General features: G+C 44.3%; 1 protein-coding gene across 1 annotated transcript; it reads left to right on the top strand.

Moving 5' to 3' along the window:
* Positions 1 to 16433: 16433 nt before the first annotated feature.
* SEM1 (SEM1 26S proteasome subunit) lies at positions 16434 to 22041 on the top strand. The gene is made up of 3 exons (XM_069729360.1): positions 16434 to 16607; positions 21159 to 21252; positions 21926 to 22041. Exons 1-3 carry the CDS (start codon positions 16529 to 16531, stop codon positions 21966 to 21968), a joined length of 216 nt encoding a protein of 71 aa, XP_069585461.1. The 5' UTR covers positions 16434 to 16528; the 3' UTR covers positions 21969 to 22041.
* The last annotated feature ends 50048 nt before the right edge of the window (positions 22042 to 72089 follow it).

Below are 72089 nucleotides of genomic sequence, written 5' to 3'. Positions count from 1 at the left end.
ACATACACACATATGTATACACAGAGCACATACATACACACATATGTATACACAGAACACATACATACACACACAGGTATACACAGAGCACATACATACACACATGTATACATAGAGCACATACATACACACATGTATACACAGAACACATACATACACACATGTATACACAGAACACATACATACACACACATGTATACACAGAGCACATACATACACACATGTATACATAGAGCACATACATACACACATATGTATACACAGAGCACATACATACACACATATGTATACACAGAACACATACATACACACACAGGTATACACAGAGCACATACATACAAACATGTATACATAGAGCACATACATACACACATATGTATACACAGAGCACATACATACACACACATGTATACACAGAACACATACATACACACATGTATACATAGAGCACATACATACACACATATGTATACACAGAGCACATACATACACACATATGTATACACAGAACACATACATACACACATGTATACATAGAGCACATACATACACACATGTATACACAGAACACATACATAAACACACATGTATACACAGAACACATACATACACACACATGTATACACAGAGCACATACATACACACATGTATACATAGAGCACATACATACACACATATGTATACACAGAGCACATACATACACACACAGGTATACACAGAGCACATACATACACACATGTATACATAGAGCACATACATACACACATGTATACACAGAACACATACATACACACATGTATACACAGAACACATACATACACACACATGTATACACAGAGCACATACATACACACATGTATACATAGAGCACATACATACACACATATGTATACACAGAGCACATACATACACACATATGTATACACAGAACACATACATACACACACAGGTATACACAGAGCACATACATACAAACATGTATACATAGAGCACATACATACACACATGTATACACAGAACACATACATACACACACATGTATACACAGAACACATACATACACACACATGTATACACAGAGCACATACATACACACATGTATACATAGAGCACATACATACACACATATGTATACACAGAGCACATACATACACAAACGATAGAGGACTTACCAGCCTGTCCGCTGTTGTTCATTTCTTCTAGGCTGGCACAGGGTACAGTATCTTTTGTCTCATGATTGTCACATGACTGTGATGTCTCCAAGAGTCCTGCTGCACTTTTAACTTTGGAAACTGCACTGATAATGCAGGACTGGTATTGTCAGAACAGCTCCTTCTTGTCATCACTGCGGACCCTTCTAAAGATGGGAGTCCTGGGGAATTGCCCAGTTTGCTTTGCACTAACGTTGGCCCTAGACTCTACATGAAATCTGGTGGGTCAGAGATGGTCCATCCAACTGTCTAGAAATTCTAATTCTTTTGCGGCTTTTAGGGTTGGCCCGACTTCATTTAAGAAGTTCTACCGAACTTTCTATAAGTGCTAAAGGGATATGTAAGGTCAAATCGTTTTACCTGAACAGTTCTTAACATCAGATTTTAATAATGGTTCCTTCATCAATGACTATTTTAAGGTTAATGAAAGTGTAGACCGTATTGCTGAACGCACCACCTCCGTTCCTTTCTTCATGCGTTGCCTCGTACAGGTGGGCACCTCGTTATTACATACAATATTCCTTACAAGGACATGCCTTTGTTTTCTGCCATTCACATTGCTTTGACTGAAATGTTCTTTGAATGTAAAGGCATTTAGCACTTAGCTGCACGATTATGGACAGTTAAGTATAGGTGTAGGAATCTACTAAAGTGCTACAGCCAGTGCAGAGGGTTGGAAAGCTGCAATAATGAGCACTCAAGGCTCCTTATAGATGCCAACGCTGAGTTTACCAAGGGATGTAATAATCGAGGTCTATGTGAACCTCAGCTGCATTGTAGGCATTAAGCTTGTTGCATTAAATGAATGACAGGGCCAGTGTGGGCAAAGAGGGTCTCAAGGTGAGTCTAAACTACAGTAGGGTATACTTGGCAGATAATTCTTCAGACAAGATCATAGATAATGCTAAGATGAGTATGAGGTCATGTTACCATCTCTACTAGAGTTGGAGCCAAGATAAGTATAAGATGTTGGTCTATTCAACCATTTTTTTTATATATTTTTAGGCCATAATGGACATCACTTCCATCAGGGTCATTGACGGAGTCGAGGTGAGTAGTATACAACTACATTTCATATATCTGGAAGCCATGACAGTTATCGTTACACTTGTGGTCATACATGGGTCCAGGATGAGTGCTAGATTTCATATGTTTGGAGGCATTGACAGTCATCTCTTCACTCGTGGACATGGGTTGAGTAAAGATAGGCAGTATGCAACAAAATGTCATATATTTGGAGGCCAAGACACTCATCCCTTCGCTTGTGGTCATACATGGGGCCAAGGTGAATGCTAGATTACACAGATTTGGAGGCCATGACAGTCATCTTTTTGCTCATGGTCATACATGGGGCCAAGATGAGTGCTAGATTTAATAGATTTTGAGGCTCTTCAATTATGGCCATCGATGGAGCCAAGATGAGTAGTATGCAACTAGATTTCATATATATGGAGGCCATGATAGACATCTCTTCACTCGTAGTCATAGATGGTACCAAGATGACTAGTATGCAACTAGGCTTCATATATTTGGAGGCCCTGACAGTCATCTCTTTGCTCATGGTCATACATGAGGCCAAGATGAGTTCTAGATTTCACATATTTAAAGGTCATGATAACCATCTCTTCTATCAAAGTCATGTATTGAGAAGGCCAAGATAAGAATCATGTGCAATTATTTTACATATCCAGTGGTTCCACCATGGTCATAGAATTGGTCAAGATCAGAGATAAGCAATTTGCAAGACCTGTATTCCATGGCCGCCAAATGCAAGCCCTGAAAACCTCATCCTACCTTATGGCATCTCTGGCTCCTTTTTTGATTAGCCGGCCTAGCGTAATGCAATGTGTGCATCGCACCAGAAATAACGACGTTGTGCCAGGTCTAGAAATCAGAAGAAGCAGAGAGGCCACCATAGGAGGCGTTTCTCAGGGCTCTTTAGTCGAGCAACGCGGCAAAGGGACCAAGGACTCGCAAATCGATTTGCTCGTCTCTAGTCAAGAAGAGTTGAATATTTGGTTCCATACAACCATTTTTCATTTATTTAGAACGATATTAACCATCTCTTTTAAAGCGCGAAGTGTAGTTCTAATAGTTGTTTGTTATCTCCTTAGTCATGGTCATATATGAGGACAACATGAATTGCATACAACCATGATACATATACATGGATGCCATGTCAAAGGGGCCACTTTCTCTTCTTAGCACAACTTTCTTCACAAATTGGTTGCACTTCTGTCCACAAAACGGCTGTTGGTGGTAGAGACTGTGACAGACCTGTTCATCAGCCTCCTCCACTTATAAACCATTACTCAGCTTTTCTATCAGAAGAAACTGTTGGACTTATCTGGTTTCATGCATCTTAGCCAAGGTTATTTATTGTTCGGCAATGCTGTGCTAGCCCAGGCTCTTATGGGGATCCTTACCTAACATTCCTTGCCTAAGCAGAAAGGTTTCAGTAGTTCCTAAGTAATAGATAAGTATCTTCTAACAGTTTGGATTTCCATAAATGACCCATCATTCTCGATCATGATTATGGTTTCCCTATTGAATGTTGACCATCCCAAAAAAATGGACTTCATGCCCCAGATCGCTTATACCATCAGTCGTAGCTTACCAAGACAGTATCTGTGTTGTCCTTCGATCTGCTGTTCCAGACAGTAGCAATCCACAGGAAACCCACTCCTAGGTAGCCCTCGTAGAATTAGCACCGCTTGTTTCTTCAGTGGAGTAGTCTTGATTATCTGCTGCTCTGTGAATTCAGAAAGTGTCTATTAATCGATGCCATATGACAGGAACCCTACTGCACTAACATAATATGGCAGGGTCTCCACTTTTACATTTGGTATTTGACATCAGATGCCATAATTTTTCGATTTGACGACAAGTCTTGGGCGACCAAAAGTTGCTGTGGGCCCCTGGCCTTCCTTAATCATAATGTGGAGATCATTCTATTAATCATGCAGGACCCACACTTGATCATTCAACTCGAACGATGACGGAAGACATTTTTTATAAAAGCCCTACAATAAATCTTCTGGATATCCATGAGAACCACATCCATGGCCCCTTACACCTTGAGAAAAGTAACATCTCCTGGGAGGGAGGCCGGCCATGTGCAGTCTGTTCTGCTGCAGATAATATCCCTGCATGCTCCTCAGAAGTATCCCGTGATAATTACCCCCGCTGGAACTTCACTTCCTCTCCCGAATGTTTTCTACCTCTGCCGTTCATCAACTCCCCAGCTGGATGTTGAACTGAAATGTTAAATACCCATATGGACTTTCATCAGTGATGAGGCCTGAGATTCAAAGGAAAATAAATGGAGAGACAGTGACCTACTAATTGGATCAGGCCTGGATCTGGGCCTCTGACTATCAGGTGTACGGGTTTCCGTTCCTATGTTTAAGCCTCAAGTTCTTTTTTTTCTGCCATTGATAAATACAACATTAATGTAGGAAAGCAGATCTGCTAAAGATTAAGGAACATATGCAACTTGTCATACTTTATTAGATATACGCCATTTCCAACTACAAATTTTTCCACTGCAGAGAAAGCCTAATTGTACATCTAATTGACTGGCCAACTCAAGAAAATAAAGTCAAACTGGTCTTTGCAGGCTGTGAATGTGGAAGACGCACCCAATAAAAATTTTTTTTGGCTTCTCACCCTTGCCTTTTTTGCAATGAGCCTGTGGGTGCAGATGTTATTGCAAGGACCATAGACGTTCTTCCACATGTTGGTGGTCTGAGGGGTTCCAGCTCTTTTTCGGTATTAGTTATATGAACACATCTACTATGAATTATGGGCATGTGTGGTGGAGTACATGCAGTAGAGAACGAGGAAGAGGGGGCTGTAATGGGTGGCAAACTGAAGAACCTTAAGAATGAGAGTCTGCATCCTCTAGGGCTAGTCCCTTATTGACCAGCGTGTGGTGGCATTATTTGGGATTTGTAGTATCATGTGAGTATTATATTGCTGTAATGTTAGAGCTCATTAAGGGGAATTCACAGACAGCTGTCAGTTCTCTTTACGGGAGTAATATTTGGATACAGTATATTATTTGGGCACTACATGGATGAAGCACAGGGGTCGTCTCTGCCCTATCGCTGGTCTGGGTCTCTCTCGGTCACCTCTTCTGTTCTCGGGAGAAGCAAGTTAAAACCTCTTCTTTGGGCTCTTCTAGTCACTCTTTAAACAATCCTCCCTGATCACTGATCTGTCTCTGAGTTACCTCATTCTGTAAATTACACCAGTACAATGTGGCACTATGTCGCAGCATTATGTAGACTGAAATTATAAGAAAATTGGAAAACCTCCCTGCTTACCTTTGAATGTTGCCCAATGCCCAATAGTCCCACAACAGTTAACCAAAATGGAAAAAAAGAATTGGGCTCTTTATCCAGAAAATGATAACCAGATCTCACATCTCCTCCCTTGGAGGAGACAGGGGCAGGGGCAGGTTTGCACTAGCCCACAGGGTAACAGAGGTATTCCCCCAGTGGGCGGCTGTGAAGATCTGGACCCCAACCCCACTGTATGGGCAGTACTTGGCATAATCGACTCCCCCAATAGACCTATCCATTAAAGTAAATGGCTGCCCACTCTCCTCAGTCCCACAAGCTCGCTGCCTCGGGGTAATCCTTGACACTGGTCTCTCCTTCAAACCACATATCCAAGCCCTTTTCAATTCCTGCCGCCTTCAACTCAAAAATATTTCCTGGATCTGTACATTCCTAAACCAAGAATCCGCAAAAACCCTAGTCCATGCCCTCATCATCTCCCGCCTTGACTTCTACAACCTCCTGCTCTGTGGCCTCCCCTCTAACACTCTCGCACCCCTCTAATCTATTCTAAACTCTGCTGCCCGACTAATCCACCTGTCCCCCCGCTATTCCCCGGCCTCTCCCCTCTGTCAATCCCTGCACTGGCTCACCAGTACCCAACGACTCTGGTTCAAAACCCTAACCATAGCATACAAAGCCATCCACAACCTGTGTCCTCCATACATCTGTGACCTCGTCTCCTGGTACTTACCTACACGCAACCTCCGATCCTCACAAGATCTTCTTCTCTACTCCCCTCTTATCTCCTCTTCCCACAATCGCATACAAGATTTCTCCTGCGCATCCCCCATACTCTGGAACTCTCTACCCCAACACATCAGACTCTCGCCTACCATGGGAACCTTCGAAAAGAACCTGAAGACTTACCTCTTCTGACAAGCCTACAACCTGCTGCATGACCAGCTCTATCCTGACCTACTGTATCCTCACCCAACCCTTGTAGATTGTGAGCCTTCGTGGGCAGGGTCCTCTCTCCTCCTGTACCAGTCGTGACTTGTATTGATTAAGATTATTGTACTTGTTTTATTATGTATACCCCTCCTCACATGTAAAGCGCCATGGAATAAATGGCGCTATAATAATAAATACTAATGATAATTCACTTTATTCACTCTGTACAGAAAAAAAAGCAGCATCTCATCATTCATTACCCAAACTACCCAGTTTATTAATATATAGAGATATAGCTAAATTTGTGAAGGAGGGTAGTGTAATATTTGTATGCAGGTGAAAAGTGGGTCCCCCCAAAATCAATGTTACTGATGGGCCCTTGGACCCTAGTCTGACACGGGACAGAGATACTCTCCCAAAGTTCTATCTTAATAATGGATTGGGTTCACATCAAACTCTGCAAAGAAAATGGGACAACCTGATCTCGAAAGGCCGGATAACAGCTACCTGCATGGCCTCTGTAATCACCGGATGTGTTATCATTAGTGATGAGCGAATATACTCGTTACTTGAGATTTCTCGAGCACACTGGGGGGCCTTCGAGTATTTTTTAGTGCTCGGAGTTTTAGTTTTTCTTGCCGCAGCTGAATGATTTACATCTGTTAGCCAGCATAAGTACATGTGGGTATTCCCTAGCAACCAGGCAACCCCCACATGTACTTATGCAGTCTGAAGGGTACAAGATTATCTTCAAAGACCTAACTTTGCCAGGTGCAACATTTCATGAAGTTATGGAACAGTCAAGAACCTTCCAGGACATGTTGGAAAGAGGAAAATATATAGAAACCTATAAAAGGTGACGTGAAATGAGGCAAAGTAGACAAAAATAACATCTAAAGAACTTCAGGCTGAACTGGAGACATCTGGGGTGATGGCTGCACAATATGCCAAACACTGAACAATAACGAGGGCTTTGGTCAAGGAAGACCCCGATGCTTAAAGAAAGGCATAAAAAAGGGTGACTGAACTTTGCCCAAAGTTGCATAGATAAATCAAAATTCTTCTGGAAGTATGTTCTATGGACAGATAAAACCAAACTGGAGCTCTTTGGCAAGGCCAACCAGTATTTATAGATCAGGAAAGGAAGCCCATCAAGAAAAGTGCCCTCTGCCTACAGGGAAACATGGTGGAGGATAACGTTATGGGATTATTTGCTCCCTCTGGGACTAGACTCCTTCAAAGTGTTACAGAAGCAATGAAATCACAGGAATATCAATGCATTTTAGAGCGAAATGTGCTTAGTCAATGGCACGACTGGTAGGTGTACAGAACAGTTACATGAATTCTCTGGAGATGTACCCGAGGATGAAGGTCCCGGCAGGTTACTAGTGAGACATTCCCTAATACAACGGCTACAGAAATCAGTAAAGTTCACTTTGCCTTATATGATTCCATAGGTATATCTGTAAACTAAAAAGAACTGAAAGGGAACCTATCACCTGAATTTGGCGGGATCGGTTTTCGGTCATATGGGCGGAGTTTTCGGGTGTTTGATTCACTCTTTCCTTACCCGCTGGCTGCATGCTGACCGCAATATTGGATTGAAGTTCATCCTATGCCCTCCGTAGCACACGCCTGCGCAAGGCAAGATTGCCTTGCGCAGGCGTGTACTACGGAGGACAGAGAATGAACTTCAATCCAATATTGCGGCCAGCATGCAGCCAGCGGGTAAGGAAAGGGTGAATCAAACACCCGAAAACTCCGCCCATATGACCGAAAACCGGTCCCGCCAAATTCAGGTGACAGGTTCCATTTAACCAGGAATATCACATTACTTTGTTCCAGATGACAAGCTGAGCTCTGCTCCATCTGTACAGTGGACGCTCGCTCGGGAGATATTTTTGTGGATAGAATAACATCATTATTTCAGCACTTTTTCACTTTCAAAAATATAACTAGATAAAACAAATTATAGCCACTTCAGCCGTTGCCATTGGGCATTTCTCCAATATTGTTATTCTTTAAGCTTTTTTTAAATAATTTTTGTAATCAAAAATGACATTTTCACTGACAATTTTTTTTCCAATTCCCAATTTGTTAATGTTATTTTTATTTTTTTCCCTAGTCCATCACAAAATGATTTGTAGACTTCAAATAATTGAAAAATTCCGAGAAACACAAACTTTTCTAAATATGTTTGGGGTCACAAATGATTTTCTCGCCTAGAACAAAATGTCACCCACAGCAGCAGAAGAACAGAGCGGCGACATTTCTACATGTCCGCTATAAGAAACGAGTGAGACTCACAAATATCCCACAAACACCATCCTTTCTGGTCCTTGGTGCTCACCTCATATGGGACTATGGTACATAGAAATCATGGGGCCCCATAGCAGAAGTTCTGATTGGGTTTTCCACCCCCCTCCCCCCAAAAAAAAATTAAAAATATTCGGCCGGGACACAGAAGAGCGCATCTCACAACTTTGCAGCCATCACATAGTCATTTTCCTCCTATTGGAGCCCCTAGATTGCTCTTTCATTGCCAACTATAATGTGCCCCACAGTAAGATACCCCCACACTGAATTCTTCCATGGTACCCTCCACACATACGGTATAATGACCCTACTGTACCCCCTCCCTCTCAATCCTTCCCCGGCCAAGTATGGTGACCCCAACACAGTATGATGTCCCAACAGTGTTTGCCACACGGATCTCCATCTATATATATAATTGTCTAAGGGTTTTTCTGTCTGTCTGTCCTGGAAATCCCACGGCCTCGACCAATCAGCGACGGGCACAGCATGGCGACGATGATGTCATAAAGGTTGCCTCGACCAATCAGCGACGGGCACAGTCTGCCGCGAATTCGCCTCGACCAATCAGCGATGGGCACAGTATCGACGTAGATGTCATAATGGTTGCTATGGCGACGATGATGTCATAAAGGTTGCCTCGACCAATCAGCGACGGGCACAGTCTGCCGCGAATTCTGGAATCATCATTGTCCTCCACTGCTGTCAAGGGCCGCCATTGTGTTGTCTAAGGGTCTAATTGTCTGTCTGTCTCGGATATCAGCCAATCAGCGATATTGGTGCGGGATTTAAACACCACTGACAGCCCAACATACATACATACATACATACATATTCTAGAATACCCGATGCGTTTGAATCGGGCCAACATCTAGTATAGTATAATGGCCCCACACCTCTCCACTCCGTATGATGGCCCCAATACAACCATCCACACTGTATAATGACCCCCACTAGCCCTCCAAATAGTATAATAGCCCCCGCCCAGCCCTCCAAAACAGCATACTGACCCCCACACAGTCCTCTACACAGTATTATGGACCCCACAAAAACCTTTACTGCATAATTTATTGCATACAGTATAATTGCCCCAATGTAGCCCTCCATACAATATAATAGCCCCCACATAGCAATCAAAACAGTACAATGGTCCCTACAAAGCCCTCCAAGCAGTATAATGGCCCCCACATAGCCCTCCAAATAGCATAATAGCCCCCACATAGCCCTCCATATAGTATAATAGCTCCTGCATAGCCCTCCAAATAGCATAATGGCCCCCACAAAGCACTCCAAATAGAATAATGACCCCCACATAGCCCTCTGTACAGTATAATAAACCCCATATTGCACTCAGTACAGTATTATGGGCTCCATAAAGTGCTCCATACAGTATTATGAGCACCACATAGTCCTCCATACAGTTTAATGGACCTTATATAATGCTCCATACAGTATAATGGGCCTAATATAGTGCTCCATACAGTATAATGGCCCCCACAAAGCACTCCAAATAGTATAATGATCCCCACAAAGCACTCCAAATAGTATAATGACCCCCACATAGCCCTCCATACAGTATAATAAACCCCATATTGCACTCAGTACAGTATAATGGGCTCCATAAAGTGCTCCATCCAGTACTATGGGCACCACATAGTCCTCCATACAGTTTAATGGGCCTTATATAACGCTCCATACAGTATAATGGGCCTAATATAGCGCTCCATACAGTATAATGGGCCTAATATAGTGCTCCATACAGTATAATGAGACCCACATAGTACTTTATACAGTATAATGGGCCTAATATAGTGCCCAATACAGTATTGTGCTCACTACGTAGTCCTCCATATAGTGTAATGGGCCTCATATAGTGTTCCATTCTGTATTTTGACCACCACATAGAGCTTCATACAGTATTATGGGTCCCATATAGTTCTTCATACAGTATAATGAGCCTCATATAGTATTCCATACGGTATTATGGACGCCATTCACTAAAATTACCCCATCCTAGGAGGTGTCCAGTTTAGAAAACTCATTTTCATACATCTTAAAAGTTGATTCCGGGATAATAGAGGGGATTCTCAGTTCATTTCCTAATTTTTTAAGAGAGCAATTTCAAAAGAGCGACTCTCGCTCTGGAGGATTTGAATACCCAAATGTTCAATATGTAATGCTTCATTTCCCTGATGGAGGCACTATAGGGAAATTGAACACTTGATGCCAAGTTTCCAAACAGATTACAGCCGATCTCTTGGGGTTCCTGTGATCAGCGTTTGCCATGAGACCCTTCTAATAGGAGATTGTAACCCCTTTAAAGGGAATCTGTCAATACAATCAGTGTTTTATCAGCAGGAGATTATCATTGCGGGGCTGGGCGTTGAGTGTAATCCCGCCCCCATCACTGATTTGGCAGGTTGCAGACAATGACACAGGAAGCTGCCAATCAGTGATGTGGGCGGGGTTATACACAGCTCTGATACATCTACAGAAGAAAACAGGGATTCTATCCAAAGTGCACCAAACAGCCCAGTAAGTGGCACATCGCTGGAATCAGGGTCTCTGCCCCTACATCATGCTGCGTAGAAAAAAACCTGACAACACATTCCCTTTAAGTACATATTCCAGCTTATTTTGGAGGGGGATTTAAGTGTTTTATTGGAAATGTATAGGAATCTCTCTAGGATTGTGATTTCATGTTGTGGCTTTGGAATCTTCACGATTTATAGCCGGCGTCTCCTTGTCAGATGGGGTATGATGTAATAGTGTAACAATTATCAGACGGCGTAATACAAAGCATATTACAAGCCGGGCGCACACCGTCATTCAGGGGAAGCAGCGCGCAACATCTGGAAGTGAACCATTACCATTGTCACAATGATGAATAGATTTTGGCTCCCCCGGTAAGGTAGAGGAAAGACGGGTATTATTTCCTTCATGTAAGCTGCTGATAAGACAAAATTGCTGAATGATTTTCTCATATTGTGATTTTCTCATATTGTGCAGATTAATCCATCGCCGGCCGGTGTGATTAAAGACAATGGGGTACGTAAGACCTCCGCGCGTTGTGCACATACATCCGCACTGTTATACAGAGCTACAACCAGCCCCTTATCTGCCCTTTGTGTCAGTCTTCACTGGAGCTTCGGCATTCTGTTCATGCAGCAGGTGGATCAGGATGAGCCAAGGTATAGTTCGCGCAAAGCAGAATTGTCTATCCAGATTAGATGTAGCTGAAAAATGATTTATCCAAACACACCAAGCCGGGGGTAAAAAAAAACGGCAACAGGAATCGATCCGAGATGTTGATCTTAAAAATTGACAAGTGCAGTTTTTGTGCTAAGAATTTGTCAAGGGAAAAGTAAGAAATCCGTGTGTAAGAAGAGCAGATATTGATGAAGATTTGATGCGAAATTTGCACATGTGAACGTTCCCTAAGCTGTGAAATGTCAAACGAGCCTCTAATGACTAAAGGCCGCGTCAGATGCCGAAGAGATTTGCGGATGATATTTTACGAAAATTCCGTTTCGAAAAATGTTCAGAGTAAATTGCATTTGGATTTGATATCTGCAGCCTGACAATTTGTCACGGGAAATGTCACCCTTTGCAATCTGTGATAAATCTGCGGTATTTCCTCAGAAAAAATCAGCAGCAAAACAGTGCGGAATTTCCCTCTGGGGGTCTCCCCACGTGCATCAATGGTCCGTACGGAAAAACTGCATGTGTGAATTGGCCCCTTGGATTGTTGTGTAATCTGCAATCGTTCGTGTTGCAGCAAAGTGAATCTAATTTTACCAAATCTCACCCGTGCGTGGCAGAAAAAAAATGTGCGAAATTAGTAAGTAAATTGGCTGGCGGTGCACATTTCAGACTGATGTGCTGTCATGTATAGGGCGAGGTCTGCTACAGTCCTCGCCATTTTTGCATTTGAATTCCGCTTCACTTATTGTCTATGGGGCTTTTGGAAAAAAAAAAAAAAAAAAACAAGTGCAAAGCTCAGTTATTTCTGCCAGGTCCAATTAATGTAAGCGGAAGTGGAGTATTCTGGGGTCCAAGAAGTCGGAGCCCCAGCGATCAGCACAATATATCTTATTCTCTGGATAATGGGACAAATTTCATACTCTAAATACACATTTTAATTTTTACCTCTTCTTCTAAAAGTTTTCTCCATCGACGCAGACGCATAAGGACTTGATTGATTTGGCGGGATGAATTGAAATTTTGAATGACGCCATCGAGTCTACCAAAAAATATCACGTGTTGTAAAGTGGTGAAAACCCCCCAAAAGCAGCAATTCCGCCATTGTTTTTAGCATCTCTTCTTGTATTATGCCAACGTGCGTCAGAAATGACCTGACAGTGATTCTCCATGTCAGCGCAATTACGGCGACACCAGTTTTGCATTATTTTAATCTCCTTTAATAAAAAAAAATCTGAAGTTTGTAGAAAATAATTTGTCTTGTGTCACCATTTTACTACACTGGTAACTGCTTTGTTCCTCCATTGATGGAGCTGTATGACTTTTTTCTTTTTGCTTGGCGGGCTGTTGGTTTTCTTGGTATCATTTTGGGATGCATGTGACATTTTGATCATTATTGCATTTTCGTATTCGCATTGACGTATTAGTACACCTTGGGGCATGAAGGGGTTAAAAAGCTGAGTACTCAAATACCAGCTTGATAGAGGCTCAGAGGACACTGTACTAGCCTCTGTCAGGTGGATGGTGCCTTATGGCATTGGAAGGCTAATATGAGATTTACTAAAATAATCGCTCGATGCATTTTTTCATTTGCACCTTTTTGTCTTTTTTGGGGTGTTTTTGATTTGTGTTTTTCTTCTTTTGCATTTGAGCCTTTTTTGTCTATTTTTTTGTGCTTTTCATTTGCGCCTTATTCGTCTTTTGCATTTGAGCCTTTTTTGTGTGGCTATTTTTGGTATTTTTCTCCTGTTTTTCATTTGCAACTTATTCTGCTTTTACATTTGCACCTTTCCTTGTCTATTTTCTGCATTTTTCACCTGTTTTTCATTTGCACCTTATTCCTCTTTAGCATTTGCGCCTCTTTTGTCTATTTTTTGTTGTTTTTCTCTGTTTTTAATTTGCACCTTATTCTTCTTTTGCACCTTTTTTTATCTTTTTTTGGGGGGGTATTTTTGGTTGTTTTTCATTTGCTCCTTTTTGAAGGGTAAGTTAAGGGTATGTGCACACTTATTTTGGAGCTCTGTGGATTTTTCCGCAGTGGATTTGTAAAAGGCACTGCGTTTTACCTGCGGATTTCCTGCAGGAATTACTGCGGATTTATTGCGGAATTAGTGCGGATTCCACCTGCGGTTTTACACCTGCGGAATCCTATTGAGGAGCAGGTGTAAACCGCAACGGAATCCGCACAAAGAATTGACATGCTGCGGAATATAAACCGCTGCGTTTCCGCGCGCGTTTTTTTCCGCAGGATGGGCACTGCGGATTGCGTTTCCCATAAGTTTACATGGTACTGTAAACGCATGGAAAGCTGCTGCCGACCCGCAGCTGCAGATCCGCTGTGGATCCGCAGCAAAATCCGCAATGTGTGCACATAGCCTATATGTGTTTGCCTGTTTTTTTATGTTTGTCATTGTGGACAGAGTTTGAGGTTTCCAGATGTTTTCAGCTAATTCATCATTCTCCCTTCCGGAATGATTTTATGTACACCTGGAAATTTTATTTAAATTTTGTGTCGTTTTATCCAGACATGCAACTTTTTGAGCCAAAAAGTCTACCAAAAAATGGTTAACGACAAAGATAAAGAGAATTTTTGCTTTTGTGCAAAATTCACGAACTGCGTCCACCATTTTGAAGAATTTTGTGCCAAAAAAAAGTTAATGAATACCACAAAACACAAAAAAAAAATGACTTAAAAAAAATAAGATAACTCAGGGACAAAATGTGCTGGAACTATGTGCCAAATTAATGATGTCATTTTTTTGCACCTCAATAGAACAGTTTTGAAAAACGTCTTGAGATGCACCAAGTTTAGCTCAATATACTGGTTTGAAGTCATTCGAGCAAGATATGGCGGAGAGTAGAGAGAATTGTCAACCGTGTCTGTTATAGCAGGATCCATTTTATCTTGCTTGCCTCCATTTTGTGTAAGTGTTACTAAAGGTCAGATAAACAAGTTGTTATTCACTAATCTTCATTTTAGCTGTATTTTTGCAGATTGTAGCAGTTCATGGAGGATGAAATGTCCTTGTAGATAACAAATAATGCTTTGTATAGAAAAATGTTTTCGAAACCATAGGGAGAAGGGAGTAATACACTCCGATTCTTAGCCCATATATGGAGAATCCGCCTCCGACACAAGAATGCATAAAAAGTGTGTGGAAGCTTAATAAAACTAGAGATACTTCAGATACAGCCCTGGTGTATTGTGTCTTATCTCTCCGATGCCGTGACGTCATCTCCACGGTGGACTCATCAGAGAGTAGGCCGAGACCTGCGACAACGTGTCTAACAAGATGACCAGTCGATCATACGGCGTGCGCCACTGTGCTACATTTTTCTGCAGCTTCTGTCTCGTTTTTTTAACCCCTAAAGGAGTTGGTGTAAAATGATTCGGCGGGCTCGGCCTTCTGCACGGTGCTAATAAAAACTACAACTTACCACACACAAAGAGAAAAACAAGTCCACACAAAGAAAAAAGTTCCGGATTTTTTTTAAAAAAAAATGGCATCAAAGAACATTTATTGTTTACAAATTCGTGACTTTTTTTTCCCACCAATATAAAACTAAAGATCTATATATGTATATGTGTCTTTTATCGCCATAATCGCACTGACTTGGAGAACTTCGTTCCCAGATCACTTTTAATGCAGAAATACAAAAAAAAAAAAAAACAAGAATAACGGCACAATTGTGTTTTCAACATTTCACGCCATTTTGAAGGGGTTTTTTTTTAGTAAAAGTTGTTACTCACAAAGGGCAAAGTCGACTCGCAAAATAACAAACGTGGCTATCTAGATGGGAAAAAAAGAAAAGTCACGGCTCTCGGAAGAAGCGGGAAAAAAAAACGAAACCGCAAAAGATGGAGTTGGCCGCAGTGGGGCCCGCGCTGTCTGCAGCTCTTTGATTACTGGATGCATGATTTTGGTCGAAAACATCTGCAATTACAAAGATTACAGTCGAGCGCTCGTCTTTATTTTTATTTGCTGCTGTCGTTTTGGGTTTACAGCTCCTGTGCAGCCCTATGTGTTTCCATGGTTACAGACTAATCTGATCCTGCTGTGATATAATAAGGTGTGGGTGGAGGGTCATTTGGGCAGATTTTTCATACATGTATGTTTAGTTTATTTGCAACTGTAACTACATAAATGCATTTGATCTTTTGTCACTGAAGACTGGAAATATGAGAAATTGCTGTGACCCATAGCAACCAGTAAAACAAATCAGACTCCTGCTGGTTGTCTATGGGCAGCAGACACGGTGTTTCTCAGTAGCAGGACACCTAGGCCCATTCTCCTGGAGACAGAGCACCATACTAAGCTGAGTGCACCCTGGTTGCTTAGCAACATCAGATTTGGATTCGTGCGTGACGTATGCGTTCCAACACGAAGCGCGGCGCCTTCAGGTTCCACGCATGCGCAGTATGTCGCGTGCTCGTAGTCGCTTCCGCCAGTCAGTCAGTTCTGCGCACGCGTCTAAACAGGCATTTCCGTTTCCGGCTGACTTGTACAGAGACGGGAGTTGAGGCGCCGGTGTGTGAGCGGCTGAGTCCGGTCTGGTTTGTCCGGGATGAGTACCGAGAAGAAACCCCAAGTGGATCTGGGTCTCCTGGAGGAGGACGACGAGTTTGAGGAGTTTCCTGCCGAAGGTGAGCAGTAGAAGGAGGATGAGGCCTGGGGTGACTCAGGAGGATGGAGGGGGTGATCCTCACAGCTTAGACAGGCCTGTGTTAACCCCTTCATGCACCACATACTACACAGCAGTTAACCCCTTCATGCACCACATACTACACAGCAGTTAACCCCTTCATGCACCACATACTACACAGCAGTTAACCCCTTCATGCACCACATGCTACACAGCAGTTAACCCCTTCATGCACCACATGCTACACAGCAGTCCAGTCGCCGGTTTCTGAGGTGGGACTACAAGTACCAGCCTGCCCTGTATGATGGCCGGGTCATAGTGCCGCCTGCCCTGTCGTCCTTCAGCCGCCCATCGCTCCCCATACAGTTTTGGGGGTGTCGATGGGTCGTGGTCAGCACCGTGATTCTCACCATTCACCACAATGAGGACCCCACCAAGGAGTCTGTATGTTCTCCCCGTGTTTCTGGGGATTTCCTCCAACAGACATAGTGATGGGGAACGTAGATTGTGAGACCCGATGATGGCTGGAAAGCGCTGCAGTATATGATGGCGCTATATAGGGGAGTAACATAAATAAGTCCCCAAAAGGAATAAGATAAAAGGTAAAAAATATATATAAATGTGAGACCCCCCCCCCCCAATCCCCCTTGTACTGATCCCCATCCATCTGTAAAAAGTCAGAGAAGAATATGATCCGTCCCACAAAGTAAACACAGTGATGAGATACAAAACCGTCCCGATGGCTGATTATCCAGAAACTGCAATAATAATAAGTTTATGAACCCCAAAATGGCATCAGTGAGGAGATCAGCTCGCCCCCCACAAAGCATCTACAGACAAATGGTGTTGGGTCTCAGCATCTTGTGTTTGCAGCCCCTCTCCGGCGGTTTATTTCAGTGTTGGAGTGACGCTAATAATGTAAGATCCGTGCACCCTCTATACTCGCCATAACTGGTCTCTGCGCCGCTTCGGTCGCGCTATCTTGTGACTTCAACTTGTGACTGAACGGGAAGCCGGAGGCAACAGACACAAGTGTAAGTTTAGGAGAGGCAGAGTGAGGATCTCAGAGACTTAGGAGTTGTGACCTCCGGCTCGTCCAGCAAACACTGGAGCAACCGGCAAGTCACAAACTGCTGGAGACCCACATGATGGTGGTGTGTAAGTGTGAGACCGGGGGCCGTGACATTAGTGTCACTACTCTGGAGTGGGACTTTCAATACAGACAATGGCAGATTTTTTTTTTCTTCCCTTTCTTCAGTACAGGATATTGTAAGATGAATGGTGTCATTCAAAAGAACAACTCATCCCGCAAGAAAACAAACCAGCTCTTTTATGGCTATGTGTGCAGAAAAATAAATAAGTTATGGCTCCTAGAAGGGAATACGTCAGCAGGTTTGTGTTATTTATTCTGAGTGCAGCATGATTGTAGGGGCAGAGACCCTGAGTCCAGCGATGTTAGTTACTCGGCTGCTTACTGTCATTTTGATAGTCACATTTTTCTCTGCTGCAGATCTAGCATAGCTCAGAATGCTGAGCTGTGTGTAATCTTGCCCACACCACTGATTGGCTGTTTTCTGTGTTCGATGTATATTGACAGCTGCTAATCAGTGCTGGGGGCATGGTTGGACCAAGAGGCACGAGTCATCTAGTCCTGTAGTGATAATCTACTGCTGATAAAACACTGATTTTGACACTGGAAAGTGATACACTCCTGGAATCAGGGTCTCTGTCCCAACATTATGCTGCTCTCAGATTACATATAAAAACCTGCTGACCGAATCCATTTAAGTGGTTTAAGAAGTGAACACGGTTTTATATTGCTTCTAAGTGGGGATGTGATCACTTGAAGTTGGAGGTTGCACTACAAAGGCTTTGTGATGTCACGTCTTTTCTGGGTGCTGTCACAGGAACCTGTCATCGTTACAGGTCGTCTTGTTGCATTGATGATGGACACTGGTTATGGGCAGGAATCTTAAGGTCTTAGCCCAGTTTAAGGCTGTGTGCCCACGTTGCGTTTTTTGCCGCTGTGGAAACGCATAAAAACGCTTAAAACCACATTCCCATGCAATCCTACGAGATTCCGTGGTTGCTGTGCTCATGCTGCGGTTTTTCCCGCTGTGGAATCGCATAGCGGTAAAATCCGCAGCATGTTCATTATTTCTGCTGAATTGCCACAGTTCCGCAGCCATAGGATTGCATTGAAACACTCAGTTTACGCATGTGGCTATGCCCACCATGTGTAAAGTCAGCGCTTCATGTGCTGATGGTACGAAGGTCTGGAGGACAGCAGACTCTCCACGAGGACCTTGGGAACCATATTTCTGTGTAAAAAAAAAAAAAAAAAAAAATTAAAATTAAAAAATAGTGATATACTTACATTCTGATGTCCCCTGGAGTCCTCCCGGCTCTCCGCGGTGCACGCAGCGGCTTCCGTCCCCAGGGATGCATTGCACGAATCACCTGGGATGACGTTGCGGTCAGGCCACCGTGAAGTCATAAAGGTCCTTCACGCAAAGCATCCCTGGGAACGGAACGTACCGGGAGCGCCGCTGAGGAGATCGGGGGCCGTCAGAAGGTGAGAATAACCCTTTTTTTTTTTTTTTCATTATTTTTAACATTCTATCTTTTACTATTGATGCTGCATAGGCATAAAAAGTTGGTCACACTTGTCAAGCACTATGTATGCTTGTGTGACCAACCTGTCAATTACATGCTTCAAATCGCTTGGAAAAGCGCAAGCATTCTGCAAGGTAAAAACGCTTGTAAAACTCTTGTTTTGCAGGAAAACGCATGCGAATTCCGCATGCGTTTTACCCACGGCAGGGAGTTGCGGAAATGCTGTGGACATTTCCACAGCATTTCTGCAACGTGGGCACATAGCCTAAAGTGGGTTTTCCACTTTCAATTAAGGGGTCCCAAAGCTATAGCACTCGCCCTACACAGATCCAACATTGGCTCCCTGCTATTGTTCCAGTCCGTGGTTTGTCTGCAGCGGGGACATCGTGACTACAGCACACATCACCGCTGCAATCAATCACTGCAGTTGGCAATTGAGATCTGGTGTTAGAGGACACTATTTTTTTTATACTTTGAAAATGCCCCCATGGTGTTTTTAGAATAAAAAAAGAGATACTCGGCTAGCAGACCCCCTGCCGTTCCTCTACACCCCCCCCCCCCCCCTGTTTTCTCCTCCTCTTCTAGCTGGCAAGTCCTGACATCTTTTGCCAGATAGCAACCACTGATTGGCCGCAGCGGCTACATGATGTTCCCTGCTGGATGGGGATCTGGGAATACTGGAAGGGAAATAATTGAGTGTCTGTAAAAATTTTGCTCAGTTTTCATTTTTCTATTGCTGGCTGCAGAATGGGTTAAAGGGGTTATCCAGGACTTTACTTTTTCTGTAGGGCTAAGCACTTATCAGTAGGTAGTTTGTTTCTAACTACTTGACTGCAATGGTCTCTCCTGGCTTACAGCAGTGATGGACCACTCCTGCCTCCTGTGATACCCCTTCGACACAGCAGTTCCTTCTCTCCCGCACTGTTCTGTCGATTGGGGTGTCACTGCCGACGTCATGTTGATTGAAAGCTGTTTCTGCATAACACTGCAGTGAACCAGCTGTCAATCATCATGATGTTGGCAGTGGCGTCCCACCGACAGCAGAAGAGAAGGATCTGCTCTGTTGATGGGGTGTCACAGGAAGCAGGAGAATGGCTGGCAGAAGCGGCCTGTGGCTGCTCCAATCCAGGAGAGCTTGTCTCAGGGCAGAATAGGCATGTGGTTGGCAACTATTAGTTCCACAGGGAAAAAAATGAAGTCCCGGATAACCCCTTTAATGAGTAATTAGAATCCACTAATGAGCTCATTCTCTTATCTTTCTTTTTCTGTGCTCCCCTTAGCTTATTTTTGACTACAGGCTATATCAAAGTTGTACGTGCAGAGATACGAAGCCAAAGATGATGCACAATAATTTTATGGGAACCCAATTGCAAAAAATATTATTTTTAGCCCCAAATACGTGCACTTAAAAAGAAAAAAAGACAACCCCTTTAATTTTTTTTTTCATATAATGACCTGAAAAATGGGAAAATAATAAAACTGGATTTTTTTAGTTTTTCTTTGCTTTTACATCGTTCTCGCTCATCACATATATAGAAAAGATGAGAAATAGCGCGCCGGCAGTGACACTTGCATCCACCGATCTGTGAGTGACAGGTCGGTGACTGGACGCTCCCTACCTCTCCGCGTCACCTCCCCAATAATCCCTAAATAAACTATTGTCTCTGGTTTCTCCTCCGGAAATGAATAACAGACGTTATGGTAGTAAAGTGATATAATGCTTATACTCTATCATTATCGTCACGGAGCGGAGGCCACACTGATATTGTGTGGGATCTTCTGGGCCCACGTGTTCTGTAGAAACGAAATGTTGCAGCCTTGCAATGAATGGAGCCAATGTAACCTCCGCTGCACTTATTCTCAGGGGGTCCCAATAGGTCAGCCCCCCAGTTATCACAAAGTGATCCCTGATCCTCCTGTATTGATTTCTCCACAGAATGGACCGGCTGTGATGAGGACGAGGACGCTCACGTTTGGGAAGATAACTGGGACGATGACAATGTAGAAGACGACTTTTCCAATCAGTTAAGGTAACAAAATACAAGATCTTTTGGATATTATTGGTGACCGTGGTCCATCCTGTGACTGGTAGTATACAAGTCTAAAAAGTTCTCTCATGATAGTTGGAAAAGACCTACAACTTCTTAAGATTTTTGGTATATCAATTCTGGACCATTTTCAGGATCTCTGCTTTCAGTCAATGAATAGTAACATTCGTGTTCTCACTCAGAGACTGAAAGCTGCTGCCGCTGAGGATCGGCTTCACTTGTGTCCATCCACTGGAGCATTTCACCTCCTCTGGTACATTGTAACAAACCCTCTGGATAACGTTTTGTGCAGGGGGTTGTTCAGACCCAGAGGTGATCTGAAAGATTCGCAGGGCCATCGAGCTTAACGCCATTTTTTGAGGGGCGTAAATTAAAGTAAATCTATTGGATCCCTTTTGAGCTCACCCTCTGGGACGACCCCCATGTGCTCGTGATCAGACCTAGTCTGTGCATAGGCAGTAATTGTGGTACAGCCTCTTTTAGCGCTGTTTCCCGCTTCCTTTTGGATAGGTTGCGGTCACTGAGCCACAGCTGATTGTTGGGGAAGGGGCCGTAAGTCAGATACTCAGAAAACCTCTTTTTGATTTGGTTGCTGGTCTCGCTCCTCTTTATTCTCAGACGTACCTTTCACATCTCGCACACTTATGTTTTTCAGAGCTGAACTAGAGAAACAAGGATACAAGATGGAGACGGCGTAGCCGGGTGGAACATGGATCCTTTATTATTAATTATTCTTTGTTGTTTTTTTACAATAAATACTTTTTGCCGTTAGATTCGTTTGCTGTCCCTCCGGGATAAACTGCGGCGTCCGCTGCCACCAGGTCGCTTCCTGCGTGATACCTTAGAGATTGCACGAAGGCGCATGTATACGTATAGCTACAATGGCGGCCGCAGGGACGGAGTGTGCTGACCTTGTGTAGGGCAGTGACCCCCGTGCACTTCTATGATGTTAGTAAGGACAGGGACAGTGTCTTATTGTGAAGACGAGTCATGAACTAAGAGTTAGTGGAAAGGGCCTCTACCGCCTTCATAAGAGCAAACTTGAATGTAATAAACAGAGAACTAACGGGATCAGGTAAAAGGAGACAGAGGTTACAGTGGAAACTGTCCCCAGCAGCACAGAGTGTTTCAGATTGTGATGATTGGTTCCATTCAGATCCAGGGCTCTATTTTGCGATCCACCCTCGCTGTTAGACCGATCAGATGAGTTGTAGTTGTAGTCGTCCCCCAGATCTGTCCTGTACGTCTGAATGGGGTTGTTTGCCGCATGAGATCCCATCGTTAAGCTTCCACAGTGCACTCTTATTGGTGCAGAGAAACTCGGGGGGTCTTCCCATCTTGTAAAATGATGGGTTTAGGATGTCTGATCAGTGGTGGTCCAACCTCTGGTGCCCAACATTCTGAGAATAAAGAGGCCCCAGCATAGATTTAGCTCTGCGACCCTTGTATTTCCCTGTGCAGCAGGTAACCAAGATTTCCACTATACAGGGAAACTCTGCTCAGTCAGTGCGGCAGCCCTTTCATTACACAGATCGGTGGGAGTCCCGAGGTCAGAACCCCAGAACCAAAAAGTGAGACAAGATGGCAATCTGATATGATTGAGCAAAAAGATCGGCAGAATCCTGGTCTGGCGGCCGAGTCTGTAGACAGCCGCACCAGAGCCCTGCGGGCCTCGTCCAACCTGCTGGGATCCCTGATGCCACTTCTGATTAGTAGATCCGGCCTGACATACGCATTGTTGTAGCACCAAGCTTTGATCTTTTATTTTTTTTTCTGGCTCATTTCTAGAATCCAATATTAGATCCATGTGTTCAGGAGGTTGTCAGGTATAGACGGCCCATTTTTATATGACCCTTAGGAAATTTTGGGCTCCCCTATAAGCCATAGTGGCTACAAAGAGTGTCTGGAGGACCCAGTACCCTATACACTACACAGCTAAACCAATGAGGACTCTGTAATACGCGGTGTTCCCTGCGGGGGCACTGCAGCCATATTGAAGACTGCCAGGTACCCAACAAATTAGTGGGTGGGGCCTTCATTAATTAGGTATCGTCCAATCAGGCCTAATTTTACCTTTGTGGCCAGATAGACTATGGAGATAAACTATGTGGCGATCTTTCTAGACACAGATGTGACACATAAGATCTCGGCACATCCTAAACTGTTGGTCCGATTTTTAGCCACAAACTTTTTTTTAAATATTTTGTGTTACAAAACCTACGTTCTGAAAAATTGTATAAACGACGCCCATGAGTGTAAAATGCCTGAAAATATAGGGATTTTATGTGTGTGTGTGCGTTTGACCCCATACCTCTGGCCGTGTAAGGGTTAAGGCAGCAATACGGGGGATCTATGCTTTCAGCTTTGCAAATTTTTATCAGAAAAGAGAAGAAAAAAAAAATCCCCCTCCTGTCGAGCCTTCCTCTCGGCGGAGAGGCCTACGTGTGTCGCCTGACAAGTTCCCAGCCGCAGTAGTTCTAGCGAGGAGCTAAAAGAACGGAGTACAGACCCCGGGGAGAGAGGGACGGGGGCCACGTTTTGCAATGAAATTATGGCCGATGTGGTTTTTTTTTTTTCTTTTTTTTTGGAACACAAACCCCCCCGATCCGCACTTCAATTACCCTCGTCCATAACCTCCATTACAGAGCAGATATATGGGAACTCGGGATGGGGTCTGTCTCCTTCCTGCCGGCGGCTCTAACCTATGCGGCCGCTCTGTATTCAGCCCTCGCGGTCACGCTCCGTGTGATTGCTGTTAGCGATTCCTGAAGAGATGGCGCCGATGCCGGCTAACTAATGAAACCTGAATTGGTCCCACCGCCGTTTAGCTCAGCGGGGTTAAAGATGGAAAAATAAAATATCTAATTTATCGGAGGATGGGAGGAAGATTGGATGTGCACAGAATACAATATAGACTGGTGGATAAAAGCCGGGTTGTGAGCCGGACCGTCGTTTCCCCTCATTAGGTGGCCGCCCTGGCACCGCTGTGCCTAATTGTGCGCATTTACAAATGATGCTATGATCGCGGCTCTGTTAAACAACGCCGGGCACAAAACACAATGCAGTTCCCTGCCAAGGCTGCAAATGTGCGGAGATTGTACATGGGAGGCGTCTACGTGGGCAACTAGGGGGAAAAAAACCTACTTGTTAGTGTCTTGCTCCCGTCATGTTCATCCTGTGCTGCCTGGTTCACAAAGAGAATTCAAGGTTTGCAGTGTATACTGACGTTTCCATAAGAGAGGTGACAGATGTGTCTATATTACTGTGCCGCCTTTTTTTTTTTTTTTAAGGTTTGTGGAAACTGGAGAATTTTTTTTTTTCTCTATAGAATATAGAAAAAGGTTTTAGAAGTGGAAATTATTTTTCCAGCAGCGAAACTCAGAGATAGGACCGTGTAGTGTTCAGTCTGGGCTACCTGGTTCATGAAAGGAATGCGAAAGTTTCAGTGAGCGCTGGCATTCTAGATTTATGTGTTGGAAATGAAACTGGGGGGGAGGAATCGTCTTTTATCCACCTCCATTCACACCAACGGAATACATAGATGACGATGGATGACTCCGAGGCATTGCTCCAGCGCTGAGAACGATATGCTAATGAGGATGGAAGTGCGTTGGGGGCAGACTGGTATATGGGAATATTAGATTCCTCGCCCCCATCCGTTACTCTGATGACCGCTTTACACCCCTGTGCATTATCTCCGCAGCTTCATCAGTCTGGATTGCCTTCCAGTGAACAGGTCGACTTCTCCTCATGGAGTCATTTTTGGAATCGCCAATCTTAAGTAAGTGTTTTTGGCCATCAGATGTGTTTTGCGGAGGCCGTGATGGCGCACATTTCCATGTAGCGCTAAGCCCAATTCCACAACTGTTCTAAGCGCTCGTTCACACTTGCAAATAAATCAAACGATCGCGATCAGATAAAACAATCGGATTGCATTCGGACCAATATTATTCTATGATTCTGTGCTCATCTGCAGATTTGTTACTCAGCGCTGAAAACCCTTCACCATGCAAAATTCAGATCGCACCCATACAAGTCTAGGTGCGTGTGAAACATCGAACTGCACTCGGATGTCACCCGAGTGCAGTGCAATTCCCTCGGACACCAGCAGCAGAGGAGATGGAGACATTACTTTCTCAGTCTCCTTCGCAGCTGAGCGCAATTCTCTGATACAAGAGGATCGGAGCACTTACACTTGGATGACGCTCGCTGCAAAGCAAGAGCTGAGTGTCAGGATATCGCATCCGATGCTCTCACGATAATGTGACTCCGAGTCCGACCTAAGCCAGACTATGGCAAGAACCATTCAACTAAGTCCATCAAAACGTCAAGCCCTGAAGGTCAATCCGGAGAATTGCTAGAACCTTGAAGGTATCCCCAAGCGTTCATTCCACATTCATGGGACATTACCCTGCAAGTGTTGTGGCTGTTGAGCAGGTCCGAGACATACAGCCGTGAACATATTTTTTGAGCACTCTGAAGACACTCGGATAGCACCTGAACATGGCGGATAACGCCTTATCCCAGCACGCTCACTCATCACTTGTTTTCTCAACTTTGTCACATCGGATTACTACCAGGCAGGAATGCAAACATACCACTAATTCCAGTAGTAAAATCGTCCCGACAGGCACAACGCTCACGTTTCATGTCACTTGCTTGTGATTTGGCCGTTTTGTTTTTGTTTTGATTTTTAACCACATTGAAGCTCCAAAATTTTGAATCCACAAGTTTCACGAATATCTGATCGCATTTCCCAGTATAGTCGTGTCTAAGCGAAAGCTGCCATACCAGATACTGCCTGTAGCAAAGAGTGGCACTGGTTTTAGGAAAAAAATCTTTTTAAGTCTCTCTATTTTCACTTTTTTTTTTTTTTTTTTGCAGGATCTGTCTAGGTTGTGAGAAAGCATTTTTTTTTGTCATTTTTTTTATGCACATGCATTTTTTTTGTTTTCTTTTATACACTTTTTTTTTTTGTAGGTTCGTACACAAGCGGTGTTTTTTTTTTTGTGGTGTTTGTTTTTCCTAAAGAGGAACTAATGGGAAACAGCAGAAAAAAATACACATGTAGTGCATACGGCGTCTGGGGGAAAAAAAACATGAGGATTCCAAAATATGGACCTAAAGTGTGAAAATAATATCTGCATGTGAAGCCTCCCTGGCTGTCATTTACCGCTCTCCTTCGGCAGTGACTGACTCCTCCTGAGGTGCTTCGTGCACTTGGCCAAGATAAATTTGGGATCTGTCATCAATCACATACTGGAGCTTTCTTTTTTTTCTAAACTGTAGGGTTTTAAAAAAAATACCAGAAAACACACATACAAAATGAAAAATACCAACGAAAAACATTAAAATGAAAGACGCCCACACAGTCCTCAGTCCTGTATGATCGTCCTGAGTTGTGCGGATTGGTGCAGCGCCCTCGATGCGAGTGGCCCAGCTGTGTTTGTATTTGGTTACGTCCCCCCTGGTTTACCTGCTTCCATAGCTCAGATATCCACCATCTGTCAGTATACGGTATATACAGGAACCAGGAGACTGCACCTGGGTGAAATGTGGTGAAACAGGAAGATGAGTTTGAACATTCAGGCTGTCCATGGAGGACAGAACAGTCACGAAGACTATTTTTGTTATAAAGACCTTCAGCTCGATCTTGAGTCATGGTGACTTGATGGATGAATGCTCTGTAGGAAGTTTAATCTTGTGCAAGCCTAGATAGGTCCACCAGGGTCATCTCCGGTGTTATCTTGATAGTATCAAGCCATCGAGTTGCTGGTCTTCCTCTTCGGACTGCCATCATGGGACTTGATAGATAAACGCTCTATAGAAAGATGGATCTCGTGCAGCCTAGATAGGTCCACCAGGGTCTTCTCCAACAATATCTTGATAGAATCAAGCCATAGGGTTGCTGGTCTACCTCTTGGGACTTCCATCATGGGACTTTTTGTGATGAATGCTCTGTAGATAGATGGATCTTGTGCAGTCTAGATAGGTCCACCAGGGGCTTCTCCGGTGTTTATCTTGATAGTATCAAGCCATCAGGTTGCTGGTCTTCCTCTTGGGCAGGGGTGTCAAACTGCATTCCTCAAGGGCTGCAAACAGGTCATATTTTCAGGATTTCCTTGTACTGCACAGGTGATAATTTAATCACCTACACACACAATGATTACAGCACCTTGTGCAAAGCTAAGGAAATCTTGAAAACACGCATGGTTTGCGGCCCTCGAGAAATGCAGTTTGACACCCCTGCTCTTGGGACTTCCATCATGGGACTTTTTTGGGATGAATGCTCTGTAGAAAGATGGATCTTGTGCAAGCCTAGATAGGTCCACCAGGGTCATCTCCGGTGTTATCTTGATAGTATGAAGCCATCAGGTTACTGGTCTTCCTCTCAGGTCTTTCATCATGGGACTTGATGGATGAACGCTCTGTAGAAAGATGGCTCTTGTGCAGCCTAGATAGGTCCACCAGGGTCTTCTCCGGCGTTATCTTGATAGTATCAAGCCATCGAGTTGGTCTTCTTCTGAGGACTTGATGCCAATTAGTGATGTGCAAATGTTCTCAAATAAGTTGTTATTTGAGCATGCTCGTGTGCTAACCGAGTGTCTGCGCTGTGCTCAAATAATATGTTCAAGTCCCCGCGGCTGCATTTCTCGCGGCTGTTCAACAGCTGCAACACATGCAGGGATTTCTTGTTTATTAGGCTATCCCTGCATGTGTTGCGACTGTCAAACAGTCATGAGACATTCAGTCGCGTGGACTCAAACATATTTTTCGAGCACATCGAAGGCACTCAGCACTCGAGCGTGCTCGAATATCACCTTATCCCAGCACATTCGCTCATCATTAGCGCCATTGCAAAAATGCTCGTTTGCTTTTATTGTACTTTTTGGAGTGAAATGTCACACAACCGTTTCACTTAGCTTTAAAATGTTTTAGGTGAAAACAAAAAAAAAACCAAAAGATGAATGAAACACAATCGTGTAAACATTTTGCAGCATTTCGAAAAGTCTCAAACGATGAAGTAGCCGAAAATATCAGGCTAATGAAAACCAAGCACAGATTGTCAAGCAGAGGTTGGAAAAAAAATCAATAATGAATTTGGTGCAAATGAAAATATGATTAAAAAAGGAAACTTTTAATAAGAAAAAATGATGAAACATGAACAGATAGATGACCACATAGGAGAATAGGTAGGAGGATGGATGGATAGGTAGACAGATGGATAGGTAGACAGATGGATGATAGATATGAGAAAATAAATCAAGGGCAATGGGATTTGGTCTGGGAATCTCATACATCTAGATAAATGTTGGCTATGAGACTAGATAGGATCACAGTGTGGTTGAGATGCTTGTGACGTCATCTGTCAGCACAGACAATGTGCAGGTCCCGTTTTTGAAGTCCCATTGTAGGTCATTTACTGGCCCGGAGGGTCATCTTTTTTTTGTCAGTGGAACAAAGAAAAAATGTATTAGCCATGAGGAATGTGGACCGGCCGCGCTCCAGCCATTGTTTGGCGCTTGTAAAGTTCAGCTTGTTCTACGGTCACAGATTAGAGAAAAGATGAAAGCTTCCCTCTGACACCTAGGCAGGTTCACATGTTTAACATTTCTGCCCTGGGGATGGCTAAGTGTGGTGCAAACACTGACATATCTGACAGAGGCGTCTGAGCCTTCCTTACTGTAATATTTGGTGAGGATAAACACCATTGTTTACATCACCTAACATGTGAAAATGTATGAAAGTGAGATATCGAATAGTATAGAATCACGAAAGATAGTGAAATCTGCCAGGTTCCAAGAATGCTTCCAAATAAAGTGGATTCAAAGTGAATTGAAGGTATTGCAAAGCCCATAATTGGCTCGAAAGGACGTGTAACACTCTGAGGTCTCCTAGGACTGTATCCAGCCCCTGAGACATAAACAGAGTCTTAGTAATGTACAAGTTGCCTCACCATATAAACAGATGGTAACTGGTAGCAACCAACAGCCTGTTTAATAACACACTGCTGTGACAGACGTTTTCTGCTTTTTAAAATTAAACATCGCCCCAAAATGGTCCCTTTTTTTGAGGCAAATTCCTGTGTTTATACACATGTGGTTTATAGAAAAGAAGTCATGGCTTTTTCACAAGCAGTTGTCTAAAAATTATCCCTTTTTTGTGGAGGTTTATTGTTTGGAAAATGAAAACCATGTCTTTTTTTAACAAGCCATTCTAAAAGTATCCCTTTTATGAGAGCAGTACCAGGTTTGCTGTTTGGAAAATAAAAAGCAATAGTTTATTTTTTTAAAAACCTATCCTTTTTTTTTTTTTTTTATATAGAAGTTTCAATTTTTTTTTATATTTACCCTGTCTAGGATCAGGTAGCAGCAGTATAGTATATACAGTGGCATGTAAAAGTTTGGGCACCAATGGTCAAAATTACTGTTATTATGAAGAGTGAAGCAAGTTGAAGATTAAATTATCACTAAAAGGCCTAAAATTAAAGATGGCACATTTCCTTTGTATTTTAGGCCAAAAATAAATGTATATAATGTCTTTTTTTTTTTTTTTTTCATTTTGAAAATTACAGAAAGGAAAATTTGCTGATGCAAAAGTTTAGGCACCCACGGAACTTTGTTTGCTCGGAGAACTTTGGTTTCAGACCTCAATTAGCCTGTTAGGATTATGGCTTGTTCACTATCATCGTTAAGAAGGGCCAGGTGATGTAAATTTCCCAGCTTTATAAAACCCAGCCTCCTCCAACCTTGTGTAAAAAAAACAAACTGCAGCCATGGGTTCTTCTAAGCAGCTGCCCAGCACTCTGAAAATGGTAGAGGCCCACAAAGCAGGGGAAGGCTATAAGAAGATAGAAAAGTGTTTTCAAGTTGCCCTTTCCTCAGTTAGAAATGTAATTAAGAAATTGCAGTTACCAGCAACAGTGGAGGTCAAGATAAGGTCTAGAAGATCAAGCAAAATTTCAGTGACAGCTGCTCGTAAGATTGCTAGAGAGACAAATCAGAACCCTTGCTTGTTTGCGAAAGACCTTCAGAAAGATTTAGCAGACTCTGGAGTTGTACATTGTTCTGTTCAGAGACACCTGCACAAATATGGCCTTCATGTAAGAGTCATCAGAAGAAAACCTCTCCTGCATCCTCACCATAAAATTCAGCCTCAGAAGTATGTAAAAGAACATTATGTACATTGTTCTGTTCAGAGACACCTGCACAAATATGGCCTTCGTGGAGAGTCATCAGAAGAAAACCTCTCCTGCATCCGCACCATAAAATTCAGCGTCAGAAGTATGCAAAAGAACATTAAACAAACCTGATGTATTTTGGAAACAAATCCTGTGGACCAATGAGGGTAAAATAGAAGTCTTTGGCCACAATGATCAAAGGCATGTGTGGCGAGAAAAGGGCACAGAATTTCAGGAAAAAAAACATCTCACCAACCATTAAGCATGGGGGAGGATCAATCATGCTTCGGGGTTGTGTTGCAGCCAGTGGCACGGGGAACATTTCACGGGTAGAGGGAAGAATGGATTCAATAAAATTTCAACATTCAATCTTTGATGCAAACATAACACCATCTGTAAAAAAGCTGAAGATGAAAAGAGGAAGAGGATGGCTTCTACAAATGGATAATGATCCGAAACACATCACAATCCACTATAGACGACCTCAAAAGGAGCAAACTGAAGGTTTTACAATGGCCCTCACAGTCCCCTGATGTGAACATCATTGAAAGTCCGTGGCTAGACTTCAGAATAGCAGAGGATGCAAGACGGCCCCGGAATCTCACAGAACTGGAAGAATTCTACAAGGAAGAATGGATGAAAATCCCTCAAGCAAGAAATGAAAGACTCTTGTCTGGCTACAAAAGTGTTTACAGGCTGTGATACTTTCAGAGGAGGTGCTACTAGGTATTAACCATGCAGCGTGGCCAAACTTTTGGATTGGCCCCTTTTTCTTTTTGGAATTTTTAAAATGTAAAAGATTAAAATATAAACCACCTACCTCCAGTAGGCGTACTCACCCGAAAATGATGCACAACAGAGCGCAAGTTCACCATTGTTGTTTGTGGCTCCATCGATGCATATGCCCGAATCCCGTTATGCAGGACCAAAGAACGGGTGTGAAAGCACCGTGTCTAATCACTGACATCATGAGTGCAATATTACACATCTGGTGATGCTATATTTCTTGTAAAAAAATGTTGCATGCCCATGTTACTTTATGTGTAGTGCAGCCCCAATGGTTCAGGCGTTGTGCTCGCTACTGTGCCCGGTTATTGTTAACGGGAGCCTTCTAGCTTGAGGTTTTCTGCTTGATTCAGAGGAAAACAACCAAACCCAACCAATATATGGATAACCAGAGAAGCACCAAGCAGATAATAGATATTAAATGCCTTTATTTGATATTATTGGCAAAATTAAAACAAAACATTTGTTCGCACAACAGGACTAAGGAGCAACACGTAGAGTTGTTCAACAAATTGAATAGTAATGGCCGACCCAATATATATATAGGAGTAATTCCCTCAAGTGTAAATGTAAAATAGTGTGCAATATATAGACAAAAAAAGTCTGTATTTATATAACTCATATAAGAAGTGTATCAAGATCCAAGATAAAATTACTCATAACAGTGCAAATGTGCAATGCCGCAATTAGTATTCAATGACGCAGCAAAATATTGCAATACAACCAAAGTGCAATGTGCATAAAGTGGGGGATATGCAATATCTACCTTTAGGGGTCGCCACGTCCCGTAATGGCGCACCCCGACGCGCGTTTTGGATTTTATCCTTCGTCTGGAGTAATTTCTACTGAGGAGGAGATGTATTAACGCTGTTGGAATAAGACCAATAAACCATCCAAGGAGGCCTCTCCACCTGCCCCGGTTACTGTGGTGAATCGCTGCCACTCAAACCATTGACCCAGTGGCTCATGAAAGACATTTACTGTCCATAATTGTATCTCCACGTGTTGACACCAGTGCTCTTTCGAGCCCAATGAGTCCAGGAAGTGGTCCATGTTCTTTTGCGCATGAGAGTACAGATTTGGCATCAAGTTTTGCGAAAAATAATGGCGGCTTGGAATCTTCCTGCGAGCGTGAGGGCATGTTATCTCCTGAAAGGTGAGGGAAACTCCTTACAGATGTTGAACTTGGTGGGATTTGAACCCAGGAGGACCCCAACGCTGCAAAACAATAGTACTAGCCACTGAGCAACCCTGCTGCCCAATATGGGTTCTTCTAGTCTCAAAAAACTTCAAGATGGATGGTAAAAATGGAAAAATTGTATGACGACATTGGCAAATTGAGTCATACCCGATGAGGTCGGGTTCTGTAGTATGGCATGGGAATAATCATGGTGCACAGTATATGATGACACTACAGCAGCTGATGGACCATATGCCTCATTTACCGCCATTTTTATTTGGTAGTTTACTCCAGTCCCTGCATATTCAGCATTCCTGAAATCTGAAAGTAATGATGGTAGATCGGCTTCATTCTCCACCAAAGACCTCAGTATGGGGCAGGCCCACTGGACCCCGGAGGTCCCTTCCAACTCTAGGATTGTACTTACACAAATATGTTAAATCACTTTTTGTAATAGGAGAATATTTTTTTGCTACATACAGATCTAAAATATAACCACATGTGCGAGATGTGTGGAAACACCTGCACAGCGAAAGCAGCATCGACCCTTCCCCGACCAAAGCTACAAGAGGGAGGAGGGGAGATATGTGTATTGAAGACTGAAAGATCCTTTCATCATCCATGTCTCGGGCAGCCATGGAGGTTAGAGCATCTCATTCAGTGCTGATCATCCCAGATGTTACCACACATGAGGCTTCAGCCCTACAAATGTTCATTCAGCGTCTATATCATTGCGTACTGGCTGTTTTAAAAATTTGTGGGTCAAGAACACAGATCCATTGGACACATGAGAGATACCATGTTAGGTATCATCCTCACCATTGCAGAAGATACCATGTTAGGTTATATTCTGCAATATTGGGGAAAACATCATATTACATGTCCCACTGCTGGAGAGGACCCCATGTCATGATATATCCATCACCAATGGAGAAGATACTTTGTCAGGGTATATCCCTCACCATTGGAGTAGACACCATGTCAGAGTATATCCTGTACCACTGGCCCATTAGAAAAGACCATGCCAGGTTATAATTATCATTCGAGAAGACACAATGTCAAGTTATATCTCTCACCATTGGAGATGCTACCATGTCCGGTATGATCCTCATCATTGCAGAAGATACCATGTTAGGTTATGTCCTGCAATATTGGATAAAACATCATATGCTATGTCCCACTGTTGGAGAGGACACCATATCATGGTCTATCCATCACCATTGGAGAAGATACTTTGTCAGGGTATATCCCTCACCATTGGAGAAGACACCATTTCATGGTATAATATTGTCCAGAAGGCACTATGTCAGGTTATATTCTGCACTATTGGAGAAGACACTATGTAAAATTTTATACCTCACAATTAGAGAAAACCATGTCAGCGTATATGCTCAATTACTGGAGAGGACACAATGTCATGTTACATCAATCACCACTGGAGAAGAGACCACATTCATGGCATATCCTGTACCATTGAAAAAGACACCATGTCAGGGTGTATCCCGTACCACTGGACCAGTGGAGAAGGCCATGCCAGATTATAATTCTCATCATTGGAGAAGACACAATGTCAGGTTATATCTCTCACCATTGGAGATGATACCATGTTAGGATATATTCTGCACCTTTGGAGAAGACACCATGTCAAGGTATATCCCTCACTATTGAAGAAAACACCATGTCAAGGAATATCCCTCACTATTGGAGAAAACACATGTCAAGGAATATCCCTCACTATTGGAGAAAAAACATGTCAAGGAATATCCTTCACTATTGGAGAAAACACCATGTCAAGGAATATCCCTCACTATTGGAGAAGACACCATGTCAAGGAATATCCCTCACTATTGGAGAAAACACCATGTCAAGGAATATCCTTCACTATTGGAGAAAACACCATGTCAAGGAATATCCTTCACTATTGGAGAAAACACGTCAAGGAATATCCCTCACTATTGAAGAAAACACATGTCAAGGAATATTCCTTACTTTTGGAGAAAACACCATGCCAAGGTATATTCCTTACTTTTGGAGAAAACACCATGTCAAAGTATATCACTTACTATTGGAGAAGACAACATGTCAAGGTATATCCCTCACTATTGGAGAGGACACCATGTCAAGGTATATTCCTTACTATTGGCGAGGACACCATGTCAAGGTATATTCCTCACTATTGGAGAAGACACCATGTTAAGGTATATTCCTTACTATTGGAGAAGATACCATGTCAAGGTATATTCCTTACTGTTGGAGAAGATACCATGCCACGGTATATTCCTTACTATTGGAGAAGACACCATGCTAAGGTATATTCCTTACTATTGGAGAAGACACCATGCCAAGGTATATTCCTTACTATTGGAGAAGATACCATGCCATGGTATATTCCTTACTATTGGAGAATACACCATGCCAAGGTATATTCCTTACTATTGGAGAAGACACCATGTCATGGTATATCCCTCACTATTGGAGGAAACACATATCAAGGAACATTCCTTACTTTTGGAGAAAACACCATGTCAAAGTATATCCCTTACTATTGGAGAAGACACCATGCCAAGGTATATTCCGTACTATTGGAGAAGACACCATGTCAAGGTATATTCCTTACTATTGGAGAAGACACCATGCCAAGGTATATTCCTTACTATTGGAGAAGACACCATGTCAAGGTATATTCCTTACTATTGGAGAAGATACCATAGTAACATAGTTAGTAAGGCCGAAAAAAGACATTTGTCCATCCAGTTCAGCCTATATTCCATCATAATAAATCCCCAGATCTACGTCCTTCTACAGAACCTAATAATTGTATGATACAATATTGTTCTGCTCCAGGAAGACATCCAGGCCTCTCTTGAACCCCTCGACTGAGTTCGCCATCACCACCTCCTCAGGCAAGCAATTCCAGATTCTCACTGCCCTAACAGTAAAGAATCCTCTTCTATGTTGGTGGAAAAACCTTCTCTCCTCCAGACGCAAAGAATGCCCCCTTGTGCCCGTCACCTTCCTTGGTATAAACAGATCCTCAGCGAGATATTTGTATTGTCCCCTTATATACTTATACATGGTTATTAGATCGCCCCTCAGTCGTCTTTTTTCTAGACTAAATAATCCTAATTTCGCTAATCTATCTGGGTATTGTAGTTCTCCCATCCCCTTTATTAATTTTGTTGCCCTCCTTTGTACTCTCTCTAGTTCCATTATATCCTTCATGAGCACCGGTGCCCAAAACTGGACACAGTACTCCATGTGCGGTCTAACTAGGGATTTGTACAGAGGCAGTATAATGCTCTCATCATGTGTATCCAGACCTCTTTTAATGCACCCCATGATCCTGTTTGCCTTGGCAGCTGCTGCCTGGCACTGGCTGCTCCAGGTAAGTTTATCATTAACTAGGATCCCCAAGTCCTTCTCCCTGTCAGATTTACCCAGTGGTTTCCCATTCAGTGTGTAATGGTGATATTGATTCCTTCTTCCCATGTGTATAACCTTACATTTATCATTGTTAAACCTCATCTGCCACCTTTCAGCCCAAGTTTCCAACTTATCCAGATCCATCTGTAGCAGAATACTATCTTCTCTTGTATTAACTGCTTTACATAGTTTTGTATCATCTGCAAATATCGATATTTTACTGTGTAAACCTTCTACCAGATCATTAATGAATATGTTGAAGAGAACAGGTCCCAATACTGACCCCTGCGGTACCCCACTGGTCACAGCGACCCAGTTAGAGACTATACCATTTATAACCACCCTCTGCTTTCTATCACTAAGCCGGTTACTAACCCATTTACACACATTTTCTCCCAGACCAAGCATTCTCATTTTGTGTACCAACCTCTTGTGCGGCACGGTATCAAACGCTTTGGAAAAATCGAGATATACCACGTCCAATGACTCACCGTGCCAAGGTATATTCCTTACTATTGGAGAAGACACCATGTCAAGGTATATTCCTTACTATTGGAGAAGACACCATGCCAAGGTATATTCCTCACTATTGGAGAAGACACCATGTCAAGGTATATTCCTTACTATTGGAGAAGACACCATGTCAAGGTATATTCCTTACTATTGGAGAAGACACCATGTCAAGGTATATTCCTTACTATTGGAGAAGACACCATGCCAAGGTATATTCCTTACTATTGGAGAAGACACCATGCCAAGGTATATTCCTTACTATTGGAGAAGACACCATGCCAAGGTATATTCCTTACTATTGGAGAAGACACCATGTCAAGGTATATTCCTTACTATTGGAGAAGACACCATGCCAAGGTATATTCCTTACTATTGGAGAAGACACCATGCCACGGTATATTCCTTACTATTGGAGAAGACACCATGCCACGGTATATTCCTTACTATTGGAGAAGACACCATGTCAAGGTATATTCCTCACCATTGGAGAAGACACCACATCAGATAACACCCCCATCATTGGAGAAGACACCATATAAATGGGGATAAATGTAAGGTCATGCACTTGGGTAGAAGTAATAAGATGTATAATTATGTGCTTAATTCTAAAACTCTGGGCAAAACCGTCAATGAAAAAGACCTGGGTGTATGGGTGGATGACAAACTCATATTCAGGGGCCAGTGTCAGGCAGCTGCTACAAAGGCAAATAAAATAATGGGATGCATTAAAAGAGGTATAGATGCTCATGATGAGAACATAATTTTACCTCTATACAAGTCACTAGTTCGACCACACTTAGAATACTGTGCACAGTTCTGGTCTCCGGTGTATAAGAAAGACATAGCTGAACTGGAGCGGGTGCAGAGAAGAGCGACCAAGGTTATTAGAGGATTGGGGGGTCTGCAATACCAAGATAGGTTATTACACTTGGGGCTATTTAGTTTGGAAAAACGAACACTAAGGGGTGATCTTATGTTAATGTATAAATATATGAGGGGACAGTACAAAGACCTTTCTGATGATCTTTTTAATCATAGACCTGAAACCGGGACTAGGGGGCATCCTCTGCGTTTGGAGGAAAAAAGGTTTAAGCATAATAACAGACGCGGATTCTTTACTGTAAGAGCAGTGAGACTATGGAACTCTCTGCCGTATGATGTTGTAATGAGTGATTCATTACTTAAATTTAAGAGGGGACTGGATACATTTCTGGAAAAGTATAATGTTACAGGGTATATACACTAGATTCCTTGATAGGGCGTTGATCCAGGGAACTAGTGTGATTGTCGTATGTGGAGTCGGGAAGGAATTTTTTTCCCCAATGTGGAGCTTACTCTTTGCCACGTGGGTTTTTTTGCCTTCCTCTGGATCAACATGTTAGGGCATGTTAGGTTAGGCTATGGGTTGAACTAGATGGACTTATAGTCTTCCTTCAACCTTAATAACTATGTAACTATGTAATGTCATAACATCAGCATTATGGCTGCAAACCCCCCAGGATATGAAGCCACCTTTATGACTGCTTTACCCTTTTCACAGCCATGGAAGAAACCTTTGGAAGGTGCTACTTTCCAGGAGGGTTCGATTCATTCCAAGAGGTCCACCCTATTAGCGAAGGTAGTTGGCAAGTATGATCCATTTTTAACAAAGTGTTTATTGATTATCAAAATCTATTCATCCAAATCCACTTTTTCATCCAATGTAGACCTGTTTGATTGAAAGCTTTGGTTGTGGACGGCTTGGTATTTAGCATCCTCCACATCTTTATAAATTCACTGCGAATAGGAAACTTTCATTCACCTGATCTTGAGAAATGACTGACGTGATTCATGTTAGTATGTCGGCTCCCTTCCTGCTGATCCTTCCTGTGCAAACAGACACTAATCCTGTATAACTTTATCCACCCAGGCTAAATCACCGAAGTCTGAGGAAAAAGGCCGGCTCCTCTGAACAGGATGACAAGCCATTAACCCAATGATTAGTGAGATGACATGTCAAGCATGGAGGGAATTTGTGGTCTTACTGTTACGATACTTTAAGGCGCCGCACATGTCCTTGTTGTCTTTTAGGGTCGTCTACAATTTTGAGATCACGTTGTTTTGCACTGATTGTAGTACGTTGATTGAGCACCTATGGATCTCTACGGTTGGACTGGTTCCCAGATGAACCTTCTAGTGGGACCAGGGTCTAACATTTTTATTAAACCCGTACTCAAAATCTTTCTCCATTCTGATCCATAGGACTAACTAAAATCTTTTGGGTCCCAATACGAAATATATAACTGGGCCCCCAACTGTTACATGTCATGGTCTCTTTATAAGGGACAAAGAGACTTTCTCAGTTAGCACTCAAGCATGGCGGATAACACCTTATTCCAGCAGATTCGGTCATCACTAGGCTTGAGCGAAACGGATCGAACAAATTCAAAAGTCGCCGACTTTTGGCAAAGTCGGGTTTCATGAAACCCGACCTGATCCTAGTGTGGGATCGGCCATGCGGTCGGCGATCTTCGTGCCAAAGTCGCGTTTCGTATGACGCGTTTGGCGGCATTTTTTCAGCCATTGAAGGTGCGTGGGCAGAGTGATGACATAGGTCTTAGGGGCGTGCACGCCTATCGCCATCTTCTCGCTTGTGCGCTGTAGCGATTTGCAATGTGTAACACCAGCTTTTCTGTTCAGGGATGGAGGAGAGAGAGAGATTTCCCATTGACTTTGCATTGGGTTTCGTGTTTCGGTCGATCTTCGACTTTTCGCGATTTCACTCGACTCGACTTTTGAGATAGTCGGGTTTCGCGAAACCCGACTCGACCCTATAAAAGTAAAAGTCGCTCAACCCTAGTCATCACTACTGCCAAAGTCATAATTCTATTTGTTGGTGGCTCTTGAGATCTGTATTTGGGAAACACTGCTCTAAGGCATACTCACTACTCGCCCCAAAAGGTCCTGAAGGCTCTTGCATAAAGGTGAGATCTCCTAGACTCCCAAAAGAACTGGAACATCTCCCGAGCACCCTGAAGCTCCCCAAAACCTCACCAGCATTTCTAAACGGTTTATTTTACATGGTGTCACGGTGCTTTGTCATAAAGAGCCCTGTGTCCAATTGATATTATATATTCAGGGGTCAATAGGTGGGGTTGACCTCTATATGGGGGCTTGATAAGGCACTAAAAGAAGATAATTGCCAAATGTTAAACATGCTCTACCTCCCTATAGTGAACATGGTTGTTGGGTCCAATGATATCTATGACCTATCCTTAGGACATGTTATCAATATTTGATGGATCGGAGTCCAATACCAATCAGCTGCCTACTCTGGTGGTGGCTGAATGTAAACATTGTATGGAGCTGTACTGCATGGGTGGGGTTTCTGGATGTCCGACCCCCACTGACCCGATATTGATAACTTTTCCTACAGAAAGCTCATTAATATCATTTGACTGAACAACTTCTTTAATCCTGTTGTGCTTTGGCCCACCCTCGGAAGTAGTGAGCCAGTGCAAAATGCCGAACTTTCCCCTACCCGATACCCTCCCTAGAGGACCCAGCTTCTCTGTGCGCTGTACAGACACCTCATTTAAATACACAAATTTTGGGCTTACAGAGCAGATCAATATTTATCTGATGTTTGATATAGTCATAAATCTGCTGAGAGGAGCAAATTAATTATTTTTAGGCAAAAGTACATACATTTAACCCCTTACCGACAGAGCCAATTTAGTTTTTGCATTTTCCTACTGTGCTTCCAAGGACCAAACCTTTTTATTTTTACGTTCACCATTTTTGCAGGATGAGTTGTAGTTTTGAGTCGCACCATTCATTTTACCATACATCATTGTCCTCAGAGGCAGGATTATAATGACAGGTAAACACCTCTGTATACAGCTGATAATACAGGATGCGCCAATAACAATAGGCAATGTCACAGCTCACTTTCTCCTCCCTTCAGAATGACCTTTGCGCACGCTCCTTTGATGTTTCTCAAACAACAAATAGGGTCAGAGTCAGTTTATTGTGGCTATTGTTCATGTATTGTTTCCTGAAACTGCAGGAAGTTACAGTCTTTTACGGCCCCAGTGGCCGGTGTGAAGATTTTTAATATTATTATAGATTGTGGTATGCAAAAAAAAATATTATAAAATGCAAAAAATTAATTTAAACAAAAGGTCGTTTTCTCAAGATTGAAATAACGTAAAGTTTGTGTACGTAGCCGCAAGTTAGAGCCTAGTTTCCTTCTGCAGCTTAGAGTTATACCAGGGCAACCATGAGCACCAGCATAATGCTGGTGGAGAGTTTCTTGGAGGAGCCCATATTGGACCTACGTCTGGCAGAAGCGGTCCGGCACTTGACCGGGAGCTTCTTGCCAGGGAATTCGCTTAGGTTTCCCTGGGGGAAGACCCAGAAACTGGAACTGTACTTTCTGTTCAGCTGCTATGTAATGTCTCCATGCTCCGAAAGTTGCCCAGTACTGGACCCGGGTCACCCTGATGGGGTCAGTGACCCTAGGATCATGTATGGAATGGTAACCAGCTCCCGCTGAGTTTGCAGCCTCTCCAATGACGCCGTAAAGACATCTCGTGAAATGTTGACAGGTTAATGTGATTATGGCGGGATTATCTGTGTAGCATTTTACAATAAACATGGATTCAGCCTGTGATTACACTGACTCGTAAAATTTCCACCCCGCCTTATATTACGGATCCCTTAAACCATGAAGAATAAGCGCAGGATCTAACCCTGGCACTAATGCCCGGCTCTCCTAAGACTTTTATGTATTTGTTCCATTGACTGTAAACTTCCATAATACCAAGGTGAGGGGAGGGGGTCTACAGTACAAATACTGAAATAAAGGTCCCCTTCTAATGCTGGTTATAACCAACCAATATGGGAAAGGAGAACTTGATGCGTTTTCCTCAATTTACTTCCCAGGATTTTTAGATTAATCATTGATACCCTTGTTGGCCTTTATTGGGCCAAAGTTCTCATCGTTCATCAGACACAGCATCCGGACCCCCCATTATCAGGATCAGCCTATACGGTGAATAGCCCAGCATTCAGGCCCCTATGATTAGGATTAACCCACATCATGGAAAGCACAGCACCCAGACCCACCAAAATCAGGTTCAGCCTATACGTTGGATAGCAATGTACCCCGACCCCTACAATCAGGATCAGGCTATATGTTGGATAGCAAAGCACACAGCTCCCCCACAATCAGGATCAGATTACACATGGGATAGCAAAGCACCCAGATCCCCTACAATCAGAATCAGCCTGTACGTTGGATAGCAAAGCACCCAGAGCCCCTACAATCATAATCAGAATACACATGGGATAGCAAAGCACCCAGATCCCCTACAATCAGAATCAGCCTGTACGTTGGATAGCAAAGCACCCAGAGCCCCTACAATCATAATCAGAATACACATGGGATAGCAAAGCACCCAGATCCTCTACAATCAGAATCAGCCTGTACGTTGGATAGCAAAGCACCCAGATCCCCTACAATCAGAATCAGCCTGTACGTTGGATAGCAAAGCACCCAGAGCCCCTACAATCATAATCAGAATACACATGGGATAGCAAAGCACCCAGAGCCCCTACAATCATAATCAGAATACACATGGGATAGCAAAGCACCCAGAGCCCCTACAATCATAATCAGAATACACATGGGATAGCAAAGCACCCAGAGCCCCTACAATCATAATTAGAATACACATGGGATAGCAAAGCACCCAGAGCCCCTACAATCATAATCAGAATACACATGGGATAGCAAAGCACCCAGAGCCCCTACAATCATAATCAGAATACACATGGGATAGCAAAGCACCCAGATCCTCTACAATCAGAATCAGCCTGTACGTTGGATAGCAAAGCACCCAGATCCTCTACAATCATAATCAGCCTGTACGTTGGATAGCAAAGCACCCAGAGCCCCTACAATCATAATCAGAATACACATGGGATAGCAAAGCACCCAGAGCCCCTACAATCATAATCAGAATACACATGGGATAGCAAAGCACCCAGATCCTCTACAATCAGAATCAGTCTGTACGTTGGATAGCAAAGCACCCAGATCCTCTACAATCAGAATCAGTCTGTACGTTGGATAGCAAAGCACCCAGATCCTCTACAATCAGAATCAGCCTGTACGTTGGATAGCAAAGCACCCAGACCCACCAAAATCAGGATCAGATTACACATTGAATAGCAATGCACCCAGATCCCCTACAATCAGAATAAGACTACATGTTGGACAGCAATGCACCTTGGTCTCTTAAAATCAGGATCAGACTACACATTGGATATCAATGAACCCAGCCCCCCCACAATCATGAACAGATTACACACTGGATAGCAATGCACCCAGATCCCCTACAATCAGGATCAGACTACACATTGGACAGCAATGCACCCAGCCCCCCCACACAATTAGGATCAGAATATACACTGAATTGTCCAGCACCCAGACCCCCCACAATCAAAATCAGCCTACACATTGGATAGCTCAGTATCGTGACTGCTCATGTTCAGGATCAGTCTATACATTGGATAGCTCAGCTCCCAGACCCCAATGATCAGGATCAGTCTATACATTGTAAAGCTCAGCACCCAGACCCCCACAATCATGAACAGATTACACATTGGATAGCTCAGCTCCCAGACCCCAATGATCAGGATCAGTCTATATATTGTAAAGCTCAGCACCCAGACCCCCACGTTCAGGATCAGCCTATACGTTGGATAGCTCAGCACCCAGACCCCAATGATCAGGATAAGTCTATACATTGTAAAGCTCAGCACCCAGACCCCCCACGTTCAGGATCAGCCTATATGTTGGATAGCTCAGCACCCAGACCCCAATGATCAGGATCAGTCTATACATTGTAAAGCTCAGCACCCAGACCCCCCACGTTCAGGATCAGCCTATACGTTGGATAGCTCAGCACCCAGACTTCCTACGATCAGGATCAAATTATACATTGGATAGTACAGCAATCAGACCCCACAATTAGGATCAATCTGTATGTTGGATAGCTCAGCACCCAGACCCCCCCACCATTAGAATCATTGAATATATTAGGTGGCATGGCATCCATACCTCTGGATCTATATCAGTATCTATACATTGGATAGGCACAAAGTACAACGTTTGCCAGCTTCCATAGATGAGCTGTGATGATCCTCTGCGTGGAAGGTAAAAGCCAGTGCTTGGTTGACGTGCAGACAAAACAAAAGTATCCAGCCATTTGGATCTAAAATGTCACCTCACCAATTTATTAGTACAGTTTAAAAGGTTCCAGTTACATTAAAAATATTGCACCAAGGCAAAAAAAACTATGACTATACATTGGTTAGCACAGCATCTAGACACCCACAATCAGGATCAGCCTATGCATTGGATAGTACAGCATCCAGACCTGCAATGATCAGGATCAGCCTATATGTTGGATAGTACAGCATCCAGATCCCCAACCATGATTAGGATTAACCCATATGCTTGATAGTACAGCATCCAGACCTCCAATGATCAGGATCAGCCTATATGTTGGATAGTACAGCATCCAGACCTCCAATGATCAGGATCAGCCTATATGTTGGATAGTACAGCATCCAGACCTCCAATGATCAGGATCAGCCTATATGTTGGATAGCACAGCATCCAGACCTCCAATGATCAGGATCAGCCTATATGTTGGATAGTACAGCATCCAGACCTCGTATGATCAGGATCAGCTTGTACATTAGATAGCAAAACATCCAGAACTCCTACAATCAGGATCAGCTTATAGGTTGGATAGCACAGCATCTAGACTCCCTCCCTACCATGATTAGGTTTTACCTATATGTCTGATAGCACAGCACTCATACCCCCTACAATCAGGATCAGCCTATAAGTTGGATTGGCACAAAGTTCACTATGTCCGGTAGTTTGGCTATGAAGATCCTCAGCACAGAAAGTAAAACCCCTGCTTGTCTTGATATGGAGGCAAAGTACATGAAGGTATCCAACTTTATTAGTACTGCTTAAAAGGGTTCCAAGCACATTAAAAATATTGCATCAATGAAAAAAATGATTCGTATACATAGGTTAGCACAGCACCCAGACTCCCCATGATCAGGATTTGTCTATATGTCGGACAGCACAGCGATCAGACCCCCACAATCAGGATCAGCCTACAAATCGGATAGCATAGCATCTAACCTCCCAGTGACTGAATCAGCTTATATGTTGGAAAACACAGCATACAGTCTCCCCACAGACAGAGTCAGCCCTTACATTGGATAGCACAGTAGCCGGACTCCGCACTGTCAGTATCAGCCTATATATTGGATAGTACAGCAGCCAGACTCCTCACTATCAGGATCAGCTCATACGCTGGATAGCACAGCACCCAGACCCCCCATAATCAGGATCAACCTATGAAATTCGATATTACAGCAGCCAGACCCCTCAGGAATAGCATAAATGGTGGATAACACAGTCCACAGACCCTCCACAATTAGGGTCCATTACGCTGAATAATAACCTTTTGCAGTACTTTTCTATATAGCTATCAAGATCACAATAGGTGATGGAGTAAGGGTACCGTCACACAGTGGCATTTTGATCGCTACGACGGCACGATCCGTGACGCTCCAGCATCGTAACAATATCGCTCCAGCGTCGTAGACTGCTGTCACACTTTGCAATGTACGACGCTGGAGCGATAATTTCATGACGTATGTGCGATGTAGAAGCCGTTAGTTACTATGCGCACATCGTATACGATATCGTGCACACCTTTGTTACACCATGCGATCATGCCGCCACAGCGGGACACTAGACGACGAAAGAAAGTTTCAAACGATCTGTTACGACGTACGATTCTCAGCGGGGTCCCTGATCGCAGGAGCGTGTCAGACACAGCGAGATCATAACTATATCGCTGGAACGTCACGGATATATCGCTAGAACGTCACAAATCGTGCCGTCGTAGCGATCAAAATGCCACTGTGTGACGGTACCCTAGGACGTGGTGAAAACTGCGCACAGTTAGTTTTTTCAATTGTTTATTAAACAATCACCTCACTTGGCAGGGGATCAGATAAGCCATGTTTAAGGCAAAATTAGGCAGCCGATTGTACCAATTTAGGTGCAAAACTTGGACCCTATTGATTCACCATTTGTTGTTTTTTCTGACATTTTTTGCTCCAAATTCATCAAAATTGTGCACATGATTAATGAATTTTGCGCAAAGATCAAAATTGTTTTCTTTTCTATCTAACTGGTTTTGCAACCTTTTTTTAAAATTCTGCAACTTTAAAAAAAAAAAATTGGTCTAAGGCTGTGTGCACACAATGCGGAATTAGTGCAGAAAAGCTGCAGTTCCGCAAAGTGATTTACAAGGACAATGTAAATCAATAGAAAAAAAATGCTGTGCTAATGATGCGGAAAAATCCCCATGAAATCTGCTGTGGATCAAAAGAAGTAGCATGCTACTTCTTTTGTGTGGAACTGCAGCGTTTCTGACCCCTTCCATTATAGAAATCTGCAGGAGTAAAAAATGCAGACAATCCGCAACAAAAACACACAAAATCCGCGGCAAATCTGCACCTGCGTTTTCTGCCAGGAGATGCAGATTTTGTGTGGAAAATTCTGCACCTCAATCCGCAACGTGTGCACATACCCTAAAACATCTAGAAAAGCCAAATTGGCGCAAAAAAGAAAAAAAAACTAAGCCACAAAAAGCAATCTGAGAAAAGGCGCAATCTGGCCCTGTGTGTACGATTTCTTCAGTGTTTTATGGCTTTCTCTCCCTATCTCTGTGATTGATCTCTCATGTCTTCTCACTATTCAGATTCATCTGATGAGCCAGTGTAGTACAGTCCATTCCTGGTTAGTCAGTGTAATACAGTCCATTCCTGGTTAGTCAGTGTAGTACAGTCCATTCCTGGTGAGTCAGTGTAGAACAGTCCGTTCCTGGTGAGCCAGTGTAGTACTGTCCATTCCTGGTGAGCCAGTGTAGTACAGTCCATTCCTGGTTAGTCAGTGTAGTACAGTCCATTCCTGGTGAGTCAGTGTAGAACAGTCCATTCCTGGTGAGTCAGTGTAGTACAGTCCATTCCTGGTGAGCCAGTGTAGTACAGTCCATTCCTGGTTAGTCAGTGTAGTAAGTAAATTCCAGGTGAGTCAGTGTAGTACAGTCCATTCCTGGTGAGTCAGTGTAGTACAGTCCATTCCTGGTGAGTCAGTGTAGTACAGTCCATTCCTGGTGAGTCAGTGTAGTACAGTCCATTCCTGGTGAGCCAGTGTAGTACAGTCCATTCCTGGTGAGTCAGTGTAGTAAGTCCATTCCTGGTTAGTCAGTGTAATACAGTCCATTCCTGGTGAGCCAGTGTAGTACAGTCCATTCCTGGTGAGTCAGTGTAGTACAGTCCATTCCTGGTGAGTCAGTGTAGTACAGTCCATTCCTGGTGAGTCAGTGTAGTACTGTCCTTTCCTGGTGAGCCAGTGTAGTACAGTCCATTCCTGGTGAGTCAGTGTAGTAAGTCCATTCCTGGTTAGTCAGTGTAATACAGTCCATTCCTGGTGAGCCAGTGTAGTACAGTCCATTCCTGGTGAGTCAGTGTAGTACAGTCCATTCCTGGTGAGTCAGTGTAGTACAGTCCATTCCTGGTGAGTCAGTGTAGTACTGTCCTTTCCTGGTGAGTCAGTGTAGTACAGTCCATTCCTGGTGAGCCAGTGTAGTACTGTCCATTCCTGGTGAGCCAGTGTAGCACAGTCCATTCCTGGAGAGCCATTGTAGTTCAGTCCATTCCTGGTGAGTCAGTGTAATACAGTCCATTCCTGATGAGCCAGTGTAGTACAGTCCATTCCTGGTGAGTCAGTGTAGTACAGTCCATTCCTGGTGAGTCATTGTAGTACAGTCCATTCCTGGTGATTCAGTGTAGTACAGTCCATTCCTGATGAGCCAGTGTAGTACAGTCCATTCCTGGTTAGACAGTGTAATGCAGTCCATTCCTGGTGAGTCAGTGTAGTACAGTTCATTCCTGGTGAGTCAGTGTAGTACAGTTCATTCCTGGTGAGTCAGTGTAGTACAGTCCATTCCTGGTGAGTCAGTGTAGTACAGTCCATTCCTGATGAGCCAGTGTAGTACAGTCCATTCCTGGTTAGTCAGTGTAATGCAGTCCATTCCTGGTGAGTCAGTGTAGTACAGTACATTCCTGGTGAGTCAGTGTAGTAAAGTTCATTCCTGGTGAGTCAGTGTAGTACAGTCCATTCCTGGTGAGTCAGTGTAGTACAGTTCATTCCTGGTGAGTCAGTGTAGTACAGTTCATTCCTGGTGAGTCAGTGTACTACAGTCCATTCCTGGTGAGTCAGTGTAGTACAGTCCATTCCTGGTGAGTCAGTGTAGTACAGTCCATTCCTGGTGAGTCAGTGTAGTACAGTTCATTCCTGGTGAGTCAGTGTAGTACAGTTCATTCCTGGTGAGTCAGTGTAGTACAGTCCATTCCTGGTGAGTCAGTGTAGTACAGTCCATTCCTGGTGAGTCAGTGTAGTACAGTCCATTCCTGGTGAGTCAGTGTAGCACAGTCCATTCCTGGTGAGTCAGTGTAGTACAGTCCATTCCTGGTGAGTCAGTGTAGTACAGTCCATTCCTGGTGAGTCAGTGTAGTACAGTCCATTCCTGGTGAGTCAGTGTAGTACAGTCCATTCCTGGTGAGTCAGTGTAGTACAGTCCATTCCTGGTTAGCCAGTGTAGTACAGTTCATTCCTGGTGAGCCAGTGTAATACAGTCCATTCCTGGTGAGTCAGTGTAGTAGAGTCCATTCCTGGTGAGCCAGTGTAGTAGAGTCCATTTCTGGTGAGCCAGTGTAGTACAGTCCATTCCTGGTGAGCCAGTGTAGTACAGTCCATTTCTGGTTTGTCAGTGTAATACAGTCCATTCCTGGTCAGCCAGTGTAGTACTGTCCATTCCTGGTGAGCCAGTGTAGTAGAGTCCATTCCTTGTAATTCAGTTTTCTGCTATTCTTAGTAATCCAGTAAAATAATTCCTGATTAGCCAGTGTAGTACAGTCCATTCCTGGTGAGCCAGTGTAGTACAGTCCATTCCTGGTGAGTCAGTGTAGTACAGTCCATTCCTGGTTAGTCAGTGTAATACAGTCTATTCCTGATGAGCCAGTGTAGTACAGTCCATTCCTGGTTAGTCAGTGTAATACAGTCCATTCTTGGTGAGTCAGTGTAGTATAGTCCATTCCTGGTGAGCCAGTGTAGTACAGTCCATTCCTGGTTAGTCAGTGTAATAAAGTCCATTCCTGGTTAGCCAGTGTAGTACAGTCCATTGCTGGTGAGTCAGTGTAGTGCAGTCCATTCCTGGTGAGCCAGTGTAGTACAGTCCATTCCTGGTGAGTCAGTGTAGGACAGTCCATTTCCGGTGAGTCCATGTAGTACAGTCCATTTCTGGTGAGTCAGTGTAGTACGATCCATTCCTGCTAAGTCAGTGTAGTACAGTCCATTCCTGGTGAGTCAATGTAGTACAGTCCATTCCTGGTGAGTCAGTGTAGTACAGACCATTCCTGTTGAGTCAGTGTAGTACAGTCCATTCCTGGTGAGTCAGTGTAGTACAGTCCATTCCTGGTGAGTCAGTGTAGTACAGTCCATTCCTGGTGAGTCAGTGTAGTACAGTCCATTCCTGGTGAGTCAGTGTAGTACAGTCCATTCCTGGTGAGTTAGTGTAATACAGTCTATTCCTGGTGAGTCAGTGTAGTACAGTCCATTCCAGGTGAGTCAGTGTAGTACAGTCCATTCCAGGTGAGTCAGTGTAGTACAGTCCATTCCTGGTGAGTCAATGTAGTACAGTCCATTCCTGGTGAGTCAGTGTAGTACAGACCATTCCTGTTGAGTCAGTGTAGTACAGTCCATTCCTGGTGAGTCAGTGTAGTACAGTCCATTCCTGGTGAGCCAGTGTAGTACAGTCCATTCCTGGTGAGCCAGTGTAGTACAGTCCATTCCTGGTGAGCCAGTGTAGTACAGTCCATTCCTGGTGAGCCAGTGTAGTACAGTTCATTCCTGGTTAGTCAGTGTAGTACTGTCCATTCCTGGTGAGTCAGTGTAGTACAGTCCATTCCTGGTGAGTCAGTGTAGTACAGTCCATTCCTGGTTAGCCAGTGTAGTACAGTTCATTCCTGGTGAGTCAGTGTAGTAGAGTCCATTCCTGGTGAGCCAGTGTAGTAGAGTCCATTTCTGGTGAGCCAGAGTAGTGCAGTCCATTCCTGGTGAGCCAGTGTAGTACAGTCCATTTCTGGTTAGTCAGTGTAATACAGTCCATTCCTGGTCAGCCAGTGTAGTACAGTCCATTCCTGGTGAGCCAGTGTAGAAGAGTCCATTCCATGTAATTCAGTTTTCTGCTATTCTTAGTAATGCAGTAAAATAATTCCTGATGAGCCAGTGTAGTACAGTCCATTCCTGGTGAGCCAGTGTAGTACAGTCCATACCTGGTGAGCCAGTGTAGTACAGTCCATTCCTGGTGAGCCAGTGTAGTACAGTCCATTCCTGGTGAACCAGTGTTGTACAGTCCATTCCTGGTTAGTCAGTGTAATACAGTCTATTCCTGATGAGCCAGTGTAGTACAGTCCATTCCTGGTTAGTCAGTGTAATACAGTCCATTCTTGGTGAGTCAGTGTAGTATAGTCCATTCCTGGTGAGCCAGTGTAGTACAGTCCATTCCTGTTTAGTCAGTGTAATAAAGTCCATTCCTGGTTAGCCAGTGTAGTACAGTCCATTGCTGGTGAGTCAGTGTAGTGCAGTCCATTCCTGGTGAGCCAGTGTAGTACAGTCCATTCCTGGTGAGTCAGTGTAGGACAGTCCATTTCCGGTGAGTCCGTGTAGTACAGTCCATTTCTGGTGACTCAGTGTAGTACGATCCATTCCTGGTTAGTCAGTGTAGTACAGTCCATTCCTGGTGAGTCAATGTAGTACAGTCCATTCCTGGTGAGTCAGTGTAGTACAGACCATTCCTGGTGAGTCAGTGTAGTACAGTCCATTCCTGGTGAGTCAGTGTAGTACAGTCCATTCCTGGTGAGTCAGTGTAGTACAGTCCATTCCTGGTCAGTCAGTGTAGTACAGTCCATTCCTGGTGAGTCAGTGTAGTACAGTCCATTCCTGGTTAGTTAGTGTAATACAGTCCATTCCTGGTGAGTCAGTGTAGTACAGTCCATTCCAGGTGAGTCAGTGTAGTACAGTCCATTCCTGGTGATTCAGTGTAGTACAGTCCATTCCTGGTGGTCAGTGTAGTAAAGTCCATTCCAGGTGAGTCAGTGTAGTACAGTCCATTCCTGGTGAGTCAGTGTAGTACAGTCCATTCCTGGTGAGCCAGTGTAGTACAGTCCATTCCTGGTGAGCCAGTGTAGTACAGTCCATTCCTGGTGAGCCAGTGTAGTACAGTTCATTCCTGGTTAGTCAGTGTAGTACAGTCCATTCCTGGTGAGTCAGTGTAGTACAGTCCATTCCTGGTTAGTCACTGTAGTACAGTCCATTCCTGGTGATTCAGTGTAGTACAGTCCATTCCTGGTGAGCCAGTGTATTACTGTCCATTCCTGGTGAGTCAGTGTACTACTGTCCATTCTTGGTGAGTCAGTGTAGTACAGTCTATTCCTGGTGAGCCAGTGTAGTACAGTCCATTCCTGGTGAGCCAGTGTAGTACAGTCCATTTCTCGTGAGCCAGTGTAATACAGTCCATTCCTGGTTAGTTAGTGTAATACAGTCCATTCCTGGTGAGTCAGTGTAGTACAGTCCATTCCTGGTGAGTCAGTGTAGTACAGTCTATTCCTGGTGAGTCAGTGTAGTACAGTCCATTCCTGGTGAGTCAGTGTAGTACAGTCCATTCCTGGTTAGCCAGTGTAGTACAGTTCGTTCCTGGTGAGCCAGTGTAATACAGTCCATTCCTGGTTAGTCAGTGTAGTTCAGTCCATTTCTAGTGAGCCAGTGTAGTACAGTCCATTCCTGGTGAGCCAGTGTATTACTGTCCATTCCTGGTGAGCCAGAGTAGTAGAGTCCATTCCTTGTAATTCAGTATTCTGCTATTCTTAGTAATCCAGTAAAATAATTCCTGATGAGCCAGTGTAGTACAGTCCATTCCTGGTAAGCCAGTGTAGTACAGTCCATTCCTGGTGAGCCAGTATAGTACAGTCCATTACTGGTGAGTCAGTGTAGTGCAGTCCATTCCTGGTGAGCCAGTGTAGTACAGTCCATTCCTGGTTAGTCAGTGTAATACAGTCTATTCCTGATGAACCAGTGTAGTACAGTCCATTCCTGGTTAGTCAGTGTAATACAGTGCATTCCTGGTGAGTCAGTGTAGTACAGTCCATTCCTGGTGAGCCAGTGTAGTACAGTCGATTCCTGGTTAGTCAGTGTAATAAAGTCCATTCCTGGTTAGCCAGTGTAGTACAGTCCATTCCTGGTGAGTCAGTGTAGTACAGTCCATTCCTGGTGAGCCAGTGTAGTACAGTCCATTACTGGTGAGTCAGTGTAGTACAGTCCATTTCTGGTGAGTCCGTGTAGCACAGTCCATTTTTGGTGAGTCAGTGTAGTACGATCCATTCCTGGTTAGTCAGTGTAGTACAGTCCATTCCTGGTGAGTCAGTGTAGTACAGTCCATTCCTGGTGAGTCAGTGTAGAACAGTCCATTCCTGGTGAGTCAGTGTAGTACAGTCCATTCCTGGTGAGTCAGTGTAGTACAGTCCATTCCTGGTGAGTCAGTGTAGAACAGTCCATTCCTGGTGAGTCAGTGTAGTACAGTCCATTCCTGGTGAGTCAGTGTACTACAGTCCATTCCTGGTGAGTCAGTATAGTACACTCCATTCCTGGTAAGTCAGTGTTGTACTGTCCATTCCTGGTGAGTCAGTGTAGTACAGTCCATTCCTGGTGAGTCAGTGTAGTACAGTCCATTTCTGGTGAGTCAGTGTAGTACAGTCCATTCCTGGTGAGTCAGTGTAGTACAGTCCATTCCTGGTGAGTCAGTGTAGTTCAGTCCATTCCTGGTGAGTCAGTGTAGTACAGTCCATTGCTGGTGAGTCAGTGTAGTACAGTCCATTTCTCGTGAGCCAGTGTAATACAGTCCATTCTTGGTTAGTTAGTGTAATACAGTCCATTCCTGGTGAGTCAGTGTAGTACAGTCCATTCCTGGTGAGTCAGTGTAGTACAGTCCATTCCAGGTGAGTCAGTGTAGTACAGTACATTCCTGGTGATTCAGTGTAGTACAGTCCATTCCTGGTGAGTCAGTGTAGTACAGTCCATTCCTGGTGAGTCAGTGTAGTACAGTCCATTCCTAGTGAGTCAGTGTAGTACAGTCCATTCCAGGTGAGTCAGTGTAGTACAGTCCATTCCTGGTGATTCAGTGTAGTACAGTCCATTCCTGGTGAGTCAGTGTAGTACAGTCCATTCCTGGTGAGCCAGTGTAGTACAGTCCATTGCTGGTGAGTCAGTGTAGTACAGTCCATTTCTCGTGAGCCAGTGTAATACAGTGCATTCCTGGTTAGTTAGTGCAATACAGTCCATTCCTGGTGAGTCAGTGTAGTACAGTCCATTCCAGGTGAGTCAGTGTAGTACAGTCCATTCCTGGTGATTCAGTGTAGTACAGTCCATTCCTGGTGAGTCAATGTAGTACAGTCCATTCCTGGTGAGACTGTTGTGAATTCTGTTGTCAAGCTCCCTCCTGTGGTCATGAATGGTACTTCGGCTGGTTCTGTCAATGGGCTTCCTCTGGTGGTTTTGAGTGGGGCTGCGGCTTCTGAATTTCCTTCCACAGGTGACGAGGTTAATTCATTCATGGCATTTCGGAGAACATCGTTTCGGACAGAGGTTCCCAGTTTGTTTCGAGGTTTTGGCGATCCTTTTGTGCTAGGATGGGCATTGATTTGTCTTTTTCCTTGGCTTTCCATCCTCAGACTAATGGCCAAACCGAACGAACTAATCAGACTTTGGAAACATATCTGAGATGCTTTGTTTCTGCTGATCAGGATGATTGGGTGTCCTTTTTGCCTTTGGCTGAGTTCGCCCTTAATAATCGGGCCAGCTCGGCTACTTTGGTTTCGCCGTTTTTCTGCAATTCTGGTTTCCGTCCTCGTTTCTCTTCAGGGCAGGTTGAGTCTTCAGGCTGTCCTGGTGTGGATACTGTGGTGGATAGGTTGCAGCAGATTTGGACTCATGTGGTGGACAATTTGACATTGTCCCAGGAGAGGGCTCAACGTTTCGCTAACCGCCGGCGCTGTGTGGGTCCCCGACTTTGTGTTGGGGATTTGGATTGGTTGTCGTCTCGTTATGTTCCTATGAAGGTTTCCTCTCCTAAGTTTAAGCCTCGTTTCATTGGTCCGTATAAGATTTCTGAGGTTCTCAATCCTGTGTCATTTCGTTTGACCCTTCCGGCTTCTTTTGCCATTCATAATGTATTCCATAGGTCGTTGTTGCGGAGATACGTGGCGCCTGTGGTTCCATCCGTTGATCCTCCTGCCCCGGTGTTGGTTGAGGGGGAGTTGGAGTATGTGGTGGAGAAGATTTTGGATTCTCGTATTTCGAGACGGAAACTCCAGTACCTGGTCAAGTGGAAGGGTTATGGTCAGGAAGATAATTCCTGGCTCTTTGCCTCTGATGTTCATGCTGCCGATCTGGTTCGTGCCTTTCATTTGGCTCCTCCTGGTCGGCCTGGGGGCTCTGGTGAGGGTTCGGTGACCCCTCCTCAAGGGGGGGGTACTGTTGTGAATTCTGTTGTCAAGCTCCCTCCTGTGGTCATGAATGGTACTTCGGCTGGTTCTGTCCATGGGCTTCCTCTGGTGGTTGTGAGTGGGGCTGCGGCTTCTGAGTTTCCTTCCACAGGTGACGAGGTTAATTCGTTAGCTGGCTGCTCTATTTAACTCCACTTAGATCATTGCTCCATGCCACATGTCAATGTTCCAGTATTGGTCTAGTTCGCTCCTGGATCGTTCTTGTGACCTGTCTTCTCAGCAGAAGCTAAGTTCCTGCTTGTTTTTCTCTTGTTTGCTATTTTTCTGTCCAGCTTGCTATTTTGATTTTTGTCTTGCTTGCTGGAAGCTCTGGGACGCAGAGGGAGCGCCTCCGCACCGTGAGTCGGTGCGGAGGGTCTTTTTGCGCCCTCTGCGTGGTCTTTTTGTAGTTTTTGTGCTGACCGCAAAGTTACCTTTCCTATCCTCTGTCTGTTCAGTAAGTCGGGCCTCTCTTTGCTATATCTATTTCATCTCTGTGTTTGTAATTTTCATCTTAACTCACAGTCATTATATGTGGGGGGCTGCCTTTTCCTTTGGGGAATTTCTCTGAGGCAAGGTAGGCTTTATTTTTCTATCTTTAGGACTAGCTAGTTCCTTAGGCTGCGACGAGTTGCATAGGGAGCGTTAGGAGCAATCCACGGCTATTTCTAGTGTGTGTGATAGGATTAGGGATTGCGGTCAGCAGAGTTCCTACGTCCCAGAGCTGGTCCTGTATTATTAGTAACTATCAGGTCATTCCGTGTGCACTTAACCACCAGGTCCATTATTGTCCTAACCACCAGGTCATAACAGTACAGTTGGCCCAAAGTATTAATGCATCTCAATAGAGGGATAAGAGAAGTTCTGAGACCATTTTTTTTTCTTTGCAGTGTGTTTTGTCTCTCTTTTCCCCTTTACCTCTGGGTGGTTCAGGATACAGGTGTAGATATGGACATTCAAGGTCTGTCCTCTTGGATGGATAATCTCACTGCAAGGGTACAAAACATTCAAGATTTTGTGGTTCAGAATCCAATGTCAGAGCCTAGGATTCCAATTCCTGATTTGTTTTTTGGGGATAGATCTAAGTTTCTGAATTTCAAAAATAATTGTAAATTGTTTCTTGCTTTGAAACCTCGCTCCTCAGGTGACCCTGTTCAACAAGTGAAAATCATTATTTCTTTGTCACGTGGCGACCCTCAAGACTGGGCATTTTCCCTTGCGCCAGGAGATCCGGCATTGCGTGATGTTGATGCGTTTTTTCTGGCGCTTGGATTGCTTTATGATGAACCTAATTCAGTGGATCAGGCAGAGAAAATCTTGCTGGCTCTGTGTCAGGGTCAGGATGAGGTAGATATATATTGTTAGAAGTTTAGGAAGTGGTCTGTACTCACTCAGTGGAATGAATGTGCCCTGGCAGCAATTTTCAGAAAGGGTCTCTCTGAAGCCCTTAAGGATGTCATGGTGGGATTTTCCATGCCTGCTGGTCTGAATGAGTCTATGTCTTTGGCCATTCAGATCGATCGACGCTTGCGTGAGCGTAAAGCTGTGCACTATTTGGCGGTATTATCTGAGCATAGACCTGAGCCTATGCAATGTGATAGGACTTTGACCAGAGCTGAACGGCAAGAACACAGACGTCGGAATGGGCTGTGTTTTTACTGTGGTGATTCCACTCATGCTATCTCCGATTGTCCTAAGTGCACTAAGCGTTTCGCTAGGTCTGCCACCATTGGTACGGAACAGTCGAAATTTCTTTTGTCCGTTACTCTGATTTGCTCTTTGTCATCCTATTCAGTTATGGCATTTGTGGATTCAGGCGCTGCCCTGAATTTGATGGACTTGGAGTTTGCTAGGCGCTGTGGTTTTTTCTTGGAGCCCTTGCGGTATCCTATTCCATTGAGAGGAATTGATGCTACGCCTTTGGCCAAGAATAAGCCTCAGTACTGGACCCAATTGACCATGTGCATGGCTCCTGCACATCAGGAGGATATTCGATTTTTGGTGTTGCATAATCTGCATGATGTGGTTGTTTTGGGGTTGCCATGGCTACAGGTCCATAATCCAGTATTGGATTGGAAATCTATGTCTGTGTCCAGCTGGGTTGGTCAGGGGGTACATGGTGATGTTCCATTTTTGTCTATTTCGTCATCCACCCCTTCTGAAGTCCCAGAGTTTTTGTCGGATTACCGGGATGTATTTGATGAGCCCAAATCCAGTGCCCTACCTCCTCATAGGGATTGCGATTGTGCTATTAATTTGATTCCTGGTAGTAAGTTTCCTAAGGGCCGCCTGTTCAATTTATCTGTGCCAGAACACGCCACTATGCGGAGCTATATAAAGGAATCCTTGGAGAAGGGTCATACTCGCCCGTCGTCGTCACCATTGGGAGCAGGATTCTTTTTTGTGGCCAAGAAGGATGGTTCTTTGAGACCTTGTATTGATTACCGCCTTCTTAATAAGATCACAGTCAAATTTCAGTACCTTTTGCCGCTGCTGTCTGATTTATTTGCTCGGATTAAGGGGGCTAGTTGGTTCACCAAGATAGATCTTCGTGGTGCGTATAATCTTGTGCGTATTAAACAGGGCGATGAATGGAAAACAGCATTTAATACGCCTGAGGGCCATTTTGAGTACCTGGTTATGCCATTCGGGCTTTCCAATGCTCCATCAGTATTTCAGTCCTTTATGCATGACATCTTCCGAGAGTACCTGGATAAATTCCTGATTGTATATTTGGATGATATTTTGGTCTTCTCGGATGATTGGGAGTCTCATGTGAAGCAGGTCAGAATGGTGTTCCAGGTCCTTCGTGCGAATTCTTTGTTCGTGAAGGGGTCAAAGTGTCTCTTTGGAGTTCAGAAGGTTTCATTTTTGGGTTTCATTTTTTCCCCTTCTACTATCGAGATGGACCCTGTTAAAGTCCAGGCCATTTATGATTGGACTCATCCGACATCTGTGAAGAGTCTGCAAAAGTTCCTGGGCTTTGCTAATTTTTATCGTCGCTTCATCAGTAATTTTTCTAGTGTTGCTAAACCGTTGACTGATTTGACCAAGAAGGGTGCTGATGTGGTCAATTGGTCTTCTGCGGCTGTGGAGGCTTTTCAGGAGTTGAAGCGTCGTTTTTCTTCTGCCCCTGTGTTGTGCCAGCCAGATGTTTCGCTCCCGTTTCAGGTCGAGGTTGATGCTTCTGAGATTGGAGCAGGGGCTATTTTGTCGCAAAGAAGTTCTGATGGCTCGGTGATGAAACCATGTGCCTTCTTTTCTCGAAAGTTTTCGCCTGCTGAGCGCAATTATGATGTTGGCAATCGAGAGTTGTTGGCCATGAAGTGGGCATTCGAGGAGTGGCGTCATTGGCTTGAAGGAGCCAAGCATCGCATGGTGGTCTTGACGGATCACAAGAATTTGACATATCTCGAGTCTGCCAAACGGTTGAATCCTAGACAGGCTCGATGGTCGCTATTTTTCTCCCGTTTTGATTTTGTGGTTTCGTACCTTCCGGGCTCTAAGAATGTGAAGGCTGATGCCCTGTCAAGGAGTTTTGTGCCCGACTCTCCGGGTGTTCCTGAGCCGGCGGGTATTCTCAAAGAGGGGGTAATTTTGTCTGCCATATCCCCTGATTTGCGGCGGGTGCTGCAAAAATTTCAGGCTGATAGACCTGATCGTTGCCCAGCGGAGAAACTGTTTGTCCTTGATAAATGGACTAGTAGAGTTATCTCTGAGGTTCATTGTTCGGTGTTGGCTGGTCATCCTGGAATCTTTGGTACCAGAGATTTGGTGGCTAGATCCTTTTGGTGGCCGTCTTTGTCACGGGATGTGCGTTCTTTTGTGCAGTCCTGTGGGACTTGTGCTCGGGCTAAGCCCTGCTGTTCTCGTGCCAGTGGGTTGCTTTTGCCCTTGCCGGTCCCGAAGAGGCCCTGGACGCATATTTCTATGGATTTTATTTCGGATCTCCCTGTCTCTCAAAAGATGTCGGTCATTTGGGTGGTTTGTGATCGCTTCTCTAAGATGGTCCATTTGGTACCCTTGTCTAAATTGCCTTCCTCCTCTGATTTGGTGCCATTGTTTTTCCAGCATGTGGTTCGTTTACATGGCATTCCGGAGAACATCGTTTCGGACAGAGGTTCCCAGTTTGTTTCGAGGTTTTGGCGATCCTTTTGTGCTAGGATGGGCATTGATTTGTCTTTTTCCTCGGCTTTCCATCCTCAGACTAATGGCCAAACCGAACGAACTAATCAGACTTTGGAAACATATCTGAGATGCTTTGTTTCTGCTGATCAGGATGATTGGGTGTCCTTTTTGCCTTTGGCTGAGTTCGCCCTTAATAATCGGGCCAGCTCGGCTACTTTGGTTTCGCCGTTTTTCTGCAATTCTGGTTTCCATCCTCGTTTCTCTTCAGGGCAGGTTGAGTCTTCGGACTGTCCTGGTGTGGATACTGTGGTGGATAGGTTGCAGCAGATTTGGACTCATGTGGTGGACAATTTGACATTGTCCCAGGAGAGGGCTCAACGTTTCGCTAACCGCCGGCGCTGTGTGGGTCCACGACTTCGTGTTGGGGATTTGGTTTGGTTGTCGTCTCGTTATGTTCCTATGAAGGTTTCCTCTCCTAAGTTTAAGCCTCGTTTCATTGGTCCGTATAAGATTTCTGAGGTTCTCAATCCTGTGTCATTTCGTTTGACCCTTCCGGCTTCTTTTGCCATCCGTAATGTATTCCATAGGTCGTTGTTGCGGAGATACGTGGCGCCTGTGGTTCCATCCGTTGATCCTCCTGCCCCGGTGTTGGTTGAGGGGGAGTTGGAGTATGTGGTGGAGAAGATTTTGGATTCTCGTATTTCGAGATGGAAACTCCAGTACCTGGTCAAGTGGAAGGGTTATGGTCAGGAAGATAATTCCTGGCTCTTTGCCTCTGATGTTCATGCTGCCGATCTGGTTCGTGCCTTTCATTTGGCTCCTCCTGGTCGGCCTGGGGGCTCTGGTGAGGGTTCGGTGACCCCTCCTCAAGGGGGGGGGGTACTGTTGTGAATTCTGTTGTCAAGCTCCCTCCTGTGGTCATGAATGGTACTTCGGCTGGTTCTGTCCATGGGCTTCCTCTGGTGGTTGTGAGTGGGGCTGCGGCTTCTGAGTTTCCTTCCACAGGTGACGAGGTTAATTCGTTAGCTGGCTGCTCTATTTAACTCCACTTAGATCATTGCTCCATGCCACATGTCAATGTTCCAGTATTGGTCTAGTTCGCTCCTGGATCGTTCTTGTGACCTGTCTTCTCAGCAGAAGCTAAGTTCCTGCTTGTTTTTCTCTTGTTTGCTATTTTTCTGTCCAGTTTGCTATTTTGATTTTTGTCTTGCTTGCTGGAAGCTCTGGGACGCAGAGGGAGCGCCTCCGCACCGTGAGTCGGTGCGGAGGGTCTTTTTGCGCCCTCTGCGTGGTCTTTTTGTAGTTTTTGTGCTGACCGCAAAGTTACCTTTCCTATCCTCTGTCTGTTCAGTAAGTCGGGCCTCTCTTTGCTATATCTATTTCATCTCTGTGTTTGTAATTTTCATCTTTACTCAGTCATTATATGTGGGGGGCTGCCTTTTCCTTTGGGGAATTTCTCTGAGGCAAGGTAGGCTTTATTTTTCTATCTTTAGGGCTAGCTAGTTCCTTAGGCTGTGACGAGTTGCATAGGGAGCGTTAGGAGCAATCCACGGCTGTGTACAAGAGAACGTGGAGGGCACCACCTATTATATAACACTAAATAAACGGTCCTGAATCTACCTCAACATGAAAGAAACATCATGAATTGTGGAGAGCAAAAAAGACACGTTGAATAGGAGATCGACAGGACCATAAAGTTTACAAAAAATATATCCAAAGTTTATTACACAAACACTGTAAGCAGACCATACATTAAAACCAATTAAAATACACCAAAAATACCCGTAATGACGGTAGTACAAAACACAACCCACAGACTAGAATGTATCTTGGCACAAAGGCTGGGACAGCTAATATAACACTTCAGATATATAACATCATATGGGCACAATCATAATGCAGAAATCTTTATCTGAAATGAAGTACACATAATTATTAATAAGTGCAATAAGATACCCATAGAGTGTGCCTGTCCAGGTTAGTAACCACAGAACCTAATGGATAGGGAGGACATAAGTGTATACCACTATAAAAGGGAATACCAACATGAGCACTATGCCCGCTAACATGTGTGTGGTATAAACCAAGAAAAACCTCAAGAATACCATATCATCCTTATTATCATATCGGGCTGAGTATATAAATCAAAGCCAATGTAGATAAAACACATGAAGAAACAGTCCTATTAACAGCAATCCACGGCTATTTCTAGTGTGTGTGATAGGATTAGGGATTGCGGTCAGCAGAGTTCCCACGTCCCAGAGCTGGTCCTGTATTATTAGTAACTATCAGGTCATTCCGTGTGCTCTTAACCACCAGGTCCATTATTGTCCTAACCACCAGGTCATAACAGAGTCAGTGTAGTACAGTTCATTCCTGGTGAGTCAGTGTAGTACAGTCCATTCCAGGTGAGTCAGTGTAGTACAGTCCATTCCTGGTAATTCAGTGTAGTACAGTCCATTTCTGGTGAGTCAGTGTAGTACAGTCCATTCCAGGTGAGTCAGTGTAGTACAGTCCATTCCTGGTGAGTCAGTGTACTACAGTCCATTCCAGGTGAGTCAGTGTAGTACAGTCCATTCCTGGTGATTCAGTGTAGTACAGTCCATTTCTGGTGAGTCAGTGTAGTACAGTCCATTCCTGGTGAGTCAGTGTAGTACAGTCCATTCCTGGTGAGTCAGTGTAGTACAGTCCATTCCTGGTGAGTCAATGTAGTACAGTCCATTTCTGGTGAGTCAGTGTAGTACAGTCCATTCCTGGTGAGTCAGTGTAGCACAGTCCATTCCTGGTGAGTCAGTGTAGTACAGTCCATTCCAGGTGAGTCAGTGTAGTACAGTCCATTCCTGGTGAGTCAGTGTACTACAGTCCATTCCAGGTGAGTCAGTGTAGTACAGTCCATTCCTGGTGATTCAGTGTAGTACAGTCCATTTCTGGTGAGTCAGTGTAGTACAGTCCATTCCTGGTGAGTCAGTGTAGTACAGTCCATTCCTGGTGAGTCAGTGTAGTACAGTCCATTCCTGGTGAGCCAGTGTAGTACAGTCCATTGCTGGTGAGTCAGTGCAGTACAGTCCATTTCTCGTGAGCCAGTGTAATACAGTGCATTCCTGGTTAGTTAGTGTAATACAGTCCATTCCTGGTGAGTCAGTGTAGTACAGTCCATTCCAGGTGAGTCAATGTAGTACAGTCCATTCCTGGTGAGTCAGTGTAGTACAGTCCATTCCTGGTGAGTCAGTGTAGTACAGTCCATTCCTGGTGAGCCAGTGTAGTACAGTCCATTCCTGGTGAGCCAGTGTAGTACAGTTCATTCCTGGTTAGTCAGTGTAGTACAGTCCATTCCTGGTGAGTCAGTGTAGTACAGTCCATTCCTGGTGAGCCAGTGTAGTACAGTCCATTCCTGGTTAGTCAGTGCAGTACAGTCCATTCCTGGTGATTCAGTGTAGTACAGTCCATTCCTGGTGAGCCAGTGTATTACAGTCCATTCCTGGTGAGTCAGTGTACTACTGTCCATTGTTGGTGAGTCAGTGTAGTACAGTCCATTCCTGGTGAGCCAGTGTAGTACAGTCCATTCCTGGTGAGTCAGTGTAGTACAGTCCATTCCTGGTGAGCCAGTGTAGTACAGTCCATTTCTCGTGAGCCAGTGTAATACAGTCCATTCCTGGTTAGTTAGTGTTATACAGTCCATTCCTGGTGAGTCAGTGTAGTACAATCCATTCCTGGTGAGTCAGTGTAGCACAGTCCATTCCAGGTGAGTCAGTGTAGTACAGTCCATTCCTGGTGATTCAGTGTAGTACAGTCCATTCCTGGTGAGTCAGTATAGTACAGTCCATTCCAGGTGAGTCAGTGTAGTACAGTCCATTCCTGGTGAGTCAGTGTATTACAGTCCATTCCTTGTGAGCCAGTGTAGTACAGTCCATTCCTGGTGAGCCAGTGTAGTACAGTCCATTCCTGGTGAGACAGTGTAGTACAGTCCATTCCTGGTGAGTCAGTGTAGTACAGTCCATTCCTGGTGAGTCAGTGTACTACTGTCCATTCTTGGTGAGTCAGTGTAGTACAGTCCATTCCTGGTGAGCCAGTGTAATACAGTCCATTCCTGGTGAGTTAGTGTAGTACAGTCCATTCCTGGTGAGTCAGTGTAGTACAGTCCATTCCTGGTGAGTCAGTGTAGTACAGTCCATTCCTGGTGAGTCAGTGTACTACTGTCCATTGTTGGTGAGTCAGTGTAGTACAGTCCATTCCTGGTGAGCCAGTGTAGTACAGTCCATTCCTGGTGAGTCAGTGTAGTACAGTCCATTCCTGGTGAGCCAGTGTAGTACAGTCCATTCCTGGTGAGTCAGTGTACTACAGTCCATTCCAGGTGAGTCAGTGTAGTACAGTCCATTCCTGGTGATTCAGTGTAGTACAGTCCATTTCTGGTGAGTCAGTGTAGTACAGTCCATTCCTGGTGAGTCAGTGTAGTACAGTCCATTCCTGGTGAGTCAGTGTAGTACAGTCCATTCCTGGTGAGCCAGTGTAGTACAGTCCATTGCTGGTGAGTCAGTGCAGTACAGTCCATTTCTCGTGAGCCAGTGTAATACAGTGCATTCCTGGTTAGTTAGTGTAATACAGTCCATTCCTGGTGAGTCAGTGTAGTACAGTCCATTCCAGGTGAGTCAATGTAGTACAGTCCATTCCTGGTGAGTCAGTGTAGTACAGTCCATTCCTGGTGAGTCAGTGTAGTACAGTCCATTCCTGGTGAGCCAGTGTAGTACAGTCCATTCCTGGTGAGCCAGTGTAGTACAGTTCATTCCTGGTTAGTCAGTGTAGTACAGTCCATTCCTGGTGAGTCAGTGTAGTACAGTCCATTCCTGGTGAGCCAGTGTAGTACAGTCCATTCCTGGTTAGTCAGTGCAGTACAGTCCATTCCTGGTGATTCAGTGTAGTACAGTCCATTCCTGGTGAGCCAGTGTATTACAGTCCATTCCTGGTGAGTCAGTGTACTACTGTCCATTGTTGGTGAGTCAGTGTAGTACAGTCCATTCCTGGTGAGCCAGTGTAGTACAGTCCATTCCTGGTGAGTCAGTGTAGTACAGTCCATTCCTGGTGAGCCAGTGTAGTACAGTCCATTTCTCGTGAGCCAGTGTAATACAGTCCATTCCTGGTTAGTTAGTGTTATACAGTCCATTCCTGGTGAGTCAGTGTAGTACAATCCATTCCTGGTGAGTCAGTGTAGCACAGTCCATTCCAGGTGAGTCAGTGTAGTACAGTCCATTCCTGGTGATTCAGTGTAGTACAGTCCATTCCTGGTGAGTCAGTATAGTACAGTCCATTCCAGGTGAGTCAGTGTAGTACAGTCCATTCCTGGTGAGTCAGTGTATTACAGTCCATTCCTTGTGAGCCAGTGTAGTACAGTCCATTCCTGGTGAGCCAGTGTAGTACAGTCCATTCCTGGTGAGACAGTGTAGTACAGTCCATTCCTGGTGAGTCAGTGTAGTACAGTCCATTCCTGGTGAGTCAGTGTACTACTGTCCATTCTTGGTGAGTCAGTGTAGTACAGTCCATTCCTGGTGAGCCAGTGTAATACAGTCCATTCCTGGTGAGTTAGTGTAGTACAGTCCATTCCTGGTGAGTCAGTGTAGTACAGTCCATTCCTGGTGAGTCAGTGTAGTACAGTCCATTCCTGGTGAGTCAGTGTACTACTGTCCATTGTTGGTGAGTCAGTGTAGTACAGTCCATTCCTGGTGAGCCAGTGTAGTACAGTCCATTCCTGGTGAGTCAGTGTAGTACAGTCCATTCCTGGTGAGCCAGTGTAGTACAGTCCATTTCTCGTGAGCCAGTGTAATACAGTCCATTCCTGGTTAGTTAGTGTAATACAGTCCATTCCTGGTGAGTCAGTGTAGTACAGTCCATTCCTGGTGAGTCAGTGTAGCACAGTCCATTCCAGGTGAGTCAGTGAAGTACAGTCCATTCCTGGTGATTCAGTGTAGTACAGTCCATTCCTGGTGAGTCAGTGTAGTACAGTCCATTCCTTGTGAGCCAGTGTAGTACAGTCCATTCCTGGTGAGCCAGTGTAGTACAGTCCATTCCTGGTGAGACAGTGTAGTACAGTCCATTCCTGGTGAGTCAGTGTAGTACAGTCCATTCCTGGTGAGTCAGTGTACTACTGTCCATTGTTGGTGAGTCAGTGTAGTACAGTCCATTCCTGGTGAGCCAGTGTAGTACAGTCCATTCCTGGTGAGTCAGTGTAGTACAGTCCATTCCTGGTGAGCCAGTGTAGTACAGTCCATTTCTCGTGAGCCAGTGTAATACAGTCCATTCCTGGTTAGTTAGTGTAATACAGTCCATTCCTGGTGAGTCAGTGTAGTACAGTCCATTCCTGGTGAGTCAGTATAGTACAGTCCATTCCAGGTGAGTCAGTGTAGTACAGTCCATTCCTAGTGAGTCAGTGTAGTACAGTCCATTCCTTGTGAGCCAGTGTAGTACAGTCCATTCCTGGTGAGGCAGTGTAGTACAGTCCATTCCTGGTGAGACAGTGTAGTACAGTCCATTCCTGGTGAGTCAGTGTAGTACAGTCCATTCCTGGTGAGTCAGTGTAGTACAGTCCATTCCTGGTGAGTCAGTGTAGTACAGTCCATTCCTGGTGAGTCAGTGTACTACTGTCCATTGTTGGTGAGTCAGTGTAGTACAGTCCATTCCTGGTGAGCCAGTGTAGTACAGTCCATTCCTGGTGAGTCAGTGTAGTACAGTCCATTCCTGGTGAGCCAGTGTAGTACAGTCCATTTCTCGTGAGCCAGTGTAATACAGTCCATTCCTGGTTAGTTAGTGTAATACAGTCCATTCCTGGTGAGTCAGTGTAGTACAGTCCATTCCTGGTGAGTCAGTGTAGCACAGTCCATTCCAGGTGAGTCAGTGTAGTACAGTCCATTCCTGGTGATTCAGTGTAGTACAGTCCATTCCTGGTGAGTCAGTATAGTACAGTCCATTCCTGGTGAGTCAGTGTACTACTGTCCATTGTTGGTGAGTCAGTGTAGTACAGTCCATTCCTGGTGAGCCAGTGTAGTACAGTCCATTCCTGGTGAGTCAGTGTAGTACAGTCCATTCCTGGTGAGCCAGTGTAGTACAGTCCATTTCTCGTGAGCCAGTGTAATACAGTCCATTCCTGGTTAGTTAGTGTAATACAGTCCATTCCTGGTGAGTCAGTGTAGTACAGTCCATTCCTGGTGAGTCAGTGTAGCACAGTCCATTCCAGGTGAGTCAGTGTAGTACAGTCCATTCCTGGTGATTCAGTGTAGTACAGTCCATTCCTGGTGAGTCAGTATAGTACAGTCCATTCCTGGTGAGTCAGTGTAGTACAGTCCATTCCTGGTGATTGAGTGTAGTACAGTCCATTCCAGGTGAGTCAGTGTAGTACAGTCCATTCCTGGTGAGTCAGTGTAGTACAGTCCATTCCTTGTGAGCCAGTGTAGTACAGTCCATTCCTGGTGAGCCAGTGTAGTACAGTCCATTCCTGGTGAGACAGTGTAGTACAGTCCATTCCTGGTGAGTCAGTGTAGTACAGTCCATTCCTGGTGAGCCAGTGTAGTACAGTCCATTCTTGGTGAGTCAGTGTAGTACAGTCCATTCCTGGTGAGCCAGTGTAGTACAGTCCATTCCAGGTGAGTCAGTGTAGTACAGTCCATTCCAGGTGAGTCAGTGTAGTACAGTCCATTCCAGGTGAGTCAGTGTAGTACAGTCCATTCCTGGTGAGCCAGTGTAGTACAGTCCATTCCTGGTGAGCCAGTGTAGTACAGTCCATTCCTGGTGAGACAATGTAGTACAGTCCATTCCTGGTGAGTCAGTGTAGTACAGTCCATTCCTGGTGAGCCAGTGTAGTACAGTCCATTCTTGGTGAGTCAGTGTAGTACAGTCCATTCCTGGTGAGTCAGTGTAGTACAGTCCATTCCTGGTGAGCCAGTGTAGTACAGTCCATTCTTGGTGAGTCAGTGTAGTACAGTCCATTCCTGGTGAGCCAGTGTAGTACAGTCCATTCCTGGTGAGCCAGTGTAGTACAGTCCATTTCTCGTGAGCCAGTGTAATACAGTCCATTCCTGGTTAGTTAGTGTAATACAGTCCATTCCTGGTGAGTCAGTGTAGTACAATCCATTCCTGGTGAGTCAGTGTAGCACAGTCCATTCCAGGTGAGTCAGTGTAGTACAGTCCATTCCTGGTGAGCCAGTGTAGTACAGTCCATTTCTCGTGAGCCAGTGTAATACAGTCCATTCCTGGTTAGTTAGTGTAATACAGTCCATTCCTGGTGAGTCAGTGTAGTACAATCCATTCCTGGTGAGTCAGTGTAGCACAGTCCATTCCAGGTGAGTCAGTGTAGTACAGTCCATTCCTGGTGATTCAGTGTAGTACAGTCCATTCCTGGTGAGTCAGTATAGTACAGTCCATTCCAGGTGAGTCAGTGTAGTACAGTCCATTCCTGGTGAGTCAGTGTAGTACAGTCCATTCCTTGTGAGCCAGTGTAGTACAGTCCATTCCTGGTGAGCCAGTGTAGTACAGTCCATTCCTGGTGAGACAGTGTAGTACAGTCCATTCCTGGTGAGTCAGTGTAGTACAGTCCATTCCTGGTGAGTCAGTGTACTACTGTCCATTCTTGGTGAGTCAGTGTAGTACAGTCCATTCCTGGTGAGCCAGTGTAATACAGTCCATTCCTGGTGAGTCAGTGTAGTACAGTCCATTCCTGGTGAGTCAGTGTAGTACAGTCCATTCCTGGTGAGTCAGTGTAGTACAGTCCATTCCTGGTGAGTCAGTGTACTACTGTCCATTGTTGGTGAGTCAGTGTAGTACAGTCCATTCCTGGCGAGCCAGTGTAGTACAGTCCATTCCTGGTGAGTCAGTGTAGTACAGTCCATTCCTGGTGAGCCAGTGTAGTACAGTCCATTTCTCGTGAGCCAGTGTAATACAGTCCATTCCTGGTTAGTTAGTGTAATACAGTCCATTCCTGGTGAGTCAGTGTAGTACAGTCCATTCCTGGTGAGTCAGTGTAGCACAGTCCATTCCAGGTGAGTCAGTGTAGTACAGTCCATTCCTGGTGAATCAGTGTAGTACAGTTCATTCCTGGTGAGTCAGTGTAGTACAGTCCATTCCTTGTGAGCCAGTGTAGTACAGTCCATTCCTGGTGAGCCAGTGTAGTACAGTCCATTCCTGGTGAGACAGTGTAGTACAGTCCATTCCTGGTGAGTCAGTGTAGTACAGTCCATTCCTGGTGAGTCAGTGTACTACTGTCCATTGTTGGTGAGTCAGTGTAGTACAGTCCATTCCTGGTGAGCCAGTGTAGTACAGTCCATTCCTGGTGAGTCAGTGTAGTACAGTCCATTCCTGGTGAGCCAGTGTAGTACAGTCCATTTCTCGTGAGCCAGTGTAATACAGTCCATTCCTGGTTAGTTAGTGTAATACAGTCCATTCCTGGTGAGTCAGTGTAGTACAGTCCATTCCTGGTGAGTCAGTATAGTACAGTCCATTCCAGGTGAGTCAGTGTAGTACAGTCCATTCCTAGTGAGTCAGTGTAGTACAGTCCATTCCTTGTGAGCCAGTGTAGTACAGTCCATTCCTGGTGAGGCAGTGTAGTACAGTCCATTCCTGGTGAGACAGTGTAGTACAGTCCATTCCTGGTGAGTCAGTGTAGTACAGTCCATTCCTGGTGAGTCAGTGTAGTACAGTCCATTCCTGGTGAGTCAGTGTAGTACAGTCCATTCCTGGTGAGTCAGTGTACTACTGTCCATTGTTGGTGAGTCAGTGTAGTACAGTCCATTCCTGGTGAGCCAGTGTAGTACAGTCCATTCCTGGTGAGTCAGTTTAGTACAGTCCATTCCTGGTGAGCCAGTGTAGTACAGTCCATTTCTCGTGAGCCAGTGTAATACAGTCCATTCCTGGTTAGTTAGTGTAATACAGTCCATTCCTGGTGAGTCAGTGTAGTACAGTCCATTCCTGGTGAGTCAGTGTAGCACAGTCCATTCCAGGTGAGTCAGTGTAGTACAGTCCATTCCTGGTGATTCAGTGTAGTACAGTCCATTCCTGGTGAGTCAGTATAGTACAGTCCATTCCTGGTGAGTCAGTGTAGTACAGTCCATTCCTGGTGATTGAGTGTAGTACAGTCCATTCCAGGTGAGTCAGTGTAGTACAGTCCATTCCAGGTGAGTCAGTGTAGTACAGTCCATTCCTGGTGAGTCAGTGTAGTACAGTCCATTCCTTGTGAGCCAGTGTAGTACAGTCCATTCCTGGTGAGCCAGTGTAGTACAGTCCATTCCTGGTGAGACAGTGTAGTACAGTCCATTCCTGGTGAGTCAGTGTAGTACAGTCCATTCCTGGTGAGCCAGTGTAGTACAGTCCATTCTTGGTGAGTCAGTGTAGTACAGTGCATTCCTGGTGAGCCAGTGTAGTACAGTCCATTCCAGGTGAGTCAGTGTAGTACAGTCCATTCCAGGTGAGTCAGTGTAGTACAGTCCATTCCAGGTGAGTCAGTGTAGTACAGTCCATTCCTGGTGAGCCAGTGTAGTACAGTCCATTCCTGGTGAGCCAGTGTAGTACAGTCCATTCCTGGTGAGACAATGTAGTACAGTCCATTCCTGGTGAGCCAGTGTAGTACAGTCCATTCTTGGTGAGTCAGTGTAGTACAGTCCATTCCTGGTGAGCCAGTGTAGTACAGTCCATTCTTGGTGAGTCAGTGTAGTACAGTCCATTCCTGGTGAGCCAGTGTAGTACAGTCCATTCTTGGTGAGTCAGTGTAGTACAGTCCATTCCTGGTGAGCCAGTGTAGTACAGTCCATTCTTGGTGAGTCAGTGTAGTACAGTCCATTCCTGGTGAGTCAGTGCACTACAGTCCATTCCTGGTGAGCCAGTGTAGTACAGTCCATTCTTGGTGAGTCAGTGCACTACAGTCCATTCCTGGTAATTCAGTTTTCTGCTATTCTTAGTAATCCAGTAAAATAATTCCTGATGAGCCAGTGTAGTACAGTCCATTCCTGGTGATCTTGTGTAGTAGATCCCACCCTCGATGATTTAATAGAGCAACGTCTATTTACCAGTATATGGCAGCGTGCTGTCGTTCCTGGTGCCTCGGTGAGCAGTATCCATTCAATTCCACTAAACCTTTCATAAACATTATCAAAAATAATATGATCACTAATAAAAAAAAGTCTCCAATTCACATACAGTGGGGAAAAAAAGTATTTAGTCAGTCAGCAATAGTGCAAGTTCCACCACTTAAAAAGATGAGAGGCGTCTGTAATTTACATCATAGGTAGACCTCAACTATGGGAGACAAACTGAGAAAAAAAAATCCAGAAAATCACATTGTCTGTTTTTTTAACAATTTATTTGCATATTATGGTGGAAAATAAGTATTTGGTCAGAAACAAACAATCAAGATTTCTGGCTCTCACAGACCTGTAACTTCTTCTTTAAGAGTCTCCTCTTTCCTCCACTCATTACCTGTAGTAATGGCACCTGTTTAAACTTGTTATCAGTATAAAAAGACACCTGTGCACACTCTCAAACAGTCTGACTCCAAACTCCACTATGGTGAAGACCAAAGAGCTGTCAAAGGACACCAGAAACAAAATTGTAGCCTTGCACCAGGCTGGGAAGACTGAATCTGCAATAGCCAACCAGCTTGGAGTGAAGAAATCAACAGTGGGAGCAATAATTAGAAAATGGAAGACATACAAGACCACTGATAATCTCCCTCGATCTGGGGCTCCACGCAAAATCCCACCCTGTGGGGTCAGAATGATCACAAGAACGGTGAGCAAAAATCCAAGAACCACGCGGGGGGACCTAGTGAATGAACTGCAGAGAGCTGGGACCAATGTAACAAGGCCTACCATAAGTAACACACTACGCCACCATGGACTCAGTTCCTGCAGTGCCAGACGTGTCCCACTGCTTAAGTCAGTACATGTCCGGGCCCGTCTGAAGTTTGCTAGAGAGCATTTGGATGATCCAGAGGAGTTTTGGGAGAATGTCCCATGGTCTGATGACACCAAACTGGAACTGTTTGGTAGAAACACAACTTGTCGTGTTTGGAGGAAAAAGAATACTGAGTTGCATCCATCAAACACCATACCTACTGTAAAGCATGGTGGTGGAAACATCATGCTTTGGGGCTGTTTCTCTGCAAAGGGGCCAGGACGACTGATCCGGGTACATGAAAGAATGAATGGGGCCATGTATCGTGAGATTTTGAGTGCAAACCTCCTTCCATCAGCAAGGGCATTGAAGATGAAACGTGGCTGGGTCTTTCAACATGACAATGATCCAAAGCACACCGCCAGGGCAACGAAGGAGTGGCTTCGTAAGAAGCATTTCAAGGTCCTGGAGTGGCCTAGCCAGTCTCCAGATCTCAACCCTATAGAAAACCTTTGGAGGGAATTGAAAGTCTGTGTTGCCAAGCGAAAAGCCAAAAACATCACTGCTCTAGAGGAGATCTGCATGGAGGAATGGGCCAACATACCAACAACAGTGTGTGGCAACCTTGTGAAGACTTACAGAAAATGTTTGACCTCTGTCATTGTCAACAAAGGATATATTACAAAGTATTGAGATGAAATTTTGTTTCTGACCAAATACTTATTTTCCACCATAATATGCAAATAAAATGTTAAAAAAACAGACAATGTGATTTTCTGGATTTTTTTTTCTCAGTTTGTCTCCCATAGTTGAGGTCTACCAATGAAGTAAATTACAGACGCCTCTCATCTTTTTAAGTGGTGGAACTTGCACTATTGCTGACTGACTAAATACTTTTTTGCCCCACTGTATTTAGTTCTCCATTCTAGTGAATTTAGAGTGTAAGCTCCATTGTACCCTCTCTAAAAAAAATATCTGAAATTAAGGAATCAAAAATGAGAAACAAATAGCAAAAATGACACAATAAAGTATTTTTATTGGTATTATAAATGTTACTTCTGTGCAGTGCACTGCATATATGTATTTTTTTTATATATTTGTATTTTTACAAACCCACAGAAACTGAAATCTTCTAATGAAGTTGTAATCCAACATGAGCGCTGTGTAAGAACCAAACAAACGGCTTAGTGCTAGACAAACTGTCTTTGAAGAAATAAATCTGGCTTGAGCCTCCGCCTCAGTGTCTCTCGCTCATGTCCCCTCCGGCAACTCAAGTCTATCTCTTCACAACTGAAGAATTAAACTCGCTGGTAATTTCAAAGTTCACAATTCAGGATTGTACAATTTGTTAGCAACCCTCAGACATCATTCCCCGGACACTCGTCTCTTAAGCCTCAGACGGGTTTGTAATACAGGGTTTAGGGTGGTTGTAGGACCATCAGGTCCTCTCGTGGACTGTACAGCTCAAGAGTGTTCCAGTAATGTTCTTAACTAATCAATTAGTCAAAGTGAAGAAATCAAAAAACTCTGGTCTGGTAAGACTGGTCCATCACAAAGTTGTTCTAAACTTTTGGGTTATGGTTCTTTGTGTTTGGCGACATCCTATTGGTGGTGACTGATTTCAAGTGAGTAACATTATATTGCATATTAGCATTTTGAATATCCTATATCGCTATATCTAGGCAACAGATGCACCTTTGATCTCATTGTCCCTTTGTAGATGTTTTAGTCATTCACTTAAGTTAGAGGTTCCAGAAACAAATGTGGGTGATCCCTGGGGTTTCAGAAGAATAATACACTCCTAGTTGGGCGTCTCAGACCAATGGTTGAAGAGTAATGGTACATTGACAATGTAGGTACCAGAAAAAAAACGTTGATTGAAACGTTTGGTATGAGAACATGGACATCTGGACTTCCAAAATAATAGTAAAAGTAATAGTAAAAGTTATAATTGAAGCCGTAAATCACTGACACACTGATACTTGGGGTTCTAGT

This window comes from Ranitomeya imitator, chromosome 6, assembly GCF_032444005.1.
Source record: "Ranitomeya imitator isolate aRanImi1 chromosome 6, aRanImi1.pri, whole genome shotgun sequence".
In the NCBI taxonomy this organism is placed as follows: Eukaryota; Metazoa; Chordata; class Amphibia; order Anura; family Dendrobatidae; genus Ranitomeya; species Ranitomeya imitator.
Note: the sequence above shows the minus strand (reverse complement) of the source record. Positions and strands in the feature narration are given on the sequence as shown.

Coding starts and splice junctions, on each gene's coding strand:
- SEM1 (XM_069729360.1), top strand. CDS start 16,529: ATGAGTACCGAGAAGAAACCCCAAGTGGATCTGGGTCTCCTGGAGGAG. Junction 16,608..21,158: donor TGAGGAGTTTCCTGCCGAAG/GTGAGCAGTAGA, acceptor ATTTCTCCACAG/AATGGACCGGCTGTGATGAG. Junction 21,253..21,925: donor GACTTTTCCAATCAGTTAAG/GTAACAAAATAC, acceptor TATGTTTTTCAG/AGCTGAACTAGAGAAACAAG.